The 72,089-nt window shown below is 38.4% G+C and overlaps 4 protein-coding genes across 6 annotated transcripts in view; 3 read left to right on the top strand and 1 right to left on the bottom strand.

Annotated features, from left to right (window-relative positions):
• LOC144708056 (zinc finger CCCH domain-containing protein 53-like) overlaps positions 1–183 on the top strand; it is a 4,041-nt gene extending 3,858 nt beyond the window's left edge. For all 3 annotated transcript variants that reach the window (XM_078581365.1, XM_078581358.1, XM_078581350.1), the window contains exon 8: positions 1–183. This exon is cut by the window's left edge and continues 427 nt beyond it. The gene's annotated coding sequence lies outside the window, so the exon portion shown is untranslated.
• A 19,255-nt stretch (positions 184–19,438) lies between these two features.
• On the top strand, positions 19,439–42,236 carry LTA3 (Dihydrolipoamide acetyltransferase, long form protein). The gene is made up of 20 exons (XM_078581340.1): positions 19,439–19,549; positions 19,622–19,730; positions 20,422–20,478; positions 20,759–20,801; positions 20,871–20,901; positions 25,332–25,381; positions 25,476–25,520; positions 25,613–25,686; positions 25,771–25,840; positions 25,943–26,347; positions 34,291–34,351; positions 34,434–34,478; positions 34,568–34,651; positions 39,024–39,100; positions 40,111–40,173; positions 40,307–40,377; positions 40,462–40,522; positions 41,708–41,768; positions 41,841–41,921; positions 42,015–42,236. The coding sequence occupies exons 2-20, from the start codon at positions 19,702–19,704 to the stop codon at positions 42,071–42,073; spliced, it is 1,467 nt and encodes a 488-aa protein (XP_078437466.1). The 5' UTR covers positions 19,439–19,549; positions 19,622–19,701; the 3' UTR covers positions 42,074–42,236.
• A 12,793-nt stretch (positions 42,237–55,029) lies between these two features.
• LOC144716525 (rhamnogalacturonan I rhamnosyltransferase 4-like) lies at positions 55,030–58,514 on the top strand. The gene is made up of 8 exons (XM_078591660.1): positions 55,030–55,786; positions 56,142–56,209; positions 56,290–56,378; positions 56,460–56,622; positions 56,700–56,986; positions 57,424–57,628; positions 57,755–57,912; positions 58,003–58,514. Exons 1-8 carry the CDS (start codon positions 55,462–55,464, stop codon positions 58,235–58,237), a joined length of 1,530 nt encoding a protein of 509 aa, XP_078447786.1. The 5' UTR covers positions 55,030–55,461; the 3' UTR covers positions 58,238–58,514.
• A 1,986-nt stretch (positions 58,515–60,500) lies between these two features.
• Positions 60,501–61,888, bottom strand: LOC144716517 (ATP-dependent caseinolytic protease/crotonase family protein). Its single transcript, XM_078591651.1, has 4 exons — positions 61,767–61,888; positions 61,642–61,681; positions 61,316–61,557; positions 60,501–61,215 (listed from the first exon to the last, which is right to left on the bottom strand). The coding sequence occupies exons 1-4, from the start codon at positions 61,803–61,805 to the stop codon at positions 60,775–60,777; spliced, it is 762 nt and encodes a 253-aa protein (XP_078447777.1). The 5' UTR covers positions 61,806–61,888; the 3' UTR covers positions 60,501–60,774.
• Between the last annotated feature and the right edge of the window lie 10,201 nt (positions 61,889–72,089).

The following is a 72,089-nucleotide window of genomic DNA, read 5'->3' as shown; positions in this document are numbered from 1 at the left end:
GAAGAAGAGCAAGCGAAGGGATGCTGCTGCCACTACTCAGTTCTTATTTCCTTCTACACCTTTTAATGCTTTTTCTTGCCTTTACACATGTACATGCGTCTGAGAAAGACACTGGATAAATGACTAGTGCTGTAGTGGACGAAAGAACACCATTAATATGAGCAACAACGAAACTTTTCTTTCTCTCTCTCCCTCCTCCCTCTCTCTCTATCTCTCTATTTCTCTTTCCCTCGCTCTATTTGTCTCTCTATCTCTCTCTCTCTTTCTCTCTCTATATGTCTCTCTATCTCTCTCTCCCTTTCTCTCTCTCTATGTCTCTCTCTCTCTCTCTCCCTTTCCCTCTCTCTATTTGTCTCTCTATCTCTCTCTCTCTCCCTTTCCCTCTCTCTATTTGTCTCTTTATCTCTCTCTCCCCCTTTCTCTCTATTTCTCTCCCGGTCCCCCCCTCTCTCTCCGTTTCCCTTTCTCTCTATTTCCCTCTCCCTCTTCCTGTCGTTCTCTCCCTCTCCCTCTCTTCCTCTATATTTCTCCCTCCCTTTCCTTCTCCCTCTTCTTCTCGTTCTCTCCCTCCCCCTCTCTTCCTTAGTTACTCTATATTTCTCTCTCTTTCCCTCCCTCTTCCTCTCGTTCTCTCCCTCTCCCTTTCTGCCTCTCCCTCTCTTCCTCTCTATATAATTCTCTCTCCCTTTTCCTCTCTCTCTCTCTCTCTATTTCCCTCTCCCTTTCTGCCTCTCGCTCTCTATATTTCTCTCGCCCTTTCCCTCTCCCTATCTGTCTCTCCCTCTCTTCCTCCCTCAATCGCTATCTGTGTCTCTCTCTACGCGGACCCACGCCGCATCAGATGCCCCTGTCCAACCGTGGAATCTTAGGTCGAAGAGACCGTCCTGAGAATGCCTTCGTGCCCCCATTGGCCCTCAGAAGGGGCAGGCGATGAGAAAACAATTGCCTCGGGCTTTCACTGATAACGACGGAGAGACACAACTGTACAGCTCAGCTAGAGAGAGACAGACTACGAGAGAAGCGATCCAAAGAGAGAGAGGGGGCCCTTGGCGTCTGCGTCTTGCGTCGTTTTAAATCATCCGTGCTGGATCTCAGCTGAGACAGAGGGGCAGCGAGATTCGTCGATCCGCGTTCGCCCGCGACAAGATCTAAGCGCAGAGCCAAGCATCAAACGGGCTCTCGTGCCCACCAGCGTACCGCGTCAGAAGCGCCATGAAAGCTACAACTCCCCCCCCCTCTCAGCCACTATCCAGTATCCACTTTCACTCCTTCATTTACTTCTTACCACCCACTCACCGCTACAACCCTGTCTCTCTCTCTCTCTTATTTTTCTTCTGTTTTCTTCACGACCCTCTTCAGAAAACATGGAATACAAGCTGCCCATTGAGCAAAGGCGTCTCCTTCCCCCCCCCCCCCCCCAGAGAGAGAAAACTCAGCTCTCTCTCTCTCTCTCTCTCTTAACGTCATGTGCAGTGCTCCGTCGTCTTCCTCTCCGCACCAACTCAGCTCTTGTTACCATCCGCGCTACGCGACGGCTGAAACGGTGAAGTCCAAGTCGCCTTGGTTTACTCTGGTCGCCGGACGAATCTCCTTCAAGAAATCTAGCCATTTCAGACCAACCCCCCGGCCTCTGCATCGCTAATATAATATTAATCTTGCCCAATGCGTTCTTTGTCTTCACGCTGCAGGGCTTTCAAAACTTAGCGAACTGTCCCATCAGAAATCTTGTTTCGCTTGGCATAAACAAATTGTCGTCGGGTCCTCGGACTTCTTGTCTCTTGTGTTTTGGGCACGGATCTTGGATCTCAAGCGAAACCCACGTTCTTGCGCGCGAATAGAAGGCGTCTTATCCGATCTAGATATCATTCAACTAATAAATATGATGATTCGCTTCATCACCAGCTATAAAGTTGGCGGCAAACGTTGACATTTCCAGCTAAATATATTAATTTTGTTATGAATAAACTGTTATTTTGAACTGCTTCTGGGATTATGATATTCCAAAAGATCACAAGGTTGGGTATCGTCCTACAGGCTGGATTTCTCAGAATATTAGTTGGGTGCTTGTCCTCAACTAGAACTTGTTTTCTACTTTCAGCCATATCTCCTGACCCACAAATACAACTTGACAACAATTTAACAGTCTTCATCAAACAACAAAATCCACCAAAATCGACTTCTCAAGTGCAGAGCCTTATAAACATTTCAGGCTGATGATCTGGCACAAAATATAATATATGGATCACTGATCGAACTTGAGAGAGAGAGAGAGAGCAAGAGAGAAGTGAAATAGATATGTCTTTATGATGATCATCGTTGATTGATATAGTTCGATCGAGCTGGATAGATTTGGTCGATCGTGATCAATCAATCCAGTCGATTATGTTCACTCGGAATTTCTTGCGTTCGACTGTCCTATACCTTAATATTTTGTTGAGATCCATTGATCTAAACAAAGGGTTACTGACCAAATCTAGGAATTTCTGTTTTATTTCTGAAGAGACTATGACCCATTCCTAGTGTACGACTGTCCTATGCCTAAGCTCCATAGAGGGTCAGACCAAAATCCTGCATCTTCCTTTTGATTTCTGGCGAAACTATAACCAGCTGAATTCCCTGTAGAGAGAGAAATTCTCTTGCTAAGATATCTGATCAACTCTGATGTATAATGTTTATTCCTATTTCCTTTGTCCAGTAAACATGTTGCTGTTATTTTCCTTTTGGTGGAATAACAAGTATAGAATCCGGCGTACAGTAAACGTGTTACTGGCATTTACTTTTTTTGTTGGATAACATGTGAAAGAAAGCTGTACGCAGCGTGGCTACAGGTTAGACAAAAAAGGTGCAATCAGACCCAGAAAGATCCACTTAAGAGTCATAGTATCATACACATGCGCATAAGAATGAAAAAAGGAAAAGGAAAAGAAAAAGGAATAACGACGATTCTTGACTGTTTCAGGCCAGTTGTGTAAAATTACACGGGATATTCATATGGAATGCAAAGTTAATAAACTTAAACAAACGGAGAGAGAGAGAGAGAGAGAGAGAGAGAGAAAGAGAGAGAATGACACTACACAATTCAGAAATACTTAAGGAGAGAGAGAGAGAGAGAGAGAGAGAGAGAGAAAGAATGACACTACACAATTCAGAAATAGAGCTCCCAGATAGATAAAGATATGTGTAAAAACATAGTATGTACGGGTGGAATTTGTGGGCCTTTTATCACTTAAGGTAAAGAAACAGACTAGTATTTAGAATTATATAGAGGTAGTCCTAGAAAAAGGAGTATATTTTACATCTGTCAAAGACAATGATTCATGTCGTGAAGTTGAAATTGAGATACTGTTTGAGATTGACCTATCATAGTAAAGGAAAATATTGAGATCCTGATTCTCGTAAAGACAGAAAGTAAATGAATAGTGGTGGCAAGATCAGATACATTCCCTAGGATTGTATTTTGAGTTTAAAGGTTCTTGCGTTTTCATTCAATAAGAGTCGTGTGGTTGCCTCGTGGAGAGTCTGAAAGTATCTTGTTGTATGTAAGTGACTTGTGCAGAGTCATAGATTAACTTAGGAAAACTTGCAGAGGTGACTTGGGAAAGGAAACTGAATTAGTTTTACTATTTAATTGCAGGGAAGTGACACCAAAAATCAATCAAGGCTGCGTAGTTATGGTGACAATGAAAGGAAATCCTAGATGAAGGCTAACCCAAAGTGAGGAGAATTGAGGGAACCTCAAGAAGTTTAACCCATAGATTCAGGGTAAACGTCAAGAGTTCCCAGAAGATCAGAGTGTATGTGTGATTTGCAGAGTGATCTATAAATAATACCATTGTGTAGAATTTTCTATATGACTTTATGGAGTTGATTAAATTACTGAGCAGCTTAATTTTGGGATATCAGGTTACCAAAAACTAGGAGAAAAATATGATCCAAAGAGTAATGGCAAGGAGAGTATAACTTAATGAATCCAAAATGAATCTATAAATCAAGAACAGAAGGAAAAAACGCAATAATGCAGCCCCTCTCAGTGCATATAACAATCATTTAAGTTCCAGCACTATTCAATACAAATCTCCTAAAATACAATTTCTCATCAAATGAATCTCACGTATGAATTCAATCGGATAACTTGTCACCTTGGAGATAGTTATTACAATATCTAAACAATGCAGATGTAATTAATGACAATCATATCTCAATCTAAGAAAATTCACTTTCTTAATATTTTTATATAATAATAAATGAGAAATTCCCTAAATTTAAAAACACACAATTTAAGTAAACACGTTTTTTCTCAACTATGTCTCTACCTTGAAAATTTTAAGTCAGTCTATTCTCTTTCAATATTCGACCACAAATGTCTTCAATATTAGTTTCAGGAACGTTAGTAAAGAGGAAATATCTCAATCACTTTAAACTTTTTTCTGATGATTTAGGAAGACAAACAATGAAAATCTCATGCTAGCCCACTCAAAGTAATATTGATAGCATTAAATTTGTTATAGTTTATTTGTAAAGTATTAAAATATCTTTTACATTGTCAATGCCATAAAATGTAAAAATTGGGCTTCAATGAAATATATAAAACCAGAAAATAGGTGGCACATTAATTTATGTGAATATTAATACTTCAAGTAGAGATATAATCTACATAAACAATCAATATCATATATCAATTTTATTTAATTGTAAAACATTGCATTATGTATATCAATAAGCTTTACCAGTAGTGTGTTTTAGTATTGAATAACATATTTCACAGAGTGTAATGAAATTCACTAAATGTATAAATCCATAAATGACAACTCAAAACTGATTTAGAATACAAATTTATTATTTATTAGTTATTAAAAGTAAGTTCAAAATTATATATTAATAATTGGGATCAAGCAAGAAATAAATGAAAAACTTCATTATGAGAATATTTTGGGATTGTATTTCCATACTGCCTTTGAAAATTTGTGTAGAATTTATCAAAGAGACATTTTTCATTCATGGATTTCATGAATTAAGACACCAGACTAATATTCCAGGAGCTTTAATACAAAATATGTATAAATTTTGAATTACGACAACATATTCATCTCGAAAGAAGATATCATATTGGACAAATAAGGATATGTCCTATTCATGCAGAATCCAACTATTAATTCTGTAACAAAACCAGACATTTTGGGCATTACAAGAGAAGCCATCAAAAAAACACTAAACATAATAAATAATTTTAGCACTAGGTTCTAAATTCCTCCCATTTTTTTCCAAATAAACAAGTTGTATACTTTCAAAACTTGTTTTAACCTAGAAAAAATGGGTAACACAAATAAATCCATGGGAGAGTAATTGTAGAATAGCTCTGTTTAGCCTTTTGTAGGGTAAAAACCCAATACCTATAATGTGAAGAAGAGAATAGGCTAACTATTTGTATAGTTCCCATAATTACAAACCATTGTAAAAATAGAAAATGGGCATGTAATAATAACTCCATATTCCATATTACAAATCAAGAAAATTTGATTTCCCCTGCGCATCAGGTTACCATGCATGTAGGGGTATTATTAGTAATTTGAGAGCAAAATCAATAACGAATACAAAATATGATAGCATGTTTAATTAGATGGAAATATATGTGGTCAACAAGTCAATCAAACATTCTATAGCTCGTTCCATGTTCATTAATAGAACATATTCATTATAGTACGTGTGTGGCACTTATAATGAAGTCCATGAATATGTTATCCGACTTCTGCGAATCATGATGAGATCGTAATACAGAGATCACTAGTCTTTAATCATAAGTTCTAAATATTCCTATTCGAAGGATACTCGAGAAGGACATCGAAGTATCCGGATAGAATAGCACTATCTATCCTCACTCATATGATGAGAATGGTCGGTCCCGTATCCATTAGTGTGGAGACACTAAGGGTAGATAGTGAGTGTTCTTTAGTGGAAAGAGTTCACTAAATTGATCTTTACAAATTCCTGAATGGTATTATACCAAATTGTCAATCAGTTAATTCACGTCACCGTTGTGTAAGTGGTCCTTAGACCTGAGACACCAAAGACGTCTTGTGGATGGACTGTTGTACTTTGACTATGACCTACATGTCGCTAATCATGGGATTCGAAATGATCTTAGTTCGAGTGCATCAAGAAGTCCACGAAGACAATTGAGTAGTCAAGATAGGATCGTCCACCTTCGGTATAAGAGGTGACAGCTCAAGGAAGACGATGTGATGAAGTCCTTGGTCAAGGTAGTGAAATAATGGGAGAAGAGTTCTTCAATGATTTTCAAATGCATCAGAACCAACTCGGATGACCGATCAGGGTTTGACAGTTCACCTTACCCAAAGTCATCCTAGGAGTGTCAAGTGGATGAAGGATTATACATACACGTTACTTGATGACAAACAGGTTCTATGAGTGAGTCAATACACACTCCTTTGTATCTTCTAGAGCACGAGGTGTAGGTTGGCACCCCACGTGTTGGAGACTCAACCTATCGATCAGGTTAAATCAATCAGACGTTAATTAATCTATATGATGATATAGTTAATTAATTTGGAAGGCCAATAAAGGTTATCGGGCCGCAGGAGTCGTTAACTAGACTGAAACATGGGCCTAGAGGGTCACACGCAAATGGTCTATAGACGTCGGAAGATATACTTAAGCCTTGGGGGGTTTTATGAAGAATACCCACTTAGTATAAATAAGAGAAGGCTCTAAACAAAATTCACCAAGGCCAGAATTGTTCAGGGCCTTCCCCTAATTCTCCCCTCTCCCATGACTTCTATCTGATGGATATTATGTGGCCATAAAGCCAATCACACTACCATGTTTATTTAAGTTCATTAAATAAAATATTTACGTTCATTATTATTCTAGTCTGATGTTTATAATGAAGTCCATGAATACGTGCAATGACTAGTGAATTATGATGAGATCATAATATAGTGATCAGTAGTCTTTAAACATGTATTCTAAATATTCATATTCGAATGATAGTCGAGACGGATATCAAATTATCTGGATAGAATAGCACTAGTTGATCCTAGGGCTATTAGTGTGGCGACACTAAGGACAGCTAATGGGTGCTCTTTATAGAAAGAGTTCACTGAATTGATCCGTACAAATCCCTTAATGGTATTATACCTAAACGTCAATCAGGTTGATTCATGTCACAGTTGTATAAATGATCTATTAACATGAGACAGCAAGGACCTCTCGTGAATGGACGACTACATTTTTACTATGACTTATGAGCCTCTAATTATGGGATTCAAGTAAGTTACAGATTGAATGTAGTAATAAGGTTACGGAGATGATTGAGAGGTCGACACGGGATCATCGAACCTCGGTATAAGAGGAGATTGAATCAAGGAAGACGATGTAGAAAAATCCCTGGCTAGGGTAGTGAGGATATTGGAGAAGACATCCTCTAATGATCCAAATTACACACCAGTACTAATCGAATGACGGATTAGGGTTTGAGGATAAACCATACCCTAAGTCGTTCGAGAGTTTCGCGCGGATGATGGATTATACATATACGGTAATCGATGAGGGTAAAGGTTTCATGAGAGAGTCCGAGACTACTCGGTATCTTGAAGAACACAATGTGTAGCTTGGCACCCCACGGGCTAGAAACTTAACCTGTCAATTGGGTTAAATCAATCCTTATTTAATTAATCTATATGTTGATATAGTTAATTAATAAGTTGATCAACAAATATTATTGGGCCACTAAGTTATTAACTAGAATGATATATGGGCCTAGAGGGTCACACGCACAAGGTCATAAGGACATTGGTGGATATATTTTACTTTGTAGGGTTTTTGAGAAAGACCTTAAGTGAAACATAAAGAGGGAAAAGAGTCTCATTTTAAGCACCCATGCAAGCCTGGTTTGAGAGCCCCTCCCTTTCTCCATTCTCTTCTCCACTCATCCAAGGGAGAGTGTCTTCATGGTGAGGGGATCTTCTAAAATTTCAAGAAGAGTTGAAGAAGAAGACGTGGAGATCCAAGCGCGGAGTGATCACGTGTATACTTCTAGAGGCTGGACGCATGAATGGCTTCAGAACAATCTCGAAGAGGCAAAGTCAAGGGCAGAACGAGTTCCCCAAAAGGTATATTTGATGTTTTATTTTGATGATCGATTGTGAATCGATCGACACGCTTTCGCATCCATGGAAACGTGTTTTTCATGGATGAACCAAGGCATCGAACCTGACACTCTCCACTCCCGATGCGATTGGGACGGCGTAACGACGATGACGGAGGTTGAACGAGGCTCGTCAATGAGAAGGAGGAGATCCAACGTGCCGAGGACCGTGTGGATACATCTTACGGCTGCACACTTGAGCAATTCAACTTGTCTCACTTCAGGATCCAAGTAATCACGAATGTGATCCGCGCACAGGTTCTTTGATTCAATGTTTTTATGATGCCGTTTGATTTCACAAAAGTCTTCAGCTGCGTATCATTTTGATTTTTTCATCCATGTCAAGGCCTCTAGAACCCAACATAATTAGCTAATGTTTGAAATTTTAAATTGGGTTCATGGTATCCATATAAACCCCATAAATTATGTACAATAAACCGTGTGGTAGAATACTAACATTTTTCCCTAATGCCTTATTTAAAATCATATAAATAGGAACTAGCTTCCACATCATATAAAAGTAAAATATCTTGACAAGAAAATGATTTTATTTGGCCCCTATATGTTCTTAACATCAGGTAATTGGCCAATATTGAATCTCGGGTAACAATCATGTTGGATTTTGAGACAGTTATGGACCTGATCCATTTATGATTTTCACATTAAAATATACAATAAAATCATCAAAACCTTTAAATTAATAGAATAAACAATGATTAATTCACCTTTTAATGGATAAGAACAATGATTTATTAGTTTCTCCAACAATTTGCATAGAGTCCTTCGAGTGTCTAGCCTCCAAATATATCCATGTGATCCTTTTGGCACTAAAAAAAGTTTTTACACCATGACAGCCTAACCAGATAACAGTTTCTCTCTTACTTTCATATGGGTATAGTGTGATAAGACAAGATGGCTATGATGAACAAGGGAGCCTTGATGTGCGGGGGATTCCTTCCCTCCACAATCTAATGAGTGGTCCCCGTTAAGGGTAGTCAAAATCCTATGGATAACGATTCATCCACATTGACCAAATGAGGAACGAGGTGGAACATCCCTTAAAAGAATTAGAATTTGAACAGAAAAGGAAATTTCAAACTACACGCATTGAATCTCTTCCTTCATCTTGATGAGCATTGTTACTGATCCACCATTGTCATTTAGCCATTCCGATTGCATATGGAGAAGAGGGCACTAGGGAGAGAAGGGAGATGAATGATATGCACCTGAAGAACTATTGGATGGTTGACTTTTCTTTAGGGATTTCACCTATCTATACTTTAAGATATTTTTTCATCAAAACCCCTTACTATTTGGGTGTGACTCTTACTATTTAGGCCCATATATCAATCTAGTTAATAACTCTAATAACCCCTTTTTTGACCAACCTTGTTAATCATATATATATATATATATCAATATAATGATGAATTAAATTAATATTGATTTAACCTGGTTGATAGATTGAGTTTCAAACACATGGGGTGCAATGTTGGACCTCATGCTCTAGAAAATACAAAGGACCATGTCAACTCTCTTATAGAACGTTTACCCCCATCGTTTAAGATATATGTATTATTCTTCATCTTCATGAGACTTATGAATGATCAATGCTATGAATAACCATCAAACCTTAATCGGTTATCCCAGTCAGTACTAATTCACTATAGAATCTTTGGAGAACTCTTCTCTAATGTTTTATTATCTAGGCTAAGGGAGTCATCGGATCATGTTTCTTAAACATTTTCATCTTATGCTAAGGGTGGACAATCACCTTCGTGAGCTTATTACTTCATCTAAGCTAAGAAGGTTTGGAATTCCATGAATAGGAATGTGCAGGTCATAGACAGAGATAGTTTTCCATCCATAGGTGATAAGCCTAAATTTGATGGTTAGAAATGTCGTTTTGCTTTAAGCATATGTAATAAACTTAAAATATAGAAAGTTTAGGATGAGAAAGGGTTTGAACCACAGGGAGGTACTTTGAAATTTTTTTTATCCTAATTCAAAATGAATTAATTCAGGAATGAATTAATTTTTGCATTTAATGGGCCTTAATTATGTTTAATTTTGTTTTGTAATTAATCATAATTGCGTAAAAGCTTAATAGTGATCTTAATATTTTATGTCAAGACATTCTAGATAGGATAATTTTGATTCTTGAATCAGATACATTCAGATTATCAAGATTTAAACCAAACTGATTTATCAACACAATTTTTATGTATTAAAATTGGGAATTTATATGCAAGAGAGGGATTTTGAAATTGGGCTTGAAGATGGACGAATTTTTGAATGAAACTTTGGACTTAGATTTTTTATATGTTGAATTCAATTTTCAAATAATCAATTTGTAGATCTAGAGACATAAAGTGGACGAATTTACCTAGAGAGAGAAAGTAGACAATTTGGGGGGAAATGAATTAAAGATGAAATTCAACCCTAATCTAAAGATCTAAGATGCAAATTGAGATAAAAATCAGTGTAGAACTAATAATTAAGAGTCAGATCTTGAATAAAATCCAAGTTACAATGCTACTAACCATTAAAATCATCTCCAAGGGCATGTACATTTTGCCCATGCCTTAGCATTTTTAGAATCATTCAAGAAGAAGTTCAACCAGTGAAGAAGAAACTTACAACTTTGATGCTTGAACCAAGATCTGTCAACTTAAGAAGCAACACGTGTGTCCTTCTTGGCCAATTTCATGGGGGAGAGCTTCCTCGGTGATTTTTCCCTTCTTCCCGGCCTGTATTTAAAAATCCAACTGAATGGATCATAGAGGGTGAAAAGACAAACTGATAACATGCATTTCTAGTGGCTTATATTATTATATTTATGTGTCTTTATGCATTAAATTACTCATATTTCCATGTTATCAAACTTAAAATGATTAAATCTATTTTTAGAATAAATTTCTGAATTTTCTGTATTTTTTAGGATTTTTCTAACAGTATATTCTAAAAGAATATAACTTTTGAGACAGAATATGATTTTCTGGAATTTTTGGATATTAAATTTGGAAAGATATGATTTTTCTGAGTCAAAATATATATTTCTATGTATTTTTTGGACTTTTGTTTGATTTAATAAGAAATTTTAAGTATTTTATTTTTTTTATGGCATAGGTTGACGTGGCGCGCCGATGTGCCACCACGTCAGCATCGAGAAAGAGATTTTTCCTTTGTTTTTTTGTCCTTTTGTCATGTACATGTGGCAGGGAATGCAAAAAGCCATGCAATACGAAAAGCCGCGGAATACGAAAAGCCAAGGAATATAAAAAGCCACAGAATATGAAAAGCCACGGAATATGAAAAGCCACAGAATACGAAAAGTCGCAGAATACCAAGTGCTTTGACTTCTTAACAGGCATGACATTGATGAGGAGAGAGAAGAAATTATAGGCTAGGATTGCTTCAACTTCCAACAGCCATAACTTTTGATCTTCCCCTCCTCTTTCTATCCATACCCTCTCATCTATAAATAGAGGCTTGGATCATTGTAATAATCATCTTGAACTTTCTTCCTACTTTTGTGGGCTGATTGAAAGAGAGTGAGTTTTGAGATCCATCAAGAGTGTTCTTGGTGTCTTGGGTGTGTGGGAAGAGACAAAAGAGAAGAGGGGGAGCTTACCGGTAATCGCAAATCGCCGTGATCCTGGCGGAACATAAGGATCTAAGTTAAGTGTCTTCGCCTTACGTTATTTCTCTCCCAACATCATCGTTACCATAGTTTAGTTTTTTTATCAACGTTTCATTTATCACTTCACTTACATACGTCCCCATTCTCTCATCTCTCCATCCTTGCCATCGTACCACTCCATATCCAACCACTATCCTCGTTCATACCGTCGTTCATCATCATATCCATCACAATCACTTACTCTTTTATTTAAGTTAAATTAGCTTATAATTACGTATCTTTTATCTATATCACTAGATCACGTCCTCAAATCTTACTCACGTCGATCCTCTCGTCCATCATTACTAGTATAAGAAAGTATTTCCTTAATCATCGTTCCCTGTGGAGACAATCCATTCTCATCAGTAACTAATATTTTTATCGAATAATCTCAATCACCAACGGCGAATTTTAACCCTAAAATTGAGATTATCACAAACATATCCTCAAAATTTGGGCACAATCGAACGACTAGTGATTGGATTTATTTTATCTCTCCTCCACACAATAAAAAATGACATTTTCTGATTCACTGACGCCTTTTCCTTGTTTTCTCCACCCTCGGATCGCGCGCTGCTACGTTTTTGCGTGCTTCCAAAGGGCGCAATCATTGCCGAATCGTGATGCTTGTTGAGCAGTTTGGAGGGTGACACGTGGCCTATTCCACTTCTCTATAAAAAAAGTTAAAAATGAAACACATTTTTTTTGTTTTTCATTTTCTGAAAATCAATGGGCGCTGAATCAATTCCGCATGCAATCAATGCACACGGCTAATCGATTCTGCATTCATTGATTATGCGGAAATATTCTTATTTCATAAATGCACGTGGAGATCGATTCTCCACGTGCATTTATTGCATGAAGAAGCCAAATAAAATTAAAAAACACACTGTACCTTTTTCCTCGCCTCCCGCGCCATATTGTTTTTTGAGATAATGATTTGCTCATTATGGCATCACGCATTGCAAGCCATAATGAGCCAATAAAGTGTTCCTTTGATGCATCCAGTGATTCACTCAAAATTTTGGGAGAATGACATGGATGCCACAAAATTCATAAAAAAAACATTTTTAAATCACTAAATAAATCATAAAACACATTCTTTAATTCCATAAAAACTATTAAAATCATTAACAACCTCTAGCCAATTATTTTATGCCTTGCAAAAAATAATTCTTCAATACATTGAGGTTGAATGTTATGTAAAAAATATTACAATCATAAAACTATAGTGCAAGTCGTTTATGTACATTTAAATATGATAACATGCAAATATGGCTAGTAAAAAATGTATATGTAATGTAATATTCATCAATTTAACATTATAATTTTCAAGTTATCAATAGAATGTCTTTAGTACCTCAGGAATTAGGTATATCAAATTCATCCATGACCTGAGGCAATATAATTCATAATTAGGTATATCAAATTCAGGATTTATATTTATCAATTTAGTGAACCCTCCATATATCCTTAATTTATCCATCTTAGAGCTTATGAGTCTTATATCCATTTATATATTGTATCCTTAATTTATCTACCTCCATATATCCATTTTCATCCATAAATAATTATTTAATTTTTTATGTCCTAAATTTAAAATACAATTCCAAGAATATGGGATAAGTGGGGTAGTCTCTGAATTCAATAAATTAAATAAAATTCAAATGAAGAAAATAATTTTTATTTTTATCAATTAACCTTAAATGGTGAACAATGCATGCAGAAACCTAATGATGTGTGGCCAAAGTTAAGTTTAAAGACACATTTTATTGACTAAATTTAATGTTTTCAGATCAGCTACACTCAGCATATGAATGCAACTAGATAGAGCTATTTTATTTGGATATTTGGACGTCCTTCTCGAGTATCATTTGAATAAGATTTTTTCAGAGCTCATAGTTAAATACTTGTGATCTCTGTATTATGATATCATCATAATTCACTTAATCATACCGTGTATTCATGCATTTTATTATAGCCATTAAATGAGCAATATATTAATATATATTGCGCCAATGAATGTTCAGCATAGATGTGGAATGGATTCCCAGCCATAATTTTTTTTATCAAACAAGTTTAAGGCTATTGAATCTGAAATGATATGAGAAATTAATGATATTAAATACTATTTTCTTAAACCTATAATTTAAACTTTGGAAGCTAAAATGAAAATTAAATTGTGCTGGTTCTCCTTAGTGTGTCTTCAATGAGACAAAAAGGTTTATGCACATATTATTAACATTTATATCTTGAAATATTAATCATGCTTTATTTTTATCTATTGGGAAGCTCATCTTGAATCCCATTTATTTTGAAAAATTAATCATGTTTACGTATATATTATTAACTTTTACTTTTATATTTTGAATTCAGGTGTATTTTACTTAAATAATTTAGTGTGATATTTATTTTTTAAAAAAAACTACCAAAAATGATAGGTGTATTTTCCTACAATAAACACACCTCTTATAAATTGATTTATTGGTATAACACAAAAATATCCATTTTTAAAAAAAATTAAAATAACATAGAAGATATATATTTATATTTTGGGTAGAAGATTAATATCTGAGGAGAAAATTTGCATCAATTTTTGCCTTGAATAGTTTGGAAGCATCAGTTATTTTCCAAATTAAATGAAAATACTAAAAGGTCTCAAAAAAGGATTGCTTAACCTTGTGATTTCCAAAGGTTGGCGGAAATGATTTACAAAAATAACATTGATAAATTTCAAATTTTATGGTACTATTTTAATAATATTCAAATTTTAATTCCTCATCTTTGGATTTGTAAGGATTGGCAGAAGTTTCTTTAGAAAAAAAATACTTGATAAATTTCAATTTTACGTAAACATAGTTTTATTGACGTTTGAAAGAAATAATCACATAAGTTATGTGGATTCAGATATGTGTGAAGTCATCCTGAATGAGATGTGCCATCAAAATCATATAAATTTACATGATAGGCATTATTTTTGTGCCTGCTTGTTTTTATGAATATATTTGTGATTTATATGTTTTCCGAAATTTTCACAACCTTTCTAAGGCTGGTGTGATAACTATATGTGTTCATGAATGATGGAACAAATTGTATGGTTGTTTTAGTATATGATTTATAAATAAAAAAATATAAAATCCCAAACTCACTCAATGGTTTATACACGAGTATGGGCTGAATTAAGAGAGAATAGGGGTTGACTTTTGAAATAAAATGGTATACTCGGTCAAACTATGACAAATTATATGAAATGTGAGGTAAGAATTAAGATAGTAGTTATCCAATTAAAATAAAAAGTATTCTAATCCAATTAAGTCAAAAGAGATCAAAATTATGTTAAAATCTGATCAAGTCAACTCGTGATATTGCATTGATTAAGTCACATCAATAATGTTTATGGGATATTTTTTATTTTCACATATAGGGTAATTTAAGAATTTTTTCAGATGGCATTGGAGGGTGTAAAATTTATTTATCAGTACTCGAATCTCCAAATTGTACTGTTTTAATATAATTGGAACACTTCATTCATCAGTTTTCCATCCATAACTCATTCATCCAATTATGCCATCAATTTCTTGGTTCATTTATTCACTTTGATTGGATGTCATGAATTGGGTCATTTTTAAAGCCTTGACTTTGAAACTATTGATTTGAATTTTATACCCTCTCATTAAATTCCAAAATTTATATAATAATTATCATTTATCTCTCTAGTTTCTGAAAAAATATTTTTGTAAAATTATATTACCATTTTAACCTAGATTCACCTAAAGTCAATAAGTTGGTGAAAATCAACCCTCTGAACTTTCTATTTATTACTTTAAAATTATAAAAAATAAAAAAAATATTTCTTATAATTCTTAAATTATAGTATTTGTGAAAATAAAAGATATCCCATACAAATTAATGATGTCATAATTGTCCGAGCAATTGATGTCATAATTGGATGAATTGAGTTATGGATGGAAAGCTCATGATCAGAGTATTCCAAATATATAAAAACAGTGCGATGGTCAAATAAAGATTTGGAGGGCCAAATCTCAAAAGAATTCCTATTATATGAATTGAAAACGTTGATCATGCAATCAAAATCATTATTATTTAAAAATTAATTGCAAGTTTAATTCATGATAAATAAAAAATAAAGATTACATCTTTGTAACCAAAAACCCCCAAATACAAGGCCTTAAAACAAGTTCACAGCTCATATATCACCTCATTTTTCTTTTTTTGGAGTCGTATGGCGTGTTGGCTATGATTCTCCCTTTTTCTTTTGATGGATTCATGAGATTTTTACATCATGACCAGTGTCACCAAGTCATAAATGCAAATCATTCTATTCTTGACCAAAGAGCCACGACTACACACTCAATAAATTGAGGACTTATGACTAAACTATCTTGTGAATAGATAAAAAAAGCTTAAATAAACTCATGTCTCGGAGGGTCGAGCGATCTTGACCATCCATTGTTTTAAATAAATTTGATGGTCGAGATGATGCCATGTGGCATCGCAGGAGAGGCCACGTTGTGGGGTCCATTGTGAGGTCCAAGTCTTGATCTTTAGATCATCATACAATGACTCACATGCTTCCACACGTACCTGCATCGAACATCAAAGCAGTAATCTCATATGGAAATATTTACATTCCTGGAGGAGTATGAAAGGTTGTTTTTTCATGGTAGTATGAAATAAATCCAATTGTAGTCTTATAGGTCACATTGTGCCACGTAGGCAAATTACTGGGCCCAAATAGGTATGTTGGCTAGTTGGAATGCCTCCACATCGGCTCAGCCACGTCAGCTCCTGCTGTGGGCCCATGCCTTGAATTATTTTTACTTTTTAAGCCTTATAGTCATTAATATTTAGACATAAATAATTTAACTTAGAAAATTAAAATTTTGATCTATAAGGCATTTTTAATGACTTTTTTTCCATTGGTTTCTAATTTCCATCTTATTTAAACTCGTGCAACCTGCAATAAATAATAAGGCAGAAAAATGATTAGTTCATAAGAAACACTAGTTTGACATGAAAAGTCAAACTAGGATAACTTTGATGCTTTTAATCTTTGCCCTCGTCTCTTTCTTTCTTGTTCATCCTCTTAAGTCCTGAAAGAAATGAATTTTTTTATGATTTCCCAAACACCTTGAGACATTATACAAACACCATTTTTGGAGATTTTGACTCATGATATCTGTGTTGACACCAATGCAGTTCACCATTTGGACAGTATTTCAAGGATGAGTGTGAGTCACACTTGGATAACTGGCATGTGGCATCACTTGAGATGACAATGACAACACACATCCATAAGCATATCATGCCACGATGAAAAAGAAGGAAATATTGGAAACTGATGCATGATTTGTGAATGTCTGTCATTTCGTTATCCTTGCTATTATAGTGGTGTATGTCCATTAGCCACTTGTGAAACCTCAAGATGTCCCTCTATACACTTTGGAGGCATCCATACAAACATGAACATTCACAAAGTGTATTGATTAATAATTGTAAGTCAAACTCTAGGATGATATGGTGAAGGGTTTGCTTCTCGTAGATAATAATATGTTGCATTTAGCCTAAGCCTCTGTTGCATAATCAGTATATGTATCATCAAGGTATGAGAAAACACATTATTCTCCCCAAGGTTGGACCCTCTCGGTCTAGTTCTGGGTTTTAGCTAAGACCTAAAACTTTCTGAATGTTTCAATATTATCTTGGTATGTCTAATCTGGTCCCAGTCCTGGTCTGTTTCTGGTTAGGAAGCAGCCAAGAGGGGAGCTAGAAGTTTCTATATTTATTTTGACCATATCAAATATTTTGTTAAAACTAATCAGTCCTCGGTCTGCTTTGACCCATTGGATCTAACTCAGACCAGTTAGCCAGTCTGCCCTAAAATGTTGGATTAATGGTGTCCATTTAGTCTAGTCCAACAAGACTTCAATACAAAATGGTGAACCCAAATTCTCCTTATGTGGTAGCTTAAAATGCCTCTAGTGTATACAAGTCTTCAGGTTCGCCTTTTCTGAATCATCTAAGTTGAGCTTCATTAGCCCAAGTGATAGTGGCTGCTATCACACAAGCATCAAAATGGTCATGTTTTGAGGTCAGGAGGTTGGGATTCCTCATGACCTAAGTGCCACACACACTCAATGTAGTCACTGTGGGATAAATGGTACTAGATGATGGGTTATCTTTACTTAGTACTAGAGTCAGTGCATAAGCTCTTGACTGCACATAGGCTGTCCTACAATGCAAGAAGAATTTTGCACCTTGTGCACATATATCTAATTCAAGAGTTATGCATATTGAAAAATCAATTTTCAGATTTTGGGAAGTGCTTAGTCTTAAATACTGAATTACTTAAAATGTGTATATAGTTACATCATATTATTGCCTCAGATAATCCCAATTAGTATTGGATACAAAACCCAGCGCGAGAGTGTTAATAGGTACTGTTATTTAAGAGAAAAAACATTATTTTATTACTCAAATTGTTTGATATGTACACATACTTAAATGTGAAAAGGTGTTTAAAAGCTAAGCTTGCCTAATTCAGTAATTCCAGTTTGTTCTCCTGATTGCAATGAAACTTGGCTCAATCCTTTGCTAGTAAAAGATTGGGTAAAAAAATGATCCCGCACTCATTACATACTAAAACAAACAAGAAGAGGTGATACTAATCTCTGCTGTAGTTTCAGTACCTATAGCTGAGACGACCCTCTCTTTTGTTCGTTCGTTGTGGCTCAAAAGAATGAAGAAGCTGGAATAACTCAGAAAGACAGTGGAACCTAGCTGTTTACAATGTTTATTGTCTTTGTATAATAACCGTAACTGTGTAAGTTTTTTCTCACGTTTAGATCTTAACAAAATCTTGGTCAATGATAATATGCTTCATCCTTCCCTTATCTTGGAATTATTAGAGTCTTATTTACTGCAAAGCTATTACAACCATGGTGTGTATTTTACTTGATCAGAATCTCCATCATTCAGCATTTTAAAATTTTTTTTGAAATAAAAGGATGCATACTGGGGACTCTATAATTAAATTCATCTTGTAACTAACTTTTCATTACCTAAGTGAAAATATATTCTTTTGTTACTTGAATTGTTTGAACGTGTAAGTTCTTATCAGGTTTAGAACTTACAAAAACCAGGTCAATGATGAAATGCCTCATCCTTCCCCTATATTGGAATTATTAGAGTCATATTTACTGCAAAGCTATTACGACCATGGTGTGTATTCTACTTGAGCAGAATACCCATCATTTAACATTTTTTAGATTTTTTTAAAAATAAAAGGAGGCATATTGGGGACTCTATAAATAAGTTCATATTGTAACAAGCTTTTCACTAACTAAGTGAAAATACATTCTTTTATTACTTGAATTGTTTGAACGTGTAAGTTCTTCTCAGGTTTAGAACTTACAAAAACCAGGTCAATGATGAAATGCCTCATATCTGCTGCAAAGCTATTACAACCATTGTGTATATTTTACTTGAGCAAAATTCCCATCATTCAGCATTTTTTAGATTTTTTTAAAAATAGGAGGAGGAATATTGGGGACTCTATAAATACGTTCATTTTGTAACTAACTATTCATGTGGAACAAACAGGGTAGAGAGCCGATCGAGCGTTGCTCATTTCGTTGACCGATCGGTCAGGCGGAGAGCAGGAGGACGATGAATTAGTTATGGTATGAAATTCGCTGCGCAACAAGTTTTCTTTCTATGCTAGTTTTTCCTTATCGTATGATCTCGGTGGACAGTTGCTTTTGGATCGAAGGAGTCGTCGCCAAATCCTGTTTAGAGGCCTCAAGGAAACTGCTGTTCAAAATTTGATCTTAAAATGTCGAGGTTTCGCCATGTTCTCTCGCGGTATGTTGTGTTCGCGATAATTTTCATTTTTTCGCGAGACTTTGGATTTTCCGGGCTCTTAATTCCATAGGACTATCTGCGGAGGCGCTTAGATCAACCGCATTGCCCTATTTTAGATTTGGTAACTGTTCTTGGTTGTTTATTGCTCAGTATATTAATTAGGCAGCCACTGTTTGTCATTTTACGTTGTGTTTGTGATTATTTTCATTTTTCGCGAGGCTCTGAATTTTGGGGGCTGTTGACTCCATTAGAGAGTATGCGGATGCACTTAGACCAACCGCATTGGCCTATTTTAGATTGATATCTGTTGTTTCTTGGTATATTACTTAGGCAGCCACTCTATGTTATTTGACAATGTTCTGTTTGTCATTCTTTTCATTTTTGCGAGACTCTGGATTGTCGGTGTCTTGATTCCGTTAAGAAAATCTGCGGAGGCGCATAAATCAGTTGTATCGCCCGAATTCAATTTGATATATGTTTAGTAGTATTTCTTGCCAACTAGTTCACTCTTTCATTCTCTGGAGGTCTTAAGTCTAATGTGGAAAATCTTCTATCAGGTGATCCGGATGCGTTCGTTCTTTTTATCCTGTGGACGTCATATCTTGACTTCTTTGCCTATGTTGAAACTTAGATTTTCATCTAATGCCTTTCATGTTTCATTGATTTTTACAAAAGAATACCTCTTGCGCAGTTTTGCTGGATCTAGAGTTTCAATCGGGACTGTGTTACATGGAAAAGTTGGACATGGGTATGCATTATATTTTTAATATGCTTTAGTGTTTTCATATGAATATTTCATTGCACAGCCTACAACATTTTATCTGTTTGTTTCATCCTGTTTCTCTATAGAGAGAAAGCTATATTATTGTGTAAACAATCCGTCGAACATAAGTGAGCGGAATAGATAAATTTCCATCTTTCATGTTCGTTTAGGAACCGGCTAATCTAACTTTACTCTATATAACTCCTTGTCCCTTACTCATTATTATGGTGATATCTCTCTAAAGTTGTGATCTTGTTTTCTCCAGGGATCAATCGCCTGTTTTCTTGATAAGCCCTTTTGTAGGGAAGGTAAAAGTTAAAATTTTAGAAAAGAATTTCTCAAAGACGCAGATGCACTAAAACAGATCATTTTTTTAGAGCAATGAAGTGCGAAGATTCTCATCTTCAGGTATGCTTGCTCTTGTTACTCATTTTAATCTTTCTATGTATCACTTACAATAAAAAAATTCATCCTACTTTTGTGGACTCTGGTTTAATTTGGTTGGAATGCATGTTCTAACCAAATTTGCATCAGAAAATGAATTTGAAAGATTATTTGATTACACATTGTCTTCATTATCCATATTCTCAGGGAACTTGAAAATTGATGGCCTCATCATTCTTCTTCTGGCAAGAGAAATTGGATGGGAGAGTTTCTCTGCTTGGGAGATAGAGGTGCCTTAGGGGCTCTCTTGTGGTTTGTGGGCCAATCATGCTCCCCTCCACCGAGACCCTATCCTAGAGGGAGAGTGCATGGAAACCTGCTGGTTAGTCAATGCTAATGGCTCCCGCTTGGTTATATGGTGACCCCACTTCATCTGAGGCTTCAGTTTGCATGCCTCATCCTCATTTGCAATGATTTTTGAAGATGGTACTGGGTTTGGAGGGTCACAAGTTCTTGATAAGCAAGGGATCTTGGATAAAGTCTATCATGTCTTCGTTATTGGGAGGCCTAGAAGATAAACTAGAGGTGCAACAAGATTGGTTGAAATTCTCGATTTTGCAGACTTTATTCCAAGTTTCTCATTCTTTTCTGTCTAGAATTTTTTGGTTTGAGGGCATGTGATATGGCACTAGTAGAAGATTGATAGAGCTCCTCATGTTGCATGTTGGATAACAATATTTCTCATCCATCTACATCTTCATGCATATTCACAGCCCAATTCAAACTTGCTTCGGCAACTTCCAGAAATGGTTCAATCCCCGAAGTTATTGTTACAGCAAAGCTATAGCTACAGGTTCTGGGGATCCAAGAATAGTAAACTGTTTTGTTCCAATATCCTGCCAATTGCAAATAGCATTTCCTGTAATCTGGTCTGCCAATCCACTGCAAATATGTATTTGAACAATGCCTGATTACCGTAATCTAGGCATATTGCTTCAGACGACTTTGTTGCATCTTAAGTACCATATTTATCCTTGAAGAGCTCTTAGTGGAGGCCAACAGTGAAACATCGTCTCCTTTGCCACTGGTTGGGACGCAAATGTGTGGTGCCAGATGACTTCTTAGTGTTCTTGTGATCGTTAGGGCAGGCTGATCAGGCCGGCAATGCCAAGATGAAGATAGAGATGCCGATACAGTAAATCAGCATAGCAGAAAGGATCAGATGTCAGTGTCTAGAACTACGTGTAGTAACCTATAACTTATAACAGTTCACATCTAAGCTTTGTTGTCAAGGTAATCAAGGTTTTTACTGTGTTGAACTTAGCTACCGGTGCAAAGGTCTCAAAGTAATCAATCCCTTTTGACTGGGTGTAGCCATTAGCGATAAGCCTGGTTTAATGTTTCTCTAATATTCCATCCACCTTGTACTTTGGAGTATACACCCACTGACATCCTGCAAGTTTCTTGCACGGTGGTTACCACTAGTTCCCATGCCTGATTTCTTTTTAGGGCTTTCATCCCATCATCGATTGTCCTCTTCCTCTCTGTAACAAGAGGAGGCGCAGAGATGGTGGCTCACGTACAAGTCTCAGACGTAGGAATTTAAATGCCTGAAGGTGGGAATGTCTGCAACTATAGAAAAGTGAGCTTGTGAAGGGTGAGGGACATTTTTCAGCTTCTTTCAAGAAAAGTTATTGTAGTTCCAGGCAGGAGGTTCTCTTGCTCGGATCTTGACAGGGTGAAGGCTGATTTGACTGGTCCCTTCAACAAACTCGTTGGCATTGATCTGATTCCCCCCTTGCTTTGTCGTTCTGGTCTCTCAACTATTTCTCCATCCCTTATTCTCAGATAAGGTAATTGTGTGACATTTTTCTAATTCTGGACATATTTCAAGATCTACATTTTCTAGTATCTTCTAAGGATTTTGTTGGGACACTCGGGGAGTTCTCACAGAGGCACTTCATAGCATTATCTCTGAGTTGGAGACGGCCCCTCTCCCGCTTGGTGGATCCAAGCTTCCTCCCAGACTTCTTATCATGCAGAAAATATGAGTCATTATCAAGGGATAAACCTCCATTTAATATCAACTACAAGTTTATGAAAGGAACTCAAATGCGCCTTGAGATCATGCACATGTAATACAGAATCTAATATTCCCAGTCTGCTGAATTCATCCCGATCAATCCCAACAACCAGAAGTTACCCTCCGCCTGCCATCAGCACATTCCTGTGTACTTAAATAACTGTGTAGTTACTAAGGTGTTCCAGTTGGGTGTCAATGTGATCTGTGGCTTGCTCCAGCAGTGTGCTGAAAGATTTTGGAGCCTTGTTTCCCAGCAGGTATCCCTCTTATAATATGCAGACGATACCGTGTTTTTCGTAAAGGGGGCTGAGGAGGAGGCTATGAACCTATCCATTCTGCTAGACCTATTCACGTATTGCTTGGGACTACATATTAACTGCACGAAATCAGCCTTTGTTAGTTTCAGATTATCTCAAGAGGATGAAGCTCTCTGTTCCAGTACCTTGGGGACACCTAGTGGTACAATTCCCATGAAATATTTGGGTCTGCCATTGATAGATGGGCATCCAGTGGTGGAGAAGGTAGAGTTGAAGTTGGAGGGATTGCAAACCGGAGTGCTGTCGAGGGCGAGATGATTGGTGCAGCTGTGACACATGTTCCCAACAATACCCATATTCTAACTCTCAGTGCTGAACTTACCAGTCAGGGCCAGGAAGCGTCTGGAAAGAATGATGAGAAAATTTACATGGAAAAGCAAAGGATCAGAGGGGAAGGGGGATGGCCCTTGTATTGTGGGATAAAGGGTGCAGACTAATTTTGTTTGGGGGGTTGGGAGTTCTGAAATTGCAAGATTTCAACGCATCATTAATGGCCAAGTGGGTGTGTAGACTCATGGCACCGGATACAGCTATGGGTACATGGGTTTTGAAAGACATTATGGCTTGAGCTTGGACTGGGAAATTCGTGTGGCTCAAGTCAGAATAGCCTCTGCATTCTGGCAAAGGCTGAGGCAGGTGTTTCCCAAGACACATTTATGCACGGTCAACCTAAAACACATTCCTAAGTGTTGGATTTCTTTGAAGCCAAGCTGGGGGATGGCACATCATTCCGTTTTTCGCTAGATGCACAGTCAACCTAGGACACATCGAGGGCAGAATTCCCACATGTGTTCATCCATGCATGGACCCCCCCATGCCATAGTTCGAGAGTGCTGGGGTGAAGCGGCATTGTCACTTCACCGGTAGCGACGAAGCAACAACCTGGCCAGACCAAAGAGTGGAAGATTATCTGAGGATGCAGATTACCTTGATACACTTACGTTCATTGAGAGAGACACAGGACAGGTGGGAGTGGATAGGCTCATCCTTCTCAGTTTGGGATGCTAATGCGAAGATCAGCCGCAGACACATAGGGGAAAACCTGAGGGTCCTCTGCGCGTGTCGCATTATATGGCGACAAAAGTTCCCCCTTTAGGTGAGTTTTTTTTTGTTGGCTGCTCCTTTGACAAAGACTAGTGACGAAGGTCGTCCGGAACAGATGGCTCCCAGAAACTTCGACGGAGTGCGTTATGTGCGCAAATGGTGATGCGGACTGCACCCATATCTTATTTGAATGCTTGTTTTACGAGTGGTGTGGACCCATCAGCCAATCACTGGGGTGGATGTCTCCTCAGAAGAGGCCTTTCGGGACTCTATACAGAGTGGTGCACTCAGGGAACAAGAGGGCCAGGGTTGACCCTTCACAATGCTCTGGGCATTATGGCTGCACAGAAATGAAGTTATCTTTAACAAACGGGAAGCATTGATGGATGCTGTAGTACAAGCAGCCATGGTTTTTTCCTCAGCATGGTTTAAAGGCCCATGAACAAGGCCCGGGCCAGCCTTTCATGCCTTATGTGTACTTGACGATCATATATTTTGATCTCATCAGGAGGTGTCACAAACTTTGTGTGATCTCCCCTATCTTTCTTCAAAAAAATATAAAAGATAGAGATAGTGTGCCTTTTCTTCTTCTTCTGGATTCTATTTTTATACTTCTTGATGATGTACTGGATACACATTATTTCCCTGACATACATACTACTCGGGGGTTCTCCTCCTCTCCTACTATCTTTCGCCAATTACATGTCTATCTGATGATATAGCTTTCCATGAATGATATTTTTATAATTGAATGAATTTACTGAGCTTGGGAAAAAACTTCCCTCTATTTTGAATACTATGTAAAATTCTGAATCAAGTAGTTGAATTGTTTTATTTTTATTCTTAAGATATTCTCTATGGGATTCTGTGGGCTTGTTTTGGTAATGGAGTAAGCTCTATTAACTATCCAGGAGTAGGATTCTAAAGTTTTTCAGCTACTTGATTCTGTTCTTATACATTGACTCATCCTGTGTATTTCTGATTTATAATCAACTGGTTGATTGCTGCAGAAATTCCAGCTCATATTGTTCTTACCATGCCAGCACTATCTCCAACAATGGTAATGAAAATTTACCAGCTTCACTTTCAAGCGGTGTTACACTCTAGTTTGACGTCAGATAATATTGATTCTTTATTTCAAATTGTCTCTGCAGAATCAAGGAAATATAGCAAAATGGAGGAAGAAAGAAGGAGATAAAGTTGATTTTTTAATAATCTATTATAAAAATTTTGACTTTAGGGTATTTTCTTTGTTATGTTTCACAACTTTGTGATTTCTTCCATCTTGCAGATTGAGGTGGGCGATGTTATCTGTGAGATAGAAACAGATAAAGCAACCCTTGAATTTGAAAGTCTTGAGGAAGGGTAGTTTCACAACCAAACTTTATCCATGATTTTCCGATGTTCTTGATGTTATGAGCTTAAAGGTTTGAATTATGCTTCTGTTAGATTCTTGGCTAAGATAGTTGCTCTTGAAGGTTCAAAGGATGTGCCCGTAGGCCAACCGATAGCTATCACTGTACGTGTTTGGCTTGTGTTCTTTCACCGCTTATTTTTTTACTGGAAAAATGAATAAGGGTAGTCTCTGAATCAACTAATGTTTTGTTTTTCGTTATCCAAGGTTGAGGATCCTAATGATATCAAAAGTGTGTCAGATTCATCATGGATCAATCCAGAGATAACGCTGGAAAAATCAACGTCGATTAAGTCGGAAGAGAAAGAGAGCCCCAGCACGGGTCCTGTGAAGAGGATAAGCCCATCTGCCAAGTTACTCGTCTCAGAGTTTGGTCTGGATGTTTCTTCAATTAGGGCATCAGGTCCTCGAGGTACTCTCTTAAAAGGTGACGTATTGGCTGCTATAAAGTCAGGAGATAGTTCAATCAAAGCCAGCACTTTGACACAACAAACACAACCGATTGCATCTCATAGCCCGAAGTTAGATACTCAGCCTTTGACAATTAAGTTGAGCAAGAACTCTGGGCAGGCAGATTCTTATGAAGATTTGCCAAACAGTCAAATACGTAAAGTATGTTATCTCTTTATCCAATAACTTTTTATCTTTCTGTATTTTGTCACGATATCATGGTCCATTATAATTCACAAGGTATTGTTAGTTTTCCAATCTTCCTCTCTTCTACTTAAGCCTCCAGCCTCTGTCCTGTTTAGGGTTAGACACAACCCTAAAAAAGTGAACGCAAAAGATACATTTCTGTTTCTCTAGGCTAGTTATACATACTGGCTATTACAAGGTGGGCCTGGGCCAGTAACTAAAGCGGGCAGGGGCCCGACTTAAGTGATTCAGAAATATAAGGATTTTAAACGTGGTGGGCCACTCATACATCGTGGCCCACTGAAAATAGATGCAAAATAAACAACACAAACATCATGGATATTTAAACATACTTCTTGAGTCTATAATATGATATTATTTATCCAATGTTAGAACTAGATTTTTTTAATGTCTGTACCATCTTGTTTTCAATTTTGGAGTTTTGCTCAAGATTGAGGATTGTGTCAAGAAATTTTTTAGGTTGTTAAAGACATGTCAGGTGAACATAATCAACTGACAAACATATGACCCGAGAACTTTTAAGGGGGGAGGACTTTCTGAATGTCTCCTTCCTTTCAAAATATTCCCTAAAGTGCTTTGTCATTATGAAAAATCCGGCAAGAGTAAATAAATGAAATGAAAACAAATATGAGGTAAAACTGACAGGATCTCTCTCTCCTTGACGCGCACTCTGTCTCTACTATTGGCCTGGGGTTTCATAGAAAGACAAAATCCTCTATTGTGAGAATGACCTGTATTAATATTGGTTGCATAAGTGGTAGTGCTGGGCCAGCCACAAGCCTTAAGAAGATCTGTTAACACTGGATCAACTTTGGGTTATAAATGCAAATACAAAGTAGATCTTTGCTTTTTGGAAAAAAAGATGGTATTAAAGAAATATTACAAGAGAGATGGACTTAAGTGAAATATCACTTAAGTTAACATCACACAAGCTTGGATGTTTGCAATGTTGAGCTTGGTCTCCATTTTCTGAAAATTTTGGTGAATATGTCTGCCACCTAATCTGTAGAACAGTGAATCATTAGATTGATATATCCAATCTCAATCTTTTTTATAAGTGCCGGTAAATCTCAATATTATCTTTCTTTTCATGTTGAATATGATTGTTTGCAATTGCAGACGTGTTGTCGTAACTCAGTAGGATAGCTTCTTGACCTTCTCACATTTAATACTTCTAAAACTCAGCTGAGAGCTACTGTTGCTGCGGCTTTAGTACACTTCAATCTGCTTTAGCCCCTAAGTTGCTGTCGACTTCTCTCCTCTCCTGGAATCCTATTGGACACTGAAGAGGTTTCGAATGAGTATCTTCTTGACATCAAAGGATGGTAAAAGAGAGTACGTTGAGCCCCATTCGAGATTCTTGTAGGTGTATCTCAAGAGGCTAACAAGAACTAAGGTTCAATAACAATAACAAAAACAAAAGAAGAAGACTTCCCAAAATAACGAGACATCCTTGGGCGACAGCTCGAGCATCAAATGATGACTTACATTTAGACACCTTTTCTGATTTTTCTTTTTCAGATTCCATCTCTAGAGCCACTAGGGCGCAGGTCCACCCTAGAGATGGAGCAGCAAGGGGACTGTTCATTCACATGTCATTGAAGCCAGAAGCATTCCCATGGGATACAGGGTGGAAGCAGAATTGGAGGCTATGGTCAAACCTTTGGGCTCTCTAAAAAATATCATCTCTGACGGTTTGAAGACAGGTGACCCCAACAAAGTGCTGCTGGAGGTAGAGGGGCCCCACGCAACCACGCTCCCACCTATACTCAACTTTTGGGGCCCGGATGGCATCTTCGAAGTTTTGCTTGTTACAATACCACCGCCGGCACCGCCGTCAGCGATTAGACAACCGGAGGTTGATGCAAAAGATCAGGAGGAGGAGATCGCGTCAACAAAGACGTCAACAAGGAGCTCAAAGGAAGTTGTGGCAGCCTCGAGTGGAAGCCAGCCGGACATCACAGTAGGGAGACCCCGACAGATGGGGGAGTATGTGACGATGTTGACCCAAAGATCACAAGCCAAGGACACCCGTATGTAGATGCACCAACTTCAAGGGGGCCACAACCTGATGAAGGAAGGGAGGAAGGTGAATTTGTGAGATTGTTCCTGGCGTCAACTCAAAGCGACGGGCTGGCAGCTAGAGTGGAGGGAGGCCAAGCAAGTCCAGACACGTTACCCCAGACTCTAGGCACTGCGACAAGAGATTTGGTTACCAAGATTAGTGATATGATGGAAGGCCGACAATCGCGAACAAGCAGAATAGGCGAGGAAGGTCTCATTTACAAATGTAAGAAGCTTGGCATCCGCCATGAAAAGAGGCTAGTAGCATGGGTCAAAGCCGGTAAAAGTGGACGTATGATGCTAGCAGCGAAGGGCATGTCAAGGAACAACACCAAAACAGAATGAGTGACGAAGGAGTCAACAGAGACACGAGGGAAAGGTAAGGAGATCATGAACGAGACCAACAGTCAGGAAGTAGAGACTGACCACCTGCGTAAAACTAGCGAAGAGGACCATATTACTAATCCTCGGGCTAAAAGAATAGCGTCAACCCTGGGTCTAAGGTTGACACCGATTGAGACAGGGGCGAAAGATGGTTCATCATGAGATGCATTTCATGGAATGTTCGAGGCCTCCGAGATGAAGGTAGACGGAGGGTGGTGGGGGGCTACCTGTGAGAATGGGGGGCATCAGTGGTATGCTTACAAGAAACCATGTTGGAAAGCTGTGAACCAAGGGACTGGAACGTAGTGGGAAGAGGCTTGAGGGGTTCCTAGCGGCAGATGCGGTTGGGCGATCTGGAGGAGTGGTGATTACATGGAATGAAACATGGTTTTCAAAAGTAGCCGTGTGAATGGGGCAATTTACTGTTGCAGCGAAGCTAAAGCGCTTGCAAGACAAATTCGAGCTGGTTATGTCGTCGATATATGGTCCTGTAAATGTCCAACGGCGAATTGAACTATGGAGGGAGCTCGCCGACCTTGCAAACACATTCCAGGGGTGCGCCATGTTGTTTGGTTGGGACTTTAATGTGACACTAGAAGCAAGAGATTGGCCAAATGAAGCTGGAGGGAGAGACGCTGATTCGGAAGCCTTCTAGGCCTTCATTTCGGAGTCATCACTTCAAGAAATAGGGCCCACAGACTGCATTTATACATGGCGAAGCACGTCGCCATGTATAAATGCAGTTGAGCTCATGGAAAGATTCCCACTAGTAGACGTGCGGTAACTTATGCGCTCGATTTCAGACCACACACCCATTGTGTGGACTGCAAATGAGTTGATCAAGAGGTCGACATACTTCAAGGTAGACAAATCGTGGCTCCAAGAGGCGGGTTTCAAAAACGAGGTGACGGAAGAGTGGAGATCACAGCCCAAACTTAGATCAGTAACAGAAACGTTAACGGTGGCGCGAAAATCCACGGGCTGCGACGTCATCTTGTGGAGTTCCGCAAGTGTATACATATGCAAAGAAAGAAGACCAGAAACGAGCCTTTGAGCAGAATCAAGCAACTAGATGACTTAGAGGATACACGGTGCTTGGAAGCAGAGGAAGCTCTCTATAGAAGGAAATGGAGAGGGGTGGTAGCTGTGGAAGATAAGAAACTAGAGACAGACTGGAGACAAAGGTCCAGACAGCTGTGGCTACATGCCCGAGATGCTAACACAAGATTTTTTCATCTAGTTGCAAACGGGAGGCGCAGGTCCAACTATATTGGGAAACTAACAGTGTGAGGCCAAGTCCAAAACAGGCCACAGGCAGTGGGTCGTGCAGTCGCGGATCATTTTCGGGAGCTCTATAAGAAAGGTAGACACAACCGATGGATGTGGTGTGGAAAGGGAGCTCAGACTTTAGCGCACGCACACCAAGCTGAGTTGATTCGACCTTTTGCAGAAGAAGTCAAGGAGGCTATTTTAGGCCTTAACAGTGAAGGGGCGCCAGGCCCAGACGGCCTGCCATTTTCTTCTACAAAGAGTTCTGGGAGCCCGTGAAATCTGGTGTGATGGCCACGCTAGACGAGTTTCAACAAGGGTCAGGTAGTATGGAAAAATTAAACAAGGCATATTTGTTCCTACTGCCAAAGCAGATTAGTGCGGAAAGAATTGAGGACTTCAGGCCAATCACCCTGTCCAACTTCATATACATACTCGTTGCGAAGGTTCTGACGAACAGGCTAAGAGTGGTGATTGGGGATATCGTTGGACCCTCTCAATCAGCATTCATACCAGGTCGCTTACTGGTCGATAGTACAGTCGCAACAAGAGAGATATTAACGGCATGGAAAAGGTATGGGACCAAAGGGTTCATGTGGAAGGTTTTTATTGTTAAGGCGTACGACACACTAGATTGGGGCTTTCTTTGGGCATCAATGAAATGGAGGGGCTTCCCTAGTGAATGGATCAGGTGGGTGAAAAGATGCATTACATTACATTCCTTTTCAGTGTTGGTGAACGGAAGGCCAGAAGGCGGGTGGATAAAACCACAAAGGGGGGTGAGACAAAGATGCCCTCTTGCACCTCTACTATTCGTGTTAGCTGCGGACACACTCGCCGCATGTACGAATCTAGCTTGCGCACATGGCCTCCTAAGGGGATACCAGACACCTAGCTTTCCAGAGGGGATACAGCTATTGCAGTACGCGGACGACACCTCCTTTTTTATAGAAGGCGGGGAGGAAGAAGAAATCTTTCCGCAGTACTCAAGTTCTTCACAGATTTTTCGGGTCTGCAAATCAATCGAGCCAAGTCAGCTTTCGTGAGCAATGGGCTATCTCAGGAGGAGGAGACGCAGTGCGCTGGGGCACTAGGTACGCCAATCGGCAGTCTTCCTATGCGATGTTTGGGCTTGCCATTGACCAATGGGAGGTTGTCAAAAGCGGACTGGCAACCGGTGATAGAGAAAGTTGGAAGATGTTTGGAAGGTTGGAAAGCCAAAACTCTGTCTAGGGGGGCTTGGTTGGTTCCACTGAAGTCAATATTGTCAGCAATCCCCATCTTCTATCTCTCCACTTTCAAAATGCCAGTCGGCATTAGTCAAAGATTAGAAAGCCTGATGTGACGATTCTTCTGGAAAGGCGCAGAATCAGACCGCAAGCGACATTTGGCAATGGTGGCATGGGACACTGTCTGCAGACCCACCAGTCAAGGAGGGCTAGGAGTCTTGCACTAACCAAGTATGAACACGGCATTACTAACTAAATGGTTGACAAGGCTCATGTAACCCAGTGAGGACCTCTTCGTCCAGGTGTTGAGGGATAGCTGCTGTCGGGGTTTGAATTGGGAGGATAAAACAACCCCAATCAGAGGGGTGTCACCCTTCTGGCAAGGCCTTTGCCTAATTTTCTCCTAAGTTCATCAGTTTTACTCAGCCAGGCAAGGAGGCGGCGCTATATTTCGCTTCTGGGTAGACAAATGGGCACCGTGCAGCCCCCTTTGGGATACATATCCGCGGTTATTTGCGCTCACCCAAAATCCTGAGGCCACAGTGGGAGAATGTTGGGATAACATTTGGAACCCGGTAATTGACGACGTTTCGTCAGACCAAAGGGTAGCTTAATTCATGGACATGCAGCAGGGACAGTTGGGTTTGGAATGATGCCCCCTTTTCAGTCAAAGAAGTCTATACAAAGATCCGCCAAGGGAATGAGGACCAAACGACCATATTGACGTGCCAAGCTATTTGGTGCCTAAAGCCTCCCTAAAGGTAAAGATCTTCGGGTGGCTACTGTACCGCAAGAGACTGGTGACTCGCGCCTTCCTGAAACGATTGTACCCAGAGATGTCGATGATTTGTATCTTTTGCACGCAAGGAGAGGAGGAATGTGACCATCTTTTCTTTGCATGCCCTTTTTGCATGATCAACTTGGGCTACTCAAACACATCTGGGAATCAATACGACATCAGCTGAGGCCTTTTGGGAATCCATGCAAATAAATGGAAATAGACGAAAAGAGGAAAGGTGGTTTTCAGGGGGAGGCAGGCCTCACTGGACGGACTCACCCATGAGGTCGACAACCTCATTGCGGCATGGTTCCCGTGAGGGGGGAATAGAGAGAGGAGTGGTTAAGCATGTATCACACGGGCACTAAAGCCATGTACTTCTCGGGTGGTTACCGACTCGTCGGGTGACTGCTTTTTATTTGTTTCAAAAAAAAATCTCTAGAGCCACTAGACAGGCTGCATTCTGTCACAGAGATGAAGAATGAATGGTCAATCAACTCACCTAATGTTTCTTCAATAAGCGAGGAAATTCCATGAGCGATGTTTGACTACTTGTGTTCCTTCAACAGATCTTGTCATTATCCATGGAGAATTAATGATAAAGGAGAAGATACTGAGTACTATCCAAGATACATGCACTGGACATAAATGATGAGAACGTGATATGATCCCCAACTTATTGTGGTCATTCTTGTCATTTGCTTCTTGGATGTTTCCTTTTAAATAGGGAAGCCCTCCCTTTAAAGGAAGCCAAACAGAAGGATATTGAAGTCATTACCTGTTCCGCTCTTTTTTTCTCTATCGACAACGTTCTTGTTACTATTCTCCTTGTCTCCCTCTCCTATATCTCTAATGGCAATCTTACTGCCTGCATCTCTCCCTCCAGTCTTGTCTTTCTCTCTCTCTCTCTCTCTCTCTGAGGATCCTAAATCAAGGATCGTGCTTACTTTTACACCAGGTCAAGGTGCATCGCAATAGGATCCCAACCAGGATCTTATCAGAATGATGTAAAAACTTCCCGCCACACTTTTAAACCACTTTCCAACCTAGTTCTGATATCATGTGAACCCAGTTGAAGTTGCTTCCCCATCATTCTGACATACGAGACTTCCCATTGAGAGATAACTGCTCCAGGTAAGCCGGCCAAATGCAGCCTCCTATCCTCCTATGCTGCCCATGTCTGCATGATCGCTGTCTCTCCCATGACCAACCGTCCTCCCATCCTCTCACTCGTTAATGAATTCCCAGCCAAGAAAATACAGATGTCATCCCCCTCTGCTCCCTTTTATAAGCCTCAGTTTCGAGCTGTGGGTTTTATGGGAAATCAAGATGTGCTCACATGCTTTGCTTAGCATGTGTGTTTTCTCGTGCTGACCTATCAACTCTTCCAGGACTTCTTTCTCTCTTCCTTGTCCCTGTTTCTTCTCTCTGCTCGTTCGTGCTCTGTGGGTAGCAGAGTGCTCTTAGGCCTCTGTGAAGTGGAACTTGATAAACTAGAATAAGGAGAGGTTTTACTTACAACTTTGTGCGTTTTTAAAACTGTTGAGAGTGGGCCTGTCGGAACACCAGGCACGTCTAATAACGTTGATGGATATGCTACCGTTTCTCAAGTGTGACTATGTCAGTCCCATGTGTCCATTCCAAAGAGAGAAGAATGGATCTAAGAAGAGAAAGATCAGAAGTACAGGTTGCAGTCTTACTGCCTGTTCATGGAAGGAAGAGAATGCCCATTCCAATTGCTTACACAGTTTTATCTTCATTATCCCTTTTTTTTTCTTTTTTGCCCTTTTTGTTCTTGTGCTGGGATTTATCTTACATATCAGTCTTCTCATTGTTAGTCCTCCTTCTAAGGATAGCACTGAGGGCCCCCAGTGAAGTGAATCCTGTGACAATAGAAACCCCTTCTGTTATTCAACCGTGGTTCCTACTGCGATATGTAAAGAAATGAAACTAAATAATCTAGCGAGAATTCCTTTTCTCAACAAGAATTCGAGTTGTTTTCCTGTTTGTTGATTTTGCTGAAACTTTAGCCTAGCATTTTTGTACTTGTTCACTTGAGATATGGAATTCTTTTCTTCAACTGATACCATCAGAAACTGTGACATGCCTGCTCGAGTTTCTTACTTTGGGGAAATGTAAGCTTGGATTGCAATTCTGAGTTACTCATACACCAGGTTATCGCTACACGGCTTCTGGAATCCAAGCAAAACACGCCACACCTATATCTATCATCAGGTTTGCTTATGTCATACTTTAGATTATACTTTTTCAACCCTTCTAGTAGAGAGGATTGGCTAATTGCCCCGTCTGTTGTTAGAGGTTACACTGGATCCGGTGATTTCTTTCAGGAATACACTCAAAGGTATTAGATCACATCTTTCTCTTTATCACTTGATCTTTTTCCCTTTTCACTGTTATCATTGACATTTATTTACATGCCTCAACATACAGATCAGCATAACGTCAAGGTTTCTATAAACGACATTGTCATCAAAGCTGTTGCACTAGCTCTGAGACAAGTACCAGAAGCGAATGGCAAGTATTTATAATTTGTCTTCTTCCATGCCATATCAGCTTGATATAAACGTGTGCATCCAGGAAGGATATTAATATAACTTAATGATGAATAGCTCCTGTCAACATTCTGCGGGAAGCTGTTTTGTGAATTTATGTCTTTCATACATAGTGATCTTTGCCATTTCATCAAATTTTTATCCATATTCTGTGGTCTTATTATCTTTTTTATGGATCTGAATTGGCTTAAGAACCCAGAGATTCATTTATATGCTGTTATTTTTATCCATTGATGTGTTTGTAAGATGTCGTCTACTATCAATGAAATTCTCTTGGTGTTTTCTTCAAAGAAGGATGCCAATTTCGATAGATCAAATGTCAGAGAACAGAACAGCCTCCAATGGCAAAAATAAAAGTGGACAGAATGTCAGAATGGTAGAGAGAAGAATGGAGACGAACTGAAGAGATCCGAAGTAGATCCCTCTGATTCTGGCCAGTGGTGCTCCTGTTGCTCTGAGCTCAATTGCTTGCTTATTCCCTTCCGTCTCATTGCTTCTTGAAAGGAACTTTGTTGAACTTCCTTGGATGGTCCTTTGATCTCCTAAGAATGCTCCTCTCTGGTCCTCTGCTGGAAAAATCCTGGTGGCTAAGGTTGAACAGGTCAAAAGATTCATTTTCTCATTTCACTGGGCTGGTTAAATACCAGCCAATAAAACAGCGAGTGGCCCCCACTGACCTTCGTGACTTTTTCTGTGAATAAGTCATGTGATACACTTAGCGTGGGCCACTTAAACTGGACCACATGCAGCATTTTAAAGCCATAAAATAAATAAGGTTAAGGACGACTTATGATATGTGGCCCATTTACAGAAATAAATTGAAATAAGAAGGATAAACTCCTTTAATCAATAAATCGATGCCCGTGCAAGTTCTGTGCCCGTGCAAGTTACTTCCCTCTTATTTATACTGTGAACAGAAAAACAACACACACACAACATTCCAAAGGAAAGATACAAGTCTTTATAGGGATAACCCTAATAGGGTTATATTAGGGAATAACATGCAGATCACATAAAATATGCAATGTCCACACTCCCCCTCAAGCTGGGGCGTGGATGTTTTCCACACCCAGCTTGACACAGAGTTCCTCAAACCTCGGGGCATGAAGCCCTTTGGTGAAGATGTCCGCAAGCTGATCTGCTGACGGTACATATGGCATACAGAATTTTCCCGAATCCAGCTTCTCTTTAATGAAATGTCGATCGATTTCGATGTGCTTTGTGCGATCATGCTGGACGGGATCATGAGCGATGCTGATAGCTGATTTGTTGTCACAGAACAGCTGAACAGGAGAAGGAACTGGACACCGTAGTTCACTGAGGAGCTGGGTGATCCAAAGTGCTTCACAAAGGCCATGCGCTAATGCACGGAACTCAGCTTCAGCACTGGATCGAGAGACCACCGTCTGCTTCTTGCTCCTCCAAGTAATAAGATTACCTCCCAAGAAGGTGCAGTACCCGGAGGTAGACCGGCGATCAACCACCGAACCTGCATAATCCGCATCGGTATATACCTCGAGTTGAAGACCACTATGACGGCGGAACAGAAGTCCACGGCCAATCGTCCCCTTCAAATAACGGAGAAGGCGATGTGCAGCATGTAGATGGCTCATTCGAGGATTTTGCATAAATTGACTAAGTACACCCACTGAGTACGCGATGTCGGGGCGAGTGCGAGTGAGATAAAGCAGTCTTCTCACCAGTCTGCGATACTGTCCGGGCTCAGCAAGAGTTTCATTTTCATCAACACCAAGTCGATGATTTGCATCAATTGGAGTCGAGATAGGCTTGGAGTCCTCCTTGCCAAGCTCAGAAAGAAGGTCCATCGTGTACTTACGCTGACAGATGAAAATTCCACTGGACGAGTAAGCCACTTCAATCCCAAGGAAATACCGTAACGGACCAAGATGATGAATAGCAAACTCCGAGGACAGATAAGCAGCCAGCTGGGCGATAGTTTCCTTATCATCACCCGTAATAATAATGTCATCCACGTAGACAAGAAGGATAGCAACTCCCCCTGACGTGGAATGACGGTAGAAGAGAGTGTTGTCGCCATTACACTGGCGATATCCACGGGTCTGCATGGCCATAGTGAACCGGCCAAACCAAGCACGAGGAGATTGCTTCAAGCCGTATAAAGCTTTCTTCAAGCGGCAGACAACCGAACTCGAGGTTGAGGGAACTAATGAGGCATACCCAGGAGGTAGAGCCATATAGAGCTCCTCAGTCAAGGCACCATGAAGAAAAGCATTCTTGACATCGTACTGTTGCAAGGTCCAGCCACGGTCGGCAGCCAAGGCCAAGAGAATTCGGACAGTATTCATCTTAGCCACAGGAGCAAACGTTTCTTGATAATCAATGCCATATTTCTGTGTAAAACCTTGCGCCACAACACGAGCCTTGTGCCGTTCAATGGAGCCATCAGAATGCTGCTTCACAGCATAAACCCAACGACTGCCAACCAAGTGCTTGCCCAGTGGAAGCGGAACCAGATCCCATGTATCATTGAGAGCGAGTGCGTGAAGCTCCTCCTCCATAGCCCGACGCCAATGAGGAAGCGATAGGGCAACGTCCACCGTCTTCAGAAGGGAGATGGAGTCAAGGGAGGTGAGAAGAGCATGGAAGGATGGGGAGAGACGATGGGAGGATACGAAAGCGGTTAAGGGATATAAGGGCGAGGGGCGAGTAGAAGAGACGAGGGCTAAGGGAGAATGTTCTGGAGTAGTGGAGGAGGAGGAGGGTAGAGGAGTGGAAGTGGCACGAGATTTGCGACGAGCGAGTGTGAGACCATACCGTTTTTCAGGAGGGCATTGGTGTCGAGGGAAAGGAGCACGAGGAGGAAGAGATAGGTCGGAGGAGGGATCCCCGGGGTGAGTGGATGGGGCTAAAGGAACATCCTCTGGGGGATTAAGCGGAGAAGCCGAAGAGGGAGCAGGAACAGAGGATGACAGATCCACGGTGGGAGCTGGAGGTTCACCTTCAGACGGGACTGGCGAGGAAGGAGGGTTTTGGGGAGGGTGCCGGAGGAGCGGGGGAAAAATAAGAAATTCAAGAGGATCCGACGGTGGGATTAAGGAAGTGGAGTCGACTCCCGAAGACAGTCAAGGGTAGACCGTCGAGGAAGGTGAGACTCCCGAAGAGAGAAGTCGCGCGAGGAAATCCCGAAACAAGTCTTGCGCAAGGAAATATTCCAGGCGAAGACGATAAGTTGCCGACACAAGTCTTGCGATGAGAAAGAAGCTGCCGATGCCGAAAAATAAAGAACCCGCCGATGCGGAGCGTCCGCGTACCGAGCTGCTCTAAAGAAGCCGCCAGGAGTCGATGCGGAAGGTGAAAAAGGCCGCGGAAGGTGAAAAAGGCCACGGAAGGTGAAGAAGCCGCCGGAAGCCGCTGGGAGTCCAATGGCGTAAGAGGATCCGGCAATCCGACGGTGCAGACAGTGGAGGGAGAAGCTCCGGCGGTGGAATAGGTAGCTCAACCCAGGTCGAATCTAGGTTTGGAGCTCTGATACCATGTGAACCGAAAAACAACACACACACAACATTCCAAAGGAAAGATACAAGTCTTTATAGGGATAACCCTAATAGGGTTATATTAGGGAATAACATGCAGATCACATAAAATACGCAATGTCCACATATACTACTCCACATGTGTCAGCTTCTGTGCCCGTGCAAGTTACTTCCTACCATTGCGCTTATGATCTTGAAAAGACTGCACAGCTAGCATTCCAAGTTCCTTTTGATCCTCTCATCTGGCTATGACTTTGATTTTTCCAACTGATCCATAAAATTCGACTAAAATTGCCTTGGGCATCGTAGATACCCTCGTACAATGTTTTTTTACTGCTTTCTTCATGTTATTCAGAGTCCATATCCAAAATATTCGTACAAGTTTGTAATGTTAATCTGATACTGAATTGTTCAGGCGACGCAGTGGAATTCTGTAGACATTGCAACAGCTAAAATCTTATGCAATAGAATTATTTTTCCAACTTTATGTTGAGCATTTTCTTAGGTTTTCTTATTATGTTCATCTATTGCTTTGGTGTTGCAAAGTATTTATGTATATATTGAGGTATATTTTTGGTATCGTTCACTTTTTGACTGCTGAGTTTCTGTGCTGCATAATAATTATGTAGGCCTGGTTATATGTGATTGCAAATCCATGTGACATGCCTGACAGAACCCAAATGTCTTATGCATATCCTTAGTTGTCTCCACCGATATCATCAAACATTTCATATCATTAGAGGAATCAGAATTTGGTGAAAGTATTCTCTCTGCGTTATTGGCGCTTTTCCTACAACCATTTGTTTGTCTGTATTTCAGCTTATTGGAACGATGAAAAAGGCAATGTTTCTCACTGTGACTCCATCGACATATCTATTGCTGTTGCTACCGAAAAGGTGCATTTTCTCCATATTTCATTTCGGAATTCAAAGTTTTCTGTGAATTTTGTAAGCCTTTGTCAGAATTAGAGATAGAGAGTTGGCGGTAGGGTGAGAAAAGGACCCCGTTGCCCTGGGAGCCAAGAAAAATAGAACAATAATGCACTAAAAAAACTGAAATCAGATGGTCTCATCATCCATATTTATAGGGAAGATGAGAATGCTATGTCCAATTAGCAAATGCCGATTAAGGATAATCCTCTCACTTACAACATCCCATCTCAAGCCGATTAATGGATCTCTCCATTGTCATTTTAGAGATGAGGCGACTTTTGACTTAAGGAAGACAGGCAGGACTGCTGCTGGTAGACCACTCCTTTGATCGCAGGTAGACCATGGCTCACCCTCGGCTGGCCATTCCTTGTAGTGTATTCCTGCATGTCTCTCAGGCCACCAGGGTTTGGTCATTCACAACAACATACTATATCTGGCTGCTTCAGCAAATCTGTGTGATTTTTTCTTTTCATCACCTGTCTTTCACTTGGTGATCTTCTATATCTTTATGGCAAGGGCAGCAGGATGATAAAAAGATGACCACTTGTATCCTTTGACTGATGGAGAACAAGAGGTTAAAGATGCAGGCCAAAGTAAGAAGTAGAGGATGGGGACAGAGTAGGACAAGAGGATGGAGAGGAATGAATGTAAGAACGAAGACAATGATGCATCTTAGGGTTGGTGAGCAAGGATGCACTTTGGGAACAAAGAAAAATAAAACAAAATTGCCCTAAAAAAATCTCAAATTATGTGCTCTCATCTTCCATATTTACAGAGAATATGAGAACGCTAAGTCCAAGGCACAAGGTCCATATCTACAGAGAATATGAGAATAGGATATTGAATATTAAATGTTTATATTAGACGATTATAGCTCTGATGACCACAAAAAATGAATGCAAATACCTAGGATATTGTATATTAAATGTTACACAAGAGAGGTAACTCTCTCAGTTCCAACACTTTTTTTACAGGGTTTGATGACGCCCATTGTGAGAAATGCAGATCAAAAGACTTTGGCAGCCATATCCTCGGAGGTATTTCTGTAACTACAGTGGTTTTGTGCCAAACGTGCAATACACAAGCGTTATGCGCATATTTTTTTGTTCACTAAATTATTTCATGTTTGAATCTGTCCGAATTGCCTTTTTTCATCGATCTACAACACAGGTTAAAGAACTAGCTGGGAAAGCTCGTTCAGGAAAGCTCAGTCCTGCAGAATATCAAGGGGGGACATTTAGGCATGTTAATTGAGTTATCCGTTATCTTTTTGTTCAACTCTTCATACCATCATCCTGATATCTTTTCTCTGATATTTAATGCAGCATTTCAAATTTAGGAATGTTTCCTGTGGACCGCTTCTGCGCGATTATCAACCCTCCTCAGGTTTCACTCTACCTTTGCCTCTCATCGAGATCAATTTAGGTGCTTTTTTTCCATTGATGGAAAATATTGTTGGGAAAATGGACGAACAAATAATCTCTCTTTAGTATGGACTCTTCTCTTTATAGGGAAACTGATGGAGAATCTTGGGTAGGTCTCTATTCAGGAAGAATCTTGAAAGGGAAGAGAGAGAACAATAGAAAGATAAGATGGAAAGATATGAATAGCTACAGACCCAGATCAGCGCCATGCTTCCCCATTCCCGACTCATTTCAGCTATTAGGGAAGGTCTAGATTCATATTAAAGGGAAACCATCTTTATTGCTAATGGCAAAAATACCCTTGTTATTGTGGATCTTATCATAACACATAAAAGTCTTTACATGGGAGGAATTGTTCATGAAGCGAGAAAAAAAATCAGAAAAGTGTCTTTCCTACATTTTTCCAGCGTTTCTGTGATACGATCCTCAACCCCCAGGGTATCTTAGGAATTTTAACCCATTAGGGGCATTTTAGTCATCTCATGTTTAGGGTAGATTGTTCCTTCTCTTATAAATATGTATAGCCCTCCCTTGAGGAGGCAGTCAAGAATTAAGGTTAAGATCGGCCCCTTGGCTCACTATCTCGATCCTCCCTGTCTCGATGCCATCCCCTTGACCGTCCAACGATCCTCTATCCCCGTGATCGTCTCACTGGATCTTCAGTCGGCTCTCCTCCAATCCGATCCCTACCTCTGCCATTTGATTCCCTTCTAGACTCCGGCGATCCCCGTCCCCGCGATCGTCAATCCTTCATCGCGTCATCAGGCGGCTCGTCCCTGGTCGATCCCTACCTCCTCTGTTCGACCTCTCCTATCATTCCCGTTTCGGCTCTCCTACCCCGGGAACGTCTACCTCGCCTCGCCCTCTATTCTCCTCCCAGTACGAACGTAGATCAAGGTTCTTATCATTCTATAGGGTTAGACATTATCTCCACGCTGTCTGGAAATTTTGGAGAATAAACGTTTGATCTTGAGGGTGGTTCACTTTTTACTTTTCATTATTATTTTCATTCATTTGCTCATTTGTTCGAATTTCCAAATTCATTTGGCCGCTTTTCTTCGCAGACTCTGGTCTCGGAAAGGTTCATTTTCAATATCTCTCATGGTGTTATATATTGTCCCATAAAGATTTTTACTGTTCCCTGCAGGCTTGTATTCTGGCAGTTGGTCGAGGGAGCGAAGTAGTCGAAGTTGTTGCCGGCAGTGACGGTAAAATCTTCCTGATTGATGTGTACTTATTCGCAGGTGGATGAGTGATTTATTTTCTGCTTGCCTATGCAGGAACTGAGAGGCCGGTGAGTGTTACAAAGATGCATCTTAGCATATCTGCCGACCATCGTGTTTTTGATGGAGAAATTGGGGGTATTGCCTACGAATCACATTGACGTATCGTGTTTGACGAGGAACGAGCGTTCTTTCACGCCTTTAATATCTTTTCATGCCATTTTTTTGCAGGAAAGTTCTTATCGGCATTGAGACTGAACTTGACTGATGTGCATAGACTTCTACTTTAAGGTGCAGGCAGAGAAAGTGAATCAAGTGTGAGTCTTTGATTTATTTTTCTGCTGTGTTAACCGATCTTCGAGCCTTGGAAACTGCTTACAGCTGAGGTTAACCATTTATTTTGGTTTAAATTATCCATTTTATTGACATGAAAAATAAGAAAAGTTTTAGCAACTGGCTTCCTCACCTTGCAATGTCTATCAAGTGTGTTGTTCTGAATAATGTTATACTTGTGTCGTGGGAAAGGCTCTGATTGTGTTATCAGTTATAGCTGTAAAGGGGAGGTGTCCAAGCTAGCCACGCATTGTTCTAGGTAAATATAGCCTTACCGTCGTAATTCAGATGTATTTGTTCGTTACTTGAAAGGTAATAGAATGATCAGTTTTCATGTTCACCTGAGTAAATGATAGTCGGGTAAAAATCATGAAAAATCTGATTGAATCATAGAATAGAGTGCTGATGGTGTAATGTGATAGGATCCTTGAAAGGATCCTCAACCTATCTAGGGGTAGTTTCGTCATATAGCCCATGGGGGCATTTAAGTCATTTGACTATTATTTATTCCCTTTAAATAGGGATGCCCTCCCTTAAGGAGGATAGCCAAGAAGAAGAAGAATGAAATAGGTGTTCTTGTCTCCCCTCTCCTCGTCTAGGTCTGTCTTCCCTCTCTTCCTCTACGATCACCATCCTTGTGATCGTGTCTACTGCACCGCATCTTCAGGCGGCTCTTCCTCGGCTGAACCCTATCCTCTCTGCTCGGCCTCCTCTCCGATCCTTCCCATTTCACCTCTCTAGCCCGGGAATTTCTACATTGCCTCGTCCTCTACTGCCTCTCTGATACGAACCTAGATCCAGGATCGTATCATAATGATAACCTCATCCGTCTAATATCTGGTTATGCTTTATATTGGTTAAAACACAAAGGATGGGTTAAGACATTGTTAGATAACATTAACTAAGATAATTGTATTAGATTACATCATTAGTTCTATGTTTAATATAATCCAAATTAGCTGTAAATGATACTCTTATTTCTCATGATATGTAAAATTATATAACAATTTGAATTCTTAGTTATTCCTCAAGCACATTCATTAAAGATATTATTTCATCCAAGCATAGCCACAATTTATTAGGTTTAAACTATATACAGCACTTTTCATGAGGTGAAAATTGACAGAGTTTGTAATAGTTAATTAATACAATTCCTTCAAATGAAATAAATTTGGTTTCTGAAAATAAGGCTCTTAAAGCTCTTTTAATCGCCAATAAGTCTTAAACATCCTGATCGCCAAGATACAGGATACACCAAATTATTTTACTAGAATAATGGATCTTATCTCAATTATGAATCTTAAATGCTGGTGAGTTATAAATACAAAAACTACTGTGGATTCTAATTTAAAAGTGATGGATCATTTATGGATCCAAACACCCCAACATTTCCCCTCTATGGCACAGCCCTTGATTCAAGCTCCATTTTCTCCCTCAGTTCGCTCATTCGTGTGAAACTGCTAACAAAAGAAAGGCCTGAACCTCAACTTTCCAAAAAAATACAAGTACATACTCTGAATAAAGGTTTAAGTTTCACAAAAACCAGAATATTGAGGAGTCCATTTCCAGGGGAGGAGAAAAGGAGGGCAACGATGTTCGTATACATGCAAAATAATGTTGATGTTCACTGCTACATATAAAATAATTTATTAAATTCAAAATGTGCTCACTAATACTAATAACCATAACTTATGACATAGCAGTGCCATATTTTATAATAATTTTAGAGGTCTGAAGTTAACTTTAGAGAACCTGCGGGCTCGAGCCCGGATGTCCAGTAGGTCGCGTTTGTCTTAGACTGGCAGGGAAAACCTCCAGGCGAGAGGAAACAAGAGTGGACTGTAGTGTTGTGTGCTACCACTTGTGCGGAGGATCGTTGGGCCGTGGAGGCTATCGTACAGCCACAACAAATGGTGCTACATAGAATCACGAGCGTCTTGATTAGAGGCCAATGGTGACCTTCCTCGGAGGGGTTGATGGCCATTGAGAGTGCAACTGGTGCGCAAAGAAAAGGTGCGACGGTGTTTGACACGGAGAGCACGATCACAGGCTGGGTGAGGCCGCTTAGCGTGCAACAGGTATCCTTGGCACCTCAACAAGGGTCAAAATTCCAAGTGCAGGAGAACGCCGATGAACATCAGCGTTGAACGGCTGTTGGACAATGGTCGGGACAGCGCCACATGGTAGCGTTGGGCACCACCACGTGGTGCACTCAGTTCCCGATGGCAGGGTTCTGGCAATGGTGACGATATCCCATTAAGGTGCAGTAATTGGAGCAACAACTAGAACCTTCCTTCAGTCTTGGGTGGTGTCATAGCGTTCTCCTTCAGCCAAAGCCATGTACCTCACGGAGGAAGGGGAAAGCCTAGGTGGAGGTGGGGATGAAGAACCAATGATAACTACTAAATGAAACATTCTCTATTTGTTTTTTTCCTTTCAAAACAAGTCCGATGAAAAATGAGACCCTCCCCCTTCCCTTTATAGTGGAAGAAGAGGGGGGGTCAGTAGTGCCCTAATGGGCTACTTTAGGGGAAAGGGGCTTAGTTGGGTACTTCAAGATGGAAGAGCACATGTATGGCTCCCCCCCCCCTCAAATGGGTAAATAAAAGACACAAAAACACAAGACTCTCATGGGGGAGGCACGTACGAATGCAGGAGGGGGCCTCCCTACAGTCCACGGTGACGGAATAAAAACTGGCGACGTGAAGAAAACCTCTGTAATACCATGAAGGATCTCCGTAAAACCGTAAATAAACACGAATATGAGATGAAACAACACGACGCGGATGTGATTTTAAACCTGATAGTGGAAGCGCGAGTTATTCATAGCGGCTCGGGCTCCGCGACATGACTGAAAATGAGCTGGGGTGTGCTCGATCGGGTGGTCTTCCATCATGTCAACAAGGAGGCATAGTTCAAGGATTTCACTCAAAATATTTAGAATCAAGTTTAAAAAGATTTACTCTTAATTAGATCTGATACTTAGGGAGGATCTGATCTCCAAGATTAAATGTGGATGATCACTATTAATTTCCCTTCTAAAGGGTAGATGCTTGGAGATCATAAGGGCAAAGAATTGAAAATGTGGATGAAGGTGAGACGAGAAAATGTGAAGAGAATATAGGTCCTCACTTCGATAAACCTGATCCTCAAAAGAAGATCTAGAACCAGAAGTGAAATGAGATAAGGAGAATACTTAATATAGGGTTTTTAAACAATAAGGGTTGGTAAAGAATGTAGGTAAGTTAATGAATAGATTAAATATTTAAGGTATTTACATGCCTGATAAAAATAATTTGATCATTAGCTAAGTTCATTCTTAAATCAAAATAAGGGCTAGTACATTTCACTCCAGATAAGGCAATTCAGAAGAACACAAATCAAAATCATGAAACAAAAAAACATAAACTAAAATACAATACCACAATAAATTTTGATCCAAGGCCAACTTCCCTCTGAGTGCAGACTATGGTTGAGCATACAATATTGAAAAAGGGATAATATTAAGAATTTAATGTTAGGTTATGTGCCTTGGTTCGTCCATGGAAAACACATTCCATGGATGCGGAAGCATGTCGATCGATTCACAATTGATCTTTCAAACAAACCATATTGAAAGTAACTTTTGGGGAACTCGTTCCACCCTTGACCTCGCCGCTCTGAGATATTTTTGAAGCCATTCACGCGTCCGGCCTCTAGAAGTATCCACGCGATCACTCGACGCTTGGATCTCCACCTCTTCCTCTTCAACTCTTCTTGGAGACTCTTTCCTTGGTTGATGTAGAGAATGAAGAAAGGGAGGGGCTCTCAAATCAGGCTTTCATGGGTGCTTCAAAATGAGACACCTTTCCCTCTTTATATTTCACTTAAGGTTTTTCTCAAAAACCCTCCAAAGTAAAATATATCCACCAATGGCCTTATGGCCTTATGGGTGTGACCCTCTAGGCCCATGTATCATTCTAGTTAATAACTTTAATGGCCCAATGTCATTTATTGATCAACCTTATTAATTAACTATATCAACATACAGATTAATTAAATAAGGATCAATTTAACCCAATCAATAGATTAAGTTTCCAGCCCGTGGGGTGCCAAGCTACACCTCGTGCTCTAAAAGATACCTAGTAGTCTTGAACTCTCTCATGGAACCTTTACCTCATCGGTTATCGTATATGTATAATACATCATACGCGTGAGACTCTCAAACGACTTAGTGTATGGTTTATCGTCAAACCCTAATCCTTCGTTCGATTAGTACTGGTGTGTAACTGGGATCATTAGAGAACGTCTTCTCCAATATCCTCACTACCCTGGCCAGGGATTTTTCTGCATCGTCTTCCTTGAGTCAATCTCCTCTTATACCGAGGGCGGATGATCCTGCCTTGACCACTCAATCATCTCTGTAAGCTTCTTACTACATCCGATCCATAACTTATGTGAATCCCATGATTAGAGGCTCGTAAGTCATAGTCAAAACGTAGTCGTCCACTCACGAGATGTCCTCGGTGTCTCAATCAGTGGAACTTATACAACTGTTACTTGAATCAACCTGATTGACATTTAGGTATAATAACATTCAGGGATTCGTATGGATCAATTCAGTGAACTCTTTCTCCAAAGAGCACCTACTATCTGTCCTTAGTGTCGCCACACTAATAGCCACAGGATCCGCTATATTTATCGTATAAGTAGGATCAGCAAGTGCTATTCTATCCAGATAATTTGATGTCCGTCTCGACTATCCATCGAATATGAATATTTAGAATACATGTTTAAAGACTAGTGATCACTGTATTATGACCTCATCATAACTTACTAAGTTATTGCACATATTCATGGACTTTTTTATAAACATCACACGGAATAATAAGGAACGCAAATATTTTATTCAATGGACTTAAATAAACATGGTAGTGTGATTGGCTTGACGGCCACATAATATCCATCATTTTATACCTAGAGTAGAGGGGTGATAAAATTCTACTTTTAATCCCAGGTTTTCCTTAATTTTTTGTATTTTAAGGACTACTATTTAATCCATCCATTTGGATGGAAAGAGGGTACAATTAATGACTAGCCCTCCAAATTTGAGCTCAATCAGACAATTGAATCTTCAGATATCAAGGTCTGCATCAAAAGTAATCTAAGCCATTTGATTCTTTTGGCCTTCACTCTTAACTAGATTTTCAGAAAATCCTCCCTCTTCTGTATAATTTCATTTTAATCCAATCTTAGAGATATTAAGATATATGCCCTCTGATTCTCTATCACGTTAATTAACTCTCCCAGTTTACATTAAAAATATTTGGATCTCTATTCTTCCAAAATTAGTTAAAATATCAAAATATTTTATGAAATTGGGTATTTACTTCTGCAAAGACGACCAGGAGCAATTGTAGAGAATTTTTGCTTGTTCTCCGCTCAATAGTTTGAAAAAAAAATCCATAAAAATAAGTAAAAATCAGGGTAATTCAGGAGAATATACTAAAGACAAATTTATTTTATTTTTACTATAATAGCATCCAATTATAATCGCCTTAGTGTATATAAAAACCCAACATATATGAAATTGATATTGTAAATTGCACGTTATTACCATGGTGTATTTTGGAAGAACTTTGTAAGTTTGCATTAACTTTATAATTATTGATTGAGACCATTATGCACATAATAATTGTTATATTATACAAGCTTAAAATTTACATATTAATATAAAAGAATTTATAACCTATTATGTAGCACATTATTATTTTGTAATAATGTCATAAGTTTAAAATTAACTTTATAATTTCACTTCCACAGCTATGTAATAACGTCATAAGTTTCAAATTATTTAAATCCTTGAAATTGACTTTATAAGGTTTCAGAACAGAAATTTGGGATCAAACATCTCAGGAAAAAACAAAATTAATTTACGAATATCAATGATGTTAGATTTAAATAACATAACTGGAAATTCAAATTGAGGATGGAAATGAACGAATTATTTTGTGAAATTTTATGGAGAGATAAGCTGGATAGGAATTTGAATTTTAGGACAATAAAATTCCAAATATAGAGAGAAAAAGAATGGAAAGCGATCTAGAGAGAGAAAAAAGAGAGAAATTGGTTGGAAATTGGGGGAAGTTGGATTTATAGGATTTATTGATATTTATCTATGAATATAAGGTTGTAATTGGGATAAGAAACATATCAAAAACACGTTTTCTATGATTGGATCTTGATTCTGAATGCAATTAAGTTCTCTTAACTATCAAAAATCCTCCCAGGCATGAATAGGCCTTCCATACCTTGGCATTTTTGTGACAATCAAGAAGGAAATTGAATACTCAAGAAGGAATTCACAGATTAGATCAAGAACCGAGCAGTTTTGACTTCAGAAGCAGTAGTTGTGTTCTTTCTGGCTAATTAGGTTTTGGCAAGCTTCCTCGATGTTTTCCTCTGTATTTCTATCATCACTTTCATAATTCAACCATATGGATGGATACAGAGGCAATCCAGCGGTCCGATCTCAAGATATCATCATTTTACGATCATTGAATTTCCATCATTGGATCTGTTTTCCCTCTCAACACACAGGTACCACCCAGATTGGGATCCATGATTCATTTTATTAATAATGTTTTCCTTGCTTTCTCTTCCATGCAATTATTGGCCACCACATGTCCTGATCATTTAGAGAAAGAGAGTGAAAAAAACAAAAAATCAAAAAATTGATGAAAACAGCATTCCGTTTCCATGTGGTGCTGATGTCAGCACCCCAAGGGCACAATCTGGTTCACAAAAAGGTGCCAGGTGCCAACGTGACATTAAAAACGAATAAGCAATTACTTAAATGCCTTTAATAAAAAAAATATACATTTCTGGATTCTAAATTTCATTTCCCAATGATTTAGTTGTCCGTAAATTCTGAAAAAATGCATAAAATTTTGAAAAATTAATTAATGCCTTAATTATTCAAAAAATATTTTACAGACCAAAATTTTTTTTTTTCTTAAGCATAATAATGTCATAAAAATCTAAAAAAGTACTAAAAAATCTGGAAAACTCAAACAATCATACAAAAGCCATACTAATCAGTTTAATATAAGGTGACATAAAAATGTACATATGTTGGTGCAAATTTCATGACATTTGTGTGATAATTAATTTGTTAGCTGCATGTTATCACTGATTACAATTTTGTAATCATAACTTATTTCAGAGATTTGCAGTATTTATGATAACATTTGTGAGTTTGGAATGAACTTCATTTTTTTAAGACCAATATTTCTTATATAATAATAATTATTATATTGTGCATATTTAAAATGTACTGATTAATATTTTTAAGCCATAACTTATTACATAGACGTCTATTAGTACTGGATAATAATTATTATATTATAAAAACTTTATAATGTATTTATAATATTTTATTACATTTATTTTTTAAGGGCTTGATTGATTATTTCAGCCATCTAAATTTTGTGGAAACAATCTAAAGCGCACAAGACTGATTTAAAACGTGGATGATAATCACATCACCTTGTGGGGAACTTATTTAACCATTGACTTGCTCCTTCTGAGAATGCCTCCAAGCCGTTCATATGCTCAGTCTCAAGATGTATCAACACAATCGATGCAATGATGGATCTCCTCCTCTTATTTGTCTCCAAATCTCCTTGAAGATATGGTTGATATCCTCGCTATTAAGTCTCCCTCAAGGGAGTGAGTGGAGTGTGCAGACAAGAAGAAGAGGGGAAAGGGAGGCACAAGATGAGAGTTGTATGGTAATGGACATCCCAATTTTAACTTATTTGAGACATTTTTCATGAAATCCCTGATCACGTTACATATGTTCAGCAACATCCATTAATCTTATGTGTGTGACCATCCAGGACCATGTATTATTCCAGTTAATAAATTTAATGCCCCAATAATATTTACATATCAATCTTATTAATTAACTAGATCAACATATAGATTAGTTAAATGATGACTGATTTAACCCAATCGATACGTGAAGGTTTCCAGTCCAAGGGGTAATAATAACATGCATCTTTTGCATTCAGTTATATCATCCTTATCTATATTTAATACCAAATTCTCATGATTATGATGCATGTTATGGTTACTTTGTGACATTTTCACCATAACTATGATGTTCCATTAAGCTTAATTTTAAATTATTTGAAGGTTAATTATATCCTTTATTCATGTTTGACCTTTCTCAATCTCAAACCATTTGAAATTAACCTTATTCATTGAATATTAATTATTTTAGGACTTAAGTTGATGAAACAGGGAAGCAAAGAGAAAAATAAGAAGAAGACTAGAGGAATCAAAGTCAACTTTAAAAGTTTAGAGGAATCAATGGAGAAAATTCATTTTTAAAGGCACTAAAAATTAAAGGATATGAATTTTATGATGATTTTTTGTTATATTATCTATTTCATAATTTTATTTTAGGTCCTAAAAATATACCTGTGCAGCTATGTGGAGGCCTTCCAACCAGTCATCACAGTTTTGTGGCCCCAACACATTGCCTAGATGGTGTAGGGTGACGTATAGGCCAAAAGGAGTAATTTCATTAAAATATTAGGTACCGCCCTTTTATACGCTTTCAAGAATTTAAATATTTCCATATGAGATTACTATTTTGAAGTTCTATACTGGTAAACATGGAAGAGTGTGAGTCATTGGATTAACATCCAACAATAAACATTTGTTCGAAGATGCAACTACCATGGACCCCACGACGTGTCGAATGTGGCCTCTCCCGTAATGCCATGTGGCATCATCTCAATGGTCCAATTTTATTAAAAAATGTATGACCAAGATATCTCATGTTCGTGTGAATCTATTTAAGGTTTTTTACCCCTTCAAAACAAAGATACTTGGGAAATCCTCAATCAATCAAGTGTGTAGACATGGTGATGTTTTCCCTGGTGAAACAAATCTCATAAACCCATGAAAAGAAGAGGTACACTGATAAAAATATAAATTAATGGATTTTTAGATATATTTTAAATGATTATGGTATTATTAATTCAAAATTTATCATATTATTATTTTAACCAACTAAATATATATGCATAAGCAATAAGTTCTAATTTTTGCATATTATGGTTTTTTTTACTAAAATCATTGACTTCTTTGAAATAAAGAAGTTTTAGTACTCATGAGTATTCTATAGTTTCACATGTGCAGAAATTCACGGGAATGAGAAGATACAATTCTTTAAGAGTTGGAGAATTTGTTGAGAGTTTAATGATTCTCAAAAAGGGACTTGAAAGGAGAAAATTGGTGTTTTGGGCCTTCAAATGGGAAATCAGAGGAAGATGGGCCACTACCTGACCTGTCCATTGGGCTCTCAAAAGCCTTATAAAGAAATAAGTTGAAGATTACAAGGGAAACTCTCAACCCATGGAGAAAAAGGCAAAAATGGCAAGAAAAGAAAATAGAAAATACCCAAAGGGGGTATTTTAGTAATTCTTAAAATATTTAAATAATCTTCTCTCCCTCTTTACCCCTTATTCTGGACATGCTCTAGCAAGTGACTAGCCAGCAGGACAAGGCACATTTCAAGATCTAGGTTGTTCAACCTGATTAATGTAAGTTTGTTGAAGTTTTCATTTAATCTCGTCTCTTGTTTGCATTGAAAAAGTCTGATCCTAATAAAATATAAGGATTCAGACTTGAGAGGAAGCATTGAGGGCTCACCAGACTTGCATTGAGGTTTTAGGAACCTAGGTTTCCATTTTCACATCACCATCCATCTATTTACCCTTAAAATCCATCATTTTCTCACTCAAAAAAACTCATGTTCCCTACTTTATCTCTCTATAATTGTTCCATCATCTGTCTAGATCTTTATACATATCCTCAGTTCATGCCCTCAAAATTTCATAAAAAATATCCTTCATTTGCACCTTCAAATTCCATCTTAAACTTCTTCTACACCCTCTCTTCAGTTTCTCTCTCTATCTCTTCATTTAAGTCATTTTCTCTCTATAAAACTGTTTATTTATCTCTCTAAAATCCATTAAATTTTCTCTCTATATCATCCTTCATTCTTCCTTTCAAATTCCAAAAATAAATCATGTTTGAATTACATCATTTAGGGCAAAAAAGTGGAGTGTGCAGGACTTAGTCGAATTGACTAAGTCCTGACTATATTGGGTCCACCCCAATAGGGTTTAGCCCATTGGGCTAAGTCTTGGCTTAGTCAAATTGGGCCAAACCTTAGTGGGATAACCTACTAAGTCCAGCCCTATACGGTCCACACAAGGCCCGAAGGCCCATCAGGTCCGCCACCGCCACTATCGCCGCTCTGCCACCACTGCCTTCGGTGATCGCCAAAAATGTATTTTCCTTAGTATATGCATTTAAAAATTCCAAAAATCATAAAATCCCGTAAATTAATATAATCAATTTTCAGAGTTTTTAACATCTACAAAAATTCTTAAAAAAATTTAACTCTCATTTTTAATATTTCTAGTGGTTTTTGGGGTTAATTAAATTCCACACAATTCAAAGATATTTATTTTCTATTTATAGTGTTCATTAAAATTATGAAAATTAGTATAAAATTTGTTTAGTGTTTTTCTGTGTATTTATGCTTCAATTTAGATCATAGGAAATGGTATAAATTGACTAAAAATACATAAAATTTTCAAAAATTATATTTATCACTTTTAAACTCATTCCTTCATTCCAGATTTGAGAAAAATTCTGAAATTAAATTTTTGCCTGCATGTGGATCGACCCCTTACTTTCCCTATACTAATTATAGAGTATTTAAGTAAAAAATTTTCATAAATATTGTTGGTTAAGTCTGAATCAAAAAAACGACATAAAACCCGTACATCTAAACTTATCAAAGAACACATAAAAATTAGTTAGGAGACACTAAAGATAATAAGTGGGTACTCTTTATTAGAAAGAGTTCGTTGAATTGATCTGTATGGATTCCTTAATGGAATCATACCTGATTCTCAATCAAGTAGATTCACATCAGGGTGGTATAAGTGGTCCTTAGACCAAAGAAACAAAAGATTTTTTGTGGATGCATGGTTGTACTTTGACTATAAACTTAGAGTTATGATTCATGGAATTCAAAATCTTCTTAGCCCGGGTGCAGTAAGAAGTTCACAAATATGATTGAGGGCTCAAGATGGGATTTTATATCCTTGATATGAGAAGCGATAACTCAAGGAAGACAATGTGATGAAGTCATTGGCAAAGGCTGTGGAATATCATAGAAGAGTTCTCCAATGATTTCTGAATGCATTAGTATGAACTCACATGACTGATTAGAGTTTGATAGTTGACCGTATCTGAAGTCTTCCTCTGAGTATTAGACATATGAGGGACTGTGTAAAGGTAATCGATGACAAAAAGGTTCACTAAGTGAGGCAATACACTCCTTTGTATCTTCTAGGTTGTAAACTTGCAACCCATGGGCTGAAAACTTCATCTATCAATTTGGTTAAAACAATCCTTCATTAATTAATCAATAAAATGATATAATTAATTAATTCAGAAGATTGATACATGGATCACTAGAGTTGTTAACAAGACTAATACTTGGTCTAAAGGTCATACACAAATGATCGTTTGGATGTTCAAATATTTACTTACCGTTAAATATTTTTTATGAAACATTACCACTTAGTACAAATATGGGAAGGCCTTGAATGAAGTTCACTCAGACCATAACTATTCAGGTGCTCCACCCTTTTTCTACTTCTCCTCTTTGCTCTCTCTTCTCTTGAGGCCATTGGACAGGCATGATAACGATATTGGAGCTATAAAAAGGCAAGTAAATATGTAAGAGAAGATTCAACATGATGAGAAGACTAAACAAGATACAATCCATTATCAATCTTCTACTACATGACTCTTCAATGTTTTACCTCAATTTAGACCCTAGAACCCAAATATTATAGGTTCAAATTTACATACTTTTAGGTTTTGTGATATTTATGATAATTTAACAATCAACTCTTATTCTGGTATTAATTATAAACTATAAAACACAAAAATTTATTTAATTAATGTTATGGGTTGAGTTTTTTAAGTTCCAATTTTTCTTCAATCTTCATTCCTTTTGGGCTGTGGAAATCAACTTGGCCAACCATTTCTTTAGGGTTTTTTTCTTGTCTATGCCTAACACCCAACCTTTTTTTAATACTTATATCAGCCAAAAATATGATCTAACCTTCTGTGGTGGACCAATATTGGATTCTTTATATTCATGAAATGTGATTTTAAATTAGGGGACTATATGAACATTTGTGTTGATAGTTTTTTTTTCATTTGCAATTATATTATACCACCATCCGAGTATCATTAAACATTAAAAGAGATCCAAGAGTAGGGAAAAAATTGCAGATGTAATTGGATGCAAATAAATATTTTTTGGTGCAAAGGAAAGTAGCGGCAATTTTGAGAGAAAGGAAGAACCCTTGAGAGTGTGACCAGAGTTCGTTTCCCAAATTATTTAGAATAGGAATTTTTCTGCATTATGTTATAAGCATATACATCATTATATTAATCTTACTATCATAACATTAGATAGGGTTCAATCTTGTGGATATTTTAAACAAGCATAAACCATACCTATTAGAAATGGGAAAATCAAATAAAATGAATGACATCATCTGGGAAGGAACCTATAGTCTTTAAGACTTAGTATGAAAAATCTGTAAATTATGATAACCATCAACGTCAATTGGTGCAAGATATATAAATTAGTATTTATTTTATATTCCAGCTGTCCCAGAATAAGATATTAACAATGTAAGCTGGTGTGATATAATCGCTGAAATTATCTCATTTCTCTCTAAACTGGCAAGTATTGTCACCACATTCTAGCGTCCGAATTGACTGACCTTCCAGAGTATAAATGGAATGACAGACTGTAAGTTCGCTCCCCAAAGTCGAGAACCGATGGACCCAAAAACCCAAAGCTTCCGGGGAACTTATACCCAAAAACCCAAAGTTTGAGAACTCTTGTCGTTCCTCTCCTACCGAAGAAAGCGACGAGTGAAAAGAGGAAGCGCCCGCCAGCTTCGCCTACAAGATCGGCAATTCTCCCTAGCAATCAGGAACACTAAGTTCACGTACGCCAGAACCGTGAGAAGCGCTCAAATAACCAGATACGCCGGCGTACGCGAGAAAGCCGTTTTAACAAATCCTGCGAAAATCTAGCAACATGACGAGTACGTCGACTTACGATAAATACAGAACTCCATTCCTCCCCATCTTCTTCTTATTCTTCATCCTCTTCAATCTTCACCGCCGGTAAAACTCAGGGGTTAAACTCTGTTCCGCTACGGTTGATTTTTTATCTCTGGTCATGGGTTTTTGGAAGATCGAGTGCTGTCAGAAGGAAAATTATCTCCACAAGAAAGACCCCCTGGAAGTAGCAGCGGGCAAAGGCGCCAGAAAACACCGCATGAGGTGTTCCAAGGGAAAGTTACTCTTCGTTGTCTTCGCAGTTGTGGTGATAATACAGCTGTGCGCCATTATGGAGAGCCCAGTGACTCGTTCTTCCGACTGTGAGTGGCCCTCTGCATGCATCCAGCGAAGGCTTGCTCGAAATTCAGATGGGTCCAACTTCGCGCGCCTTGAAATCGCCATCGAAACCTCCGTTGTCAACCCTCACTCCCTCAATCCCGAACGTAATATTCCTCTTTTTATTCTTACGCAAGCCCCCCAGAGGGCTTAGTTGATCTTTAACTAATGTTTCATTTTTATTCATTCGAAGAATTTTACTTCCCGTCGAACGTTCTGAATGTTATCTGCGGAGTTTTCCTTATATCTAACAACGAGAAACGCTACTCTTGTGCAGGAATATACGAGAGTAATATTTCTCTTTTTATTCTTAAGCACGCCCCCCAGAGGGGCTTAGTTGATCTTAAACTTATGTTTTAGTTTTATTCATTCGAAAAATTTTACTTCCCGTCGAACGTTCTGAATATTATCTGCGGACTTTTCCTTATATCTAACTACAAGAAACGCTATTCTTTTGTGCAGGAATATACGAGAGTAATGGTTATCTACGCGTCTCGACAAACGGGGGTCTGAATCAGATGCGTGGAGGGGTCTGTATCTTTCTTTTTTGTTTCTAATCGCCAACCAACATTTGGTCTGATAATTATCCTGATAACATCTTGTGACGCAGATCTGTGACATGGTTACCATCGCGCGTCATTTGAATCTTACTCTGTTGGTTCCAGAACTTGATAAAAGATCCTTCTGGGATGACCCCAGGTACTTTCTTTTCTCTCAATGTTTCCTCCGGTTAGTTTCTTAAGTAATGATAATCTGATCGATAAATACCCTACTTTGCAGTGATTTCGGCGATATATTCGATGTCGAGCACTTCATCAGATCATTGAGAGACGAAGTGCGTATCGTCGACTCGCTTCCGAGCGATTTCAACAAGTCGAATGACGTGAGGGTTCTGGAGATACCGCCAGTGAGTTGGTCTGACGCGGAATACTACGAGAGAAAGGTCATCGTAAAACGTTTATTTAACTTTCGTTAAAACCTTAATCTTCTTCTTAATCTAATCTTGTTCTTAATCTACAGATTCTCCCTCTTTTTCGGAAGCACAAGATTGTGCACTTCCTGAAGACGGACTCTCGCCTTGCAAACAACGGTCTCCCGGAAAATCTACAACGTCTACGCTGCAAGGTGAACTTCGAGAGCTTGCGATTCGCGCCGGCTATTCAAGCCATCGGCGAGAAACTCGTCTCTCGGTTGCAGAAGAATCGCTACGTCGTTCTTCATTTACGATACGAGGCGGATATGCTCGCCTTCTCTGGCTGCTCCCGCGGCTGTTCGGCCGAAGAAGCCGAAGAACTTCGAAGAATGAGGTTTTTCTTTCTCTTTCCATGAAAGTATCGCCTTCTTTTCCTTCCATCGTCGTCCATAGTAATATCATCATCCGGAGAGACAACAGATGACATGGATGATTTCCTTATCGTAACATCCATAGCTGTTAAAATTCATCATCATCTATGTCCAAGAAGGAATTACGATGATGATGGTGATGACTATGTCGCCATCGTCATCACAGACGACGAAAACTGTTAGCACAGCATATTCTTTGATCCTTGTCCCGCTACTTTGCAAGATGGAGAGACAATAGGTGTGACATGGATGATTCCTTATCGTCATCCATTAGTAGTTAAAAGTCATCATCATCATCATTCATACATGGATGATGATGATTATTTCGCCATCGTCTTCGTAGACGGCGAAGACTGTTAACATATCATATTCTCTGATCCTTGTCCCGTTACTTCGCAAGATACGCGATACCCTGGTGGAAGGTGAAGGAGATAGACTCGGAGAAGAAGAGGCTTGAAGGGTTATGCCCTTTGACGCCGGAAGAGACAGTCCTTGTACTGCAAGCCTTGGGAATCGAGAGAAACACGATGATTTACATCGCATCCGGCGATACTTACGGTGGAGAGAGGAGAATGGAAGCTCTGCGCCATGCTTACCCTAATATCGTACGTTTTTCCTCTAAATTTATCTTAGATAAACAGTACCGTGGTTCTTATCGTTTTTTCACTACCCACTCTCTCTTAGATAAACAGTATCGTTGTTCTAACTGTTTTTTTTTTTTTTTCTTCCAGGTGAAGAAGGAGACGTTCCTCACAGAAGAAGAGTTGCGGCCTGTTAGTAATCGTTCTAGCCAGATGGCTGCTCTTGACTTCATGGTCTCCGCCGAGAGCGATATATTCATTCCAACCTACGACGGGAACATGGCGAGGCTCGTAGAAGGCCACCGCAGGTAATTTCCTTTTTACGACTGGATTATATCTTTGCCGCTTCATGGAAGCGTACGAGTTTCTTATTATTATTATTATTTTTGTTCTTGCAGGTTCTTCGGCTTTCGCCAGACGATATCTCTTGACAGAAGAAGGCTTGTGCGGCTCATTGACTCGTATCAGAATGGAAACTTAACTTGGGAGCGTTTTTCTATCGCGGTTAAGTACGCCCACAAAGATCGGATGGGGCAAGCGAGAAAGAGAAGGGTTCTTCCTAGACGGCCCAAGGATGAAGACTATTTCTACGCAAATCCACGGGAATGCCTGGAAACTGTCTCCAGTGTTTGAAGAAGATTTGAAGCTAGACAGAGCTTCCAACGTGCCGCCTTAACATCCGTTATCATTGATGGTTTGGACAGTCTGATATAGAGTTTTTTTAATCGTAGATAGAGATTAAGTTAGAAGAGAGTCGGAGTTTTTTTCTAACAATATTGAGTGCCATCTCTATCCCTATCCTTCAATTGTCGAATGGTATTTCTCATTTCTCCGTCAGTTGTATCTAGTTTCTCAAAACTTTTATTATACTCTGCCAACACATATCAATTACCAAATTAGCCAAGCTTGTAAAGAATATTCTGTCCGGTTACGTCGCTGCGCTTGCTTCACACCGATTCAGATTGAAATCACATTACGTTCAGATGAAAAGATGATAGATAGTACATCGAATTTGGCATTAATTCGTGGGTTATTGAACTTGAGTTGCGCGATAAACTAATGCCATTCGATCCCTTCTAATCTTACAAATCAAATCATTGAAAATATACAATTAAGATGATTGATTAACCCATGTCAACGATAACATTTATCGACTGATTTTCGAAACTGATCAGCAGTCGTCGAGTGGGGTCATTGGGAGTAGGAGGCAGGCTCTTGGGAAGACATTGTTCGTTCTGTTCGGTTTTCCAAACATAACAAAAACAAATTAGAGCAGAACATCGCACAGACCCGTGTGCGGTTCTTTTGTTCGCTTTTTGCAAATTTTGTTCTAGTTTTGTGCGAATGTGTGAATTTTGTGCGAATGTGCGAATTTTGTTCGTTTTTGAGAAAAAAAAGAACAGAACAAAGAACAAGGCCCTGTGCGAATGTGTGAATTTTGTGCGAATGTGCGAATTTTGTTCGTTTTTGAGAAAAAAAAGAACAGAACAAAGAACAAGGCCCTGTGCGGTTCTTTTGTGCGAATTTTTTATTCATTTAAAACGAACAGAACAGAACGACCATGTATACTCGTGGGTTACCCTTTTAGGAGAATAGCAGGGGTTGCCAGTCTCCCTGATGTGGAAGCATATCTAATCTGTCTATTTGGATATTAAGTCTTGAAACAAATTTAAATAAATCTATTTCAAATTTTAATTCTCGTCCAAAATGCATTGCTTTTGTGACCTAGATCCCTCTTGAAATTTGAAGTATTAGGTATCATGAAATGATGTGGGAGATCCTCACTTGGATTTGTTGTTGCCTAGAATACCCATCTAATTGATTATTAAAGTGGATTTTAATATCTGTCAACAGATAATAGAAAAATACTTTTGTGTTTGCGTGTTTAGAAAATAACAAAATAGGGTTTTTGGGCATGTTGCATTGCCTGATTCTGCCCTTTGGTCCATCCTGTGATGGTTCAATCAAACTAGTTTGATCAGCCTGAATGAGAAAAAACTTCATGGCGAGAGAGTGATGGTCTTTTTAATACACAATTCATTGACAAAAAAATAAAGTCCCAAACTTAGTGAAAGGTATCAAAGCAAGTACAAAGATGGGTATAGGTCGGATCAATAGAGAAAAAGGGTTCACTTTTAAATCAGTTGACTTGGTCAAATAAGGTGAATAAATACCAAATATTCGATTATATATAATAATATAATCACATAACTTTTTTAACACGAGGAAATATAATCACAAAGTTTTGAGAGAGAATTTTTTCAATTTTTACATTCTTTTAAAGATGGTAATATAAGGATTGTAAATACTTTGTATAACATTTAAAAAAAAATTAATAAGAAAATCAACGGACAATTCAAAGCATTTACTCTGTCCTATCCGTTGAATTAGGATTATTGAGAATGAAAATGGTATGATTATTTTGAGAAAAGTATATTTTCAGAAACTAGATAAATAAATAATAATTATCATGTAAAGATGAAAATATTTAAGAGAATGTATGGAATCACTTCCATTTTTTAAATTCAATGCCGAGAAAATGACCCCATTATGAAGTCGAGTCTATGTCTAGGAATTGACCAAGTAAATAATAAAATTATTAGATGAGTAAGGTATTAATGGAAAGCTTAGTAAGAGAGGATTTCAAATAAGCCTAAATCATGCAGAAAGGATGTTTGCTTATCGAGATATGATGCTCGACAGTAAATGTCCAGATATTATGCCTTTAATGAGGATGAAGTGGTCAAAGAGGATCAAACCTCAACTCGAGTGCACAAATTTCAAAGAAAGGGTGCTTGAGAAATAATCTATTGCCACAAAAATCATCGCATTTTGTTCAGAAACGAGAGGGAGTTAAATAGATTCATATGAATTAAAGATATACCGGAACGAATGACATAACTATCCTTTCTCCTTTTTAAAAAAAAGTAGTTCAGCACATCAAACCTGCAGAATAATTTAACCTGTATTGATTGTGACATATTAAGATAACTCATGAATCTGGAACTAGATATCACTTGTTCAGTGATCCTTCATGGATTCAAACCGAACCCCAAACAATTTTTTAATGAATTAAGTTCATCTATTCATTTTAGTATCTTCTGATATTCATCTCAATGAAGATCCACTCCCAGATGAGATGGAATGCCTGCCATCTTCCAGTACCAAGACTAAACCAACCTCCGGACCCAACGCTCAAGTCTAAGCTGCTTCAAAGGTGGGTCTTTGACAACCTTGTTCTTCCGAGGGCGTCGCCATTTTCCAAGAATCTCAGTTTCTCTGACTTCTTCCAGCGGCAACTGCACAATATTAGTTTTTTCAGCAAAAGGTGCTCTTAATTCAGTTCTCTGGTGCCTGGTTTCTTGTCTCTCCTCATTCAACCGTGATCGTTTGCCAACTCTAGTCGAAACCCATGAATTTTCCTGCTCACCAGCCTCTTTCCGATCATCATCAGCTTCCACTGACATCTCATTTCCATCGAAAGATCCATAATTCGATTCGGAAAAATCGTTTTCCTTCAACGGATTATCAGCTCTTTCGGGAGAATTTGGCATGTTTCTGGGTAATACTTGGCATTCTTGATTATCATCTTCACCGATCTCATCCTCTGTCTGAGCGTCACAAAGATCAGAAAATTGTTCTAATGAATGTCAAGAAAAGCAATGCATCGACTTAGAATTACACGCGTCAATTGAAAATGTTTCGGATAACCTTGGGAATAGGAAGGCATTCGGGTTGTGGAATATGCTTCAGATTCAGAGTTTCCCTTTGCAAGAAACTGGATTCATTCAAGGCGTGAGTAGCATGGCGATTCTGCTGCGGTGATCGAGTCTTTGCTAATACTTTCTGCCTCTCTGAATCCTCATCGCGATTGCTAAGAACAAAAGGGAAAGAACACGACTCCGGCGATTCGTATTCGTAGCTAGAGAACCAGTTCCTGATATCGGGAGGCTCTATCCACAAAAAGAAAACATAGAAAAAAACCTCATCAAGCCGAATATATAAAAGATTCAAGATTTGGAATCTAAAGAACGAACCAGACGGAGGAGACGGTGGAAGAAAGAACAGTTCTTGACCCTGCAAAGGAGAATATAAGCGATGAATGCAACAGAAAAGGCGATTCGTTTCCTTTGATCTGGGGAAGAAATGGGTTGTTCTTCACCTCGGAGTCTGAAGAAGATTGGTCGAGAGGGAGATTCATGGAAGCGGGCGAAGTGGGTTTTTCCTCTCTGCTTCGGCATCAATTTGCAGAACTACGATGAAATCGAAATTGGAAGCGGGTATTTTGATACTTTGTAGTTTGTAGAAGCGGGAAAGGAGAGGTTTGATAGCAACGATCGAATGGGCCGATCTGGGCCTAGTAGATTGATTGGAAAAGCCCATGAACGGTTGATCCAATCAAAGATAGGACCGGATCAAATGATTTTATTCTGATCAAATGATTGAACCATTGCTTAACGGATTGATATGAAGGTTTAAGAAAAAAATGATTATGCAGATGAGATGATGAAGAGAGAGAGAAAGAGAACATAGTGTTTACCCTTGTGTGTTATATGTGACGTATGTTCATTAATGATACTTAATATAGTGTTTAAGCCTTATCGCTAGTTTATACTATCTATGTTTAATCCTAGCTTCTAAATTTCCTCTTATATATATCTAATCCTAGCTGCTATGTGTGATATGTTAGATCGTGCATTTATTTTACATCTGTTATATATGATGTACTTTTTGCTAGCTTGTACCCTATTGGTCAAGGATTAGAACATTGTCACGCTATGATTGGTTGGTGGCTGTCGCATAAATCAATGATATTTGAGGTTAGCTCATTGTCTGTTGAAATTTTTTTAGAGACCGGTTTCCAGTTAAGAATTCTTTAGACACATATGTTTCGTCGTGTCTTTTTATTTTCACACCTCACTTTTACAATTAAAAAAATCATTTTTTTCTGTTGAGGAACCTTCTAGAGTTGTTTGCTCTAATTTTTTTTGTCGAGGTTCGTGCACCTACTGTTGGGTTCTATACTCCTTGACATGGATGAATAAATGAAAATGATTTACAGCGGAATACTTTTTCAAAATCGTACGACATCAACAAAACATTGAATCAATGTACCTTTCCACAGATCTCATCTGTGATTTCTTGGATCCCTGAGTGAGCGGAGTCGAGCTACTCACGTGTGCAGCATCCAGACGTATCCACGCGGTCCCCGGCATGTCGGATCTCCTCCTTCTCGTTGACGAGCCCCGTTCTTTCTTCGTCGGTATCGTTACGTCATCCCGACCACGTCGGGGAGGGAGAGGAGGTGTTGGGAGATGGGAGAAGAAGGGGGAAAGCCCCTGAACAATTCTGGCCTGGATGAATTTCGTTCAGGGCCTTCCGTTATTTATACTAAGTGGGTATTTTTCATAAAAACCTCCAAAACCTAAGTATATCTTCTGACGTCCAAAAGACCATTTGCGTGTGACCCTTTAGGCCCATATATCAGTCTAGTTAACGACTTCAGCGCCCCAATAACCTTTATTGGACTTCCAAATTAATTAACTATATCATCATATAAATTAATTAATGTCAGATCGATTTAACCCAATCGATAGGTCGAGACACCGACACGTGGGGTGCCAAGCTACACCTCGTGTCCTATAAGATACAAAGGAGTGTATATCGACTCACTCATGGAACTTGTTCGTCATCGGTTACCGTATATGTATAATCCCTCATCCACTTGACGCTCCTTGGACAACTTAGGGTATGGTCAACTGTCAAACCCTAATCGGTCATCCGAGTTAGTACTGATGCATTCAGAAATTATTAGAGAACTCTTATCCGATATTTCACTACCTTGGACAAGGACTTCATCGCATCATCTTCCTTGAGCTGTCACCTCTTATACCGAGGGTGGACAATCCCATCTTGACCACTCAATCGTCATCGTGAACTTCTTGATGTACCCGAACTAAGACCGTTTAGAATCCCATGATTAGAGACTCGTTGGCCATAGCCAAAGTACAACCGCCCATCCACAAGACATCTTTGGTGTCTCAGGTCTAAGTGCCACTTACACAACAGTGACGTGAATCAACCTGATTGACAATTCAATATAATACCATTCAGGGATTCGTACGGATCAATTGAATGAACTCTTTCCGCTAAAGAGCACCCACTATCTATCCTTAGTGTCTCCACACCAATGGATACGGGAACGACCATACTCATTATACGAGTGAGGCTAGATAGTGTTATTCTATATGGATACTTCGATGTCCTTCTCACGTATCCTTTGAATAGGAATGTTAAGAACACATGCTTAAAGACTAGTGATCTCCGTATTACGATCTCATCATAATTCACTGAGTCTGATCATGTATTCATGGACTTCATTGTACGCATCACACGTGCACTATAATGAATATGTTCTATTAATGAACATGGAACGAGATGTGGAATGTGTGATTGGTTTGCCGGCCACATATATTTCTATCACCTACCATTGTACTAAAAGCTATCTCTGATACTAATGCGTTATTTTTCCTCTTGGAATTTTTATTGGCAATTCATTATCTTTAATATCCCCATCAAGACATGCATATAAGGCCTAATATTACGTATGGATTCAAACCCTCCACCAGAGCTCTAATACCATGTTAAGATTCATGCGCCTATCGGTGTACTAAAAGTTATACATGATAGCCATGGCTCTCACTAGAACTTGCCTCCTGGATATGAAGTATAGGTTTCCAGCCATATTCTCCACTTGCTCATTAATGCCCCCTACTCTCTTTATCTCACTCTTTCCTTGATGTTTGTGATTTTGATCTTCATCCATGACATGTATTATTAAGGTTTCTTCCATTCCTTTATACATGGTATGAGAGTAGGTTTAAAACTCATCATCGTTGTCACATGCCACCACATGGTCTTTGTCTCGTGCCCACCATCAAAATGATGTCTCCAGGGGAAGGTGTCCTCCTCGTGCCCGTGCACCAGCCGTGGTGTCGTCAAGCCTCCTCTCCACCTTGCATTGTTATGCCACCCACACCGCCGCACGTTGTCTCATGCTGCCACGTCACCGCACCTGCCACTACATTACCACACCGACCATTGTTGTGCCATCTCATGTCACCACACTACTGCCCTTGTGTCCCTGCCATCCAAATGCCACCTCACTGATACATTACCTTCACTTGCCATTGTGCCGCCTCGACTGCCTGAAGGGCCTCTAGTTGTCATTGCCATGATGTCTGTGACATTCTTTCATGGACTTGGCCTATGCTATACTCTCTTCATGGATCTAAACAAGTCACTACTCTTCTTGTGAAGGTGCATCCTCCTTTGGCCCACCTTGCTCCTTGCCATCATATTACTTCACAAGTCACTTGAGCAGCGGATGTCTTCACCGGGTCACAATTATGGCTCGTGGACTTTGAGCTTTGATAATTTTCTCACCATCCATACTTTCCTTCATTACTTGACGCATTCCCCTCCATCTTTAGATGATCCAGGAAACTCTTTAGATACAAGTCTGATTTTCATGTAATAATAATTTCAATTGATTCATTGACTGAGTTCATCTAAGAGTTTGATAAAAGGTTTGTGCATTGATTTGTCAAAGTATGAGTTGATAGGTATAATATTTTCCTGATCTTACAAGTTGGGTAAAAATGAGCATTTTTTGTTAATCATTCTTACTTGTTCATTTTTAATTTAAGTAGTTTTTTTGGACAAGCACTTATGACATTCACAATTAAATAACCTCCGAACAATGAGATGAAAAGTGAAAATAAAAGTATGGTAAGACTCAATAGGAAACCCTAAACTCTACATGCCCCACCTTTTGTCAAGTGTTGTTTTTGAGGTATCAGAGAAATCGATGTGAAGCATTGTGCTATGCCCCCAATCTGTTAAGGTGTCCGTAGTGGTGCTCGTGCACCCAACATCTAAACCAGCAGTGTGGATGCTGCACGGGGGTCTAAGGCATAGCAAGCACGTGCCTTGACAGCATTGTGTCATCTAGGCATGATCCCAACGGCACCCCACACGGGCATTCCATCTTGCTACCAGTGTGCAAGAGTGGTAATGATAAGCCTAAAAATGCACGTGCTTTACAATAATTTTTTTAATTTCACTTAACCACTAAATATGGAATATAGAGCAAGTAAGGGGTCGAACCACAGGGAGGCAGCAAGTGAGAATTTTATCCGATTTCAATGAATTAATTCAAAGATGAATTAATTTTGCAACGAATAAATCTAAATTATGCTTAATAATGTTTTTAATTAATCAAAATCAAGTAAGACTTAATTTTGATTTTAAATATTTCGGTCAGAAAGCTCAAGATAGGAATATTTCAATTTTAAAATCAGATTAATTCAGATTATTAATTTCCCAATTATTATAAAATTTTAAGACAATTTTTATGAATTAAAATTGGGAATTAAATAATCAAGAAAGGGATTTTTAAATTGGACTTCAAGATGGATGAATTTTCGAATCAAATTTTATTTTTATGTTTTTTATATATTAAATTAAATTCCTAAATAATAAAAATCAAAATCTAGAGAGAGAAAGTAGACAAATCAACCTAGAGAGAGAAAGTGAAGAATTTGGGAAAAAGATGAAATTCAACCCTAAATTAAAAATCTAATGATGCAGAAATGTTCTAAATTGATTTATAATTAAGGATCAAAAATCAGATCTTGAATCCAAATCAAAATGAAGTGCTAATTTCATTCAAAACAAACTTCTAGGGCATGTACATTTCGCCCATGCCTTGGCGTTTAAGAATCGTTCAAGAAGATGATTGAAATATAAATCAGAGACTTAAAAATTTGAGTTCAGAAGCAAGATCTGTCGACTTCAAGAGGCCCTCCTGTGTCCAGCCTGGCCAAATGCTTGGGGAGAGATCCAAAAGTGATTTTTGCCCTTTTCCAGACCTCTATTTAAAGATCCAACCGTCTGGATTGTAGAGGGAGAAAAGACGAACTTACCCTCAAAATTTCAGCCCAATGCGACGTCTAGATCTCAAGATATCAAGGTTTTAGTGAGGAAAAATCTAGGCCGTTGGATCGTTTTATCTCTCCTCCAAGAAGCTTGGAAATGGCGCTTTTTGATTGGCCCACATGATTATTTCTCATTTTCCGCTTTCTTGGATCACGTCCTGACACGTCGTTGTGCGCATCCAAAGTGCGCAACCATTGGCATATGATTCCAAAATTTGAAGGCCTCAAAACGCTCCATGTCACCTTGAAATAATAAAAACAAAAGAAAAGGACAAAAGGTCTGTTTTTTTAGATAATTTTTTTATTCTTTTGGCCGCAATTTTTGACCGCGTTGTTCTTTCTTTTAAAAAATAGTAATCAAATGGGCGATAAGCTGACCGCCTTTACGTTCTTCGGCATCGATTTCCGCGTGCATTTAATGCACACGGCGAATCGACGCCGTTAAACGTCGTCATTGTTTTTTTTAAAAATAAAAAAATGTCGGTTAGTGTGTGCATTTAATGCACGTGCTAACGACCTTAATATATATATATATATATATTGAATATATATACGCACGTGGCTAACCTACATTTTAATATATATTTTTTTTGAATTTTTTCGCCGACTTTTTGTTTATTTAGTATATAAAAAAAACTTTTCGCATATATAAATAAATACATCCATGTATTTGCCCGAATTTCGGGCGAATGACGTGGATGCCCCCCTTTATATTTTAATATATATATAAATAAATAAAATAAATAGCATATGTATTATTTAAATAAATAAAAATCATTTCTTGGCTATATAATGGTCAAAACATTATATAAAAACATAGAAAAAATTCTATAAAATTAGGAAAGCCCTTACCAACCTTTAGCCAAGTATTTAAAGCCCTGCAAAAAATATTTCTTCACTAAAATTCTATGTGATAAATGATAAAAAATCAGAAATAATAATAAAATGAAAGTGTAAGTGATTTATCTTTATTTTAATATGATAACATGCAAATATAGTCATTAAAACACATAAATATAATATAAAATTCATTAATTAATCATGTTAATTTGCAAGTTATTAGGTAACGCTATGCGCGCTCTTGGCGATGATGGAAACCAACATTGTGCTTCATGCACAATGGTTTTAGGTGTATTCCCAGTTTGCACCAGAAATAATGGAAGCCCCACAACTAACGACGGGCATGTGCCCTACACTCAATGTTTTGACTGTGACGCTCCCAAACCTAGGCGATGATTATGCAAAGTTGATACCAGTCATTGTGAAAAGCATTGTCAAGTGGTGCCGAGGGGGGGTAATGAGCACGAGACCACACCTTGTAGGAGCTACACATAGGGTGTCATATCCAAAGACATTGGAGTGCATCCTTTGCCAAAGTTCCATAAGGGTGGGGCGCATCAGGTGGGATCGTTCTAGCGCACATGCGTGAGCAGCGGGGTTAGGCACCGTTGGGGGGAGACGACCAGGCGGGGTAGGTGCAGTGCCTTCTTGCCATTGCCGATGTAACTGCAAGTGTCACATTACCCCAGGCGCACTCACATTGATGTGTGTGGGGAACTCTTTAAATTCTCTTCGTAAAATAATACTTAGCCTTCTCTCTCGAGGGGAGAAATATTGGCCAAATTGATCCAAAATATGTAATTTATTAGTTTGGTATACTTCTATATCCATAACAAATATCTACATCAATTACATGATCCGTTACGTACCCTTGTGTAGTTTCTACTTCAGAGATAGACATCTTATAATTTACCAATTGACTTAATTCATTCTGACTTGTAAATAAAACTGAAAAGTTCATTATGTTGCTCATCATACTCAATTAAGTTACCATGGTTCATATTGTTTGAAATCAAGTTGTCGTCTACACATTATAATTATTTTTTGAAGAAAGAGAGGAGGGATCACACTAAACCAGTGACCCGCCCGCTACACATTAGAATTATCGTGTAGCTTATCCTATGTTAGTTAAATTTTTTATCAGTGAATTAGTAAAGGTTGGAAAAGGCAGCATTAACCTAGTCATGATTAATCACAGTCAAAGGTCAATTTGGCCCCAACTTGACTTGATAACATCGAGCAGTCTATTACTGAACCTCTCACTCACTATAAAGTAGGTTGACATCTCTAGATTACCCTAGATATGGTGTAAGCCAACGAGGTAAGCATCTCTCACATGGTGGAGCTATCTGTTTGGTATAACTTTGGTTGGCAACAAGTGATCATCAAACAAATATTTATCTACCAACACATCCACCACCAATATTTGGACTCTCTAGCTCTTAATATTGCCGTACCTCATGCCTTAGAGATCATGCATGTCCCAAATCTTGGGGGTGGTTGAGCTATGGCAGCATTAAGAGCAAACATTGGAGTCATGCCCATCGTTGAAGGAGTAGATGCAAACAACCATACTTTGCCTTGTTCACTAATAAATCTAGTAATTAAACTCGTGTTTCTATAATCAATTCGATTCCCCGATCCAATTGGGGCAAAAAAGCTACGAAAAGATCGCTTGGTTTTATGAAAGGGTTGCTTGGATTTATCCATAGTCTAGTCCTTATTCATACCATAACATATGAACGGTAAGAACTAGAATTCTTATCAATGCTAGAAACTCATAGGGAAGAAAATGGATTCATGGATGGAATTAAATATTCAGTATTTACAGTAAAAAAACTTGTTATTGGGGAACAAACAAATGTATGTTTATTGTCGAATCAGGCTCAACTAGGACAGAAATAAAACATCTGGTCGAACTCTTCTTTGGTGTCGAGGTAACAGAAATGAATAGTCATTGACTCCTGAGAAAGGGTAGAAAAAGGGACCTATTATGGGACATACAATGGAGTATAGATAGATGATCATTATACTTCAACCGGGTTATTCTATTCCATCTCTTATAGAGATAATGACTAAAAGCACAATACTTTACAGTAGAACTCTTCTTTTTCTGTGGAACCAAAATAAAGGTTTTTTCGGTTTAGTCTCTTTTGGTTCCGAAGTTATTTCTGTGTTGCTTGCTCATTTTCCTCGCTTCCTCTGTTTTTGAGGTTTTCTTCAACTTTTTAGTAATAATAGGTAAAGGCATTCTGCCTAAATAGTGTACTCAAGTAATAAAAAAGAGAATACTAAAGATTCTAGCCAGAGAATTTCTCAATTCTGGAATACAGTACTTATTAGATTGAATGGAATTATTTTGTCGTATTTATAATAATATTAATCAAACACATTTAATAAAAAATGTGACCAAGTAACCAACCAAATAAATTATTTGTTACAAATAACATATTGTTATCGCATCGAAACATATAAATGTTGACTAATCTGGATAGTGTTGAACTTGGTAAAAATGAAATGGTTGAATAATTGAAAAATAAAATTATTCCTGAATAAGACATACACGAGGTGATGGAGTGGTCAAGATGAGATTGTCCACCGTCGATATATGAGGATATTGACCCAAGGAAGAAGGTGTATCAAGTTCTTGGCCAGGGTTGTGGAGATATTGGAAATGGTACTATCCAGTGATATTGAAAAAGGAACAAAAATCCAATACTATGAAAGGACAAACAACCTCACCTAGGTTAGGAGAGACGTAGAGAGGCAAAAGAACAAACATGCATTCCTATATCTATACACATCCCTATAGAACTCTCTCTTTGCGTCATATCACCTATATTTGCCTTCTCCACCATTCTTCCCCATCTATCTACATCCATATTCCATACCATACAACAATTTTCCTCTCTAGGTCATGATCTACATTAGACTTTATTAACTCAATTTTGTTCATATTATCCCATGACTTGTAGAAAACCCCAAAAATTTCTTAACTTTTAGACCGATGTAATATGATTTACCCATCAATGTCACCATTAAACTTTATTAACTCAAGCTTATCTCTCTCTCTCTCTTATCCTAAATCAAGATAATGAGATAAATTACTTCCCTTTATGGAATAACCCTTTGCTAATTCTATATGTTTTAAATATTATTTAAGGAAAATTGTGTGTAAGACAGCGACAGAATAGCCATAACTTTGGACTTAACAAACACCTATGTCTATTGGGGTTAGGGGAAGTCATAGGCCAAAAAACATTTCATGACCACCAAACCCATGTCTTGGCATGATAAAAAATCAGAAAGGAGCATGGCATAAGTCAAGTTCTGCCTAGCCTATCCTACGGGAAGTTGATGGGCCGTAACCATGTGCAAGACTAATCATACATGATCAGAAAAATGGACAAGTACGGTATGATGGATTTAGTCTCAGTATCAGTTTTTGGCAAAAACTAAAACTTACCTAAAGCTTGGCACAGTTTTGGTTCGGTCATATATGAGTTTCAGTTGGTAAAACCTAAAAGTTTGGTCACATGTATCTGAAAAAATCATGTTGAAATTTTCAAAATGTAAGCCAAAATTTAGGTAAAAAATATTAATTGAAAGAGTTAAACAAAAAAATTAATAGGAAAAGATTCCATTTATTTCATGGATTCACAACAGAATCAAAGACCAAAATGTATTTCTGCATATTTTATATATTTATATACTTTTTTATAAAAAGTTATATTAATTATTTTAATTTACATATTTATATATATATATATGTATCTTCATATATTTAAATGTTTACATGCACATAAATAGATATGTTTGTAATGATACGTCTAGGTATTTACACAATTACATATTTACACCTCTACATATTTATGTATTAAGGTATTTACTTATATACATATTCATGTATTTAGGTATTTAAATATTTACATATTTATGTATTTCATGATATTTAAGAATTCAGGTATTTACATATTTAAGTATTTCTGAATTTATGTATTTGCTTTTTTGGTTACTTGAGTATTTATTTATATACTTATTTCCATATTTTCTATCAAACAACACCATGTGGCGTAGTTGGAACAGATTCCTAATTTTGTATTTGGATGTCCCTGCGTTGAACACCAGCTTCTACAAAGATAAATAATCCCCCAGTTTTGATTGGTTTTCAGTTGGATTTGCTCTTGGAACTGAATCTAGTACCAAAATTTTGGTAACATTGTGATTCCCAGACTGACGGTATTGGTTCAGTCCATTTTAACCAAAGTTTGGTAAAAATGATAAACCCTGCACACGATAAATGCCCAAATAAATTTGATTGATTATATCTTGGGCGTAACTAACAACTACATGGAGTATTCATATAAATGTTATAAAAACTGGTGATTATGAGAAGTAGCCTTCTATGTTTTTAATCACTAACCTAATCATATTCACATTAATAACAGTTCAACTATAGGAATTTTAAAAATGCGTGAATAAAAACCAATAGTATCAACTCTCAACATATGATAATTGTGATGATGGAAAGCCAACATTAGTGACATGCATCCATATAATTGACTGATGCTCCGAAGGTTTTACTGTTGGAGAATCGAAACAGAAGAATGCGTGACTTTAGGAGCGTTGCGAAGTAAAAGAACTCT

Source organism: Wolffia australiana, chromosome 1, assembly GCF_029677425.1.
Source record: "Wolffia australiana isolate 7733 chromosome 1, ASM2967742v1".
NCBI lineage: Eukaryota > Viridiplantae > Streptophyta > Magnoliopsida > Alismatales > Araceae > Wolffia > Wolffia australiana.
Note: the sequence above shows the minus strand (reverse complement) of the source record. Positions and strands in the feature narration are given on the sequence as shown.

What these genes read in the sequence shown, in the direction of transcription:
- LOC144716517 (XM_078591651.1), bottom strand. Translation starts at nt 61,805, where the DNA reads ATGAATCTCCCTCTCGACCAATCTTCTTCAGACTCCGAG. An exon ending in AATCTTCTTCAGACTCCGAG is followed by an intron (nt 61,682 to 61,766) that starts GTGAAGAACAAC and finishes TCTCCTTTGCAG; the next exon opens with GGTCAAGAACTGTTCTTTCT. An exon ending in TCCACCGTCTCCTCCGTCTG is followed by an intron (nt 61,558 to 61,641) that starts GTTCGTTCTTTA and finishes TTTTGTGGATAG; the next exon opens with AGCCTCCCGATATCAGGAAC.
- LTA3 (XM_078581340.1), top strand. Translation starts at nt 19,702, where the DNA reads ATGTCGAGGTTTCGCCATGTTCTCTCGCG. An exon ending in ACAAGTACCAGAAGCGAATG is followed by an intron (nt 34,652 to 39,023) that starts GCAAGTATTTAT and finishes TCTGTATTTCAG; the next exon opens with CTTATTGGAACGATGAAAAA. An exon ending in AGTTGTTGCCGGCAGTGACG is followed by an intron (nt 41,769 to 41,840) that starts GTAAAATCTTCC and finishes TTGCCTATGCAG; the next exon opens with GAACTGAGAGGCCGGTGAGT.
- LOC144716525 (XM_078591660.1), top strand. Translation starts at nt 55,462, where the DNA reads ATGGGTTTTTGGAAGATCGAGTGCTGTCAGAAGGAAAATTATCTCCAC. An exon ending in TCACTCCCTCAATCCCGAAC is followed by an intron (nt 55,787 to 56,141) that starts GTAATATTCCTC and finishes TCTTTTGTGCAG; the next exon opens with GAATATACGAGAGTAATGGT. An exon ending in GAAGAACTTCGAAGAATGAG is followed by an intron (nt 56,987 to 57,423) that starts GTTTTTCTTTCT and finishes TTACTTCGCAAG; the next exon opens with ATACGCGATACCCTGGTGGA.